The sequence below is a fragment of the Ooceraea biroi genome, chromosome 6, assembly GCF_003672135.1.
Source record: "Ooceraea biroi isolate clonal line C1 chromosome 6, Obir_v5.4, whole genome shotgun sequence".
In the NCBI taxonomy this organism is placed as follows: Eukaryota; Metazoa; Arthropoda; class Insecta; order Hymenoptera; family Formicidae; genus Ooceraea; species Ooceraea biroi.
This window is the reverse complement of record NC_039511.1, coordinates 3,997,658-4,066,954: the sequence shown is the minus strand read 5'-3', so window position 1 is coordinate 4,066,954 and position 69,297 is coordinate 3,997,658. Positions and strand designations below refer to the sequence as shown.

Here is a 69,297-nt window from a genome sequence, read left to right as displayed (position 1 = left end):
CCAAGAAAGCTTGAAAATGCAGATTTGCAAGCATTATTGGACGAAAATCCAACACAATCCACTTCAGAACTTGCCAGAGCATTAAATGTTGATCGTACAACAGTTACCAAACATTTACATGAAATGGGAAAAATTCAGAAAGAAGGGAAATGGGTTCGACATCAATTATTGGAAAGTGCCATTGCGAACCAGTTGAACATTTGCATTTCGTTGATCGCCAGGCAAAAAAAGAAAAGTCTTTTGTCTCGGATTGTTACTGGGGATGAAAAGTGGATCTATTTTGATAATCCGAAACGCAGAAAATCATGGGTGGATCCAGGCGAACCATCAACATCCACTCCGAGACGCAATATTCACGGTTCAAAAGTAATGCTCTGTATTTGGTGGGATAGTGTACTATGAGCTGTTAAATCCGCATGAGACTGTCACGGCTGATCGTTATCGACACCAATTGTACAAGTTGAAGCAAGCATTGGACCAAAAACGACCACCAATTGCGAGTAAACGACGGAAAGTGATTCTTCTTCGTGACAACGCTCGACCTCACGTTGCGTTATCAGTGAAAGAAACACTATTAGAGCTTGAATGGCAAGTCTTACCGCACCCCGCGTATTCTCCGGACATTGCTCCATGCGATTATTATTTGTTCCGGTGGATGCAACACGCTTTAGAGGATACACACTTTCATAATTTCGAAGAAGTGCGAAAATTCGTCGACGAATGGATCAACTCAAAAGAAGAGTCATTTTATCGTGGTGGAATCCATCTCTAGCCAGAAAGATGGGAAAAAGTTATAGAAAACGAAGGAAAATAGTTTGATTAAGGTATTCATTTATTATCATATTTAAATACATGCGTTTTTGAGCAAACAAAACCCTCAAAACTAAATCACACCCCTAATATATACTAGTTTTATAAAACTACGAATTGTAGAAAATATTGTTAAGATAAGATTCAAAGCACTTGTGCTACGATTCATAGTAAACTTCTCCAGTGTTGTCGCTTCGCTAGAATTTCACTATACAAGGAGTCCCCTTTTTTTATAGAAGAAACAAAACGATACTCATTACATTTCACATATATGGTTCACATTTTTCGAGAAGGGTCCCTTCGTAAGCGGTCGCAATCTAACGTTATTAGGATTTTCGTCGAGTTAAGTACCTTCGGCGCTACGTCCTTCGAGTGAAAACGCTCGGCGCGGCCGTTACCGCGGCCTTATTTCGGCGGGGAAACGAAAACGCCGCGCCAACGAAAATAATCGGACCTCCCGGACGGAGGGTATAAATCTGGTTATGGTTCTGGCCGCGGAAGAGAGAGAAACTATTTTCCCATGGTCGTTGGCCCGAGAAACGGATAAATGGTCTGCCAGACTCGTTCAGAAACAACCCCTCTCGCCCCGACATTCCCACCGCCGTCGCTATCGAGCCGCCGTTCCGTAGTACCCGCCACCCTCTGATTCATGCCATCCTTAAGCCGCACCAACGGCGGCACCACCGGACGATCCTTTATAAACCACCGGCGATGGTTGCATCATCCCGCAGACCCACATTGCACAAGTCAGGGGAGACGCGGCGGGGGCGTCCTATGATGGGTGCTCTATAAGGCGCGGGTATAAACCACCATTTTAGCATCTTCTCTCGGCAAAGGGGTGTGAATGATTTCGTGCGGATATTAGCCGCAATGCTCCAGCGCCCGCCTCGTTATCCCGTTGGCAGGACGGGGTAAACGACACCGCTAAACGTCGCTCGATAAACGTCCGTGAAGGCCGTCGTGAGGGACGCAATAAACGCGTTCGCTGAATTTATGCCGGGCCCCGACAAATGGCCGCTTTTTGCCCCGTCTCGCAACGTCAGCTGCAGTCGCAACAGTTATTTGCTCCGCGAGTGTTATGAATAACGCGAATTTATCCTTTTGGTTAATATGCCGCGGTGTTTCTTAAGCTAGAAAGGCTTTGTTTTTGCTCATTTAGCGAGCCGCGCGAATTACGACAGCTAGAGAATATCGCGAAGGTCGTATTCACGCGACTGGAAAATTGGTTTTAACGAATCGACGTGACCCTGTTCATTAAATCAACGCAATTAATATATCTGAAAGTTGAATAATTCGAATTAAACGAATAAATCGTTACATCACGGAACCGTTCGCCCGATAGCGTAATATAGCCAGGCAAATTGTAAGCCGACGTGACGTGATAATAGCATGTCTCTGTAGCTTCGCTTGATGTGCGGTCGAAGAGTACGGTCTCGGCGAGCATCATTATTACGATATATCGGCTTTCCGCCGTTAATGCGGCCGATACGTCGGTAAGCCGCGATAGATGACACGGAAGAAACTGAAGTACCTCGTCGGGGGTCTCCATAAAGAGACAAGACGGCTGTTCGATCGCGTCGCTGTCACTAAACCCGCCGTTCTATTTTATTATCGAGCGTGTCTCTCGTCGGAGCGTGTCTCGTGAAGAAAATTCGTCTCTCCCCAAAACGCCAGAAATCCAGGTTAATATATTCGCTCAATTTGAGTGGATGACACGACGACGACGACGACGACGAAGATGACGGCGGAGGCGGTCGATGCGGAGGAACTGTTGTTAATCGCTCGCGGGCTGTTATTAATTGTTATCAAGAACAGAATTAATTGACCGTAATTCAGGCCGCATTGATCATCCAATCGTCGTGTTATTGTCGCAATTTCGCACTTAGCGTTACCACGCTCAACGATTTGCATAAAATATTCTGCAGAATAAATTTGGGATGTCTAGAAGCATGTGCGCGGCTGCGTGTACTTTCAATCGATCAATGAGGTTGCAAATTATTTAACGATATAAATTTACAAATTAGTTGCGATCGTACAATTTAATTTGTTACTGGAGTACTCACGCGTTCATGATGACTTCAAGCTTGTTGTAAAGCTCTCGTCGGTGCCTCCTTTGTAAGTAGTAATATTCTGACTTGCGGTACTTTTTTCTGCTCGGGGTGAAATGAGATTTGATGTCGTTATTCCATCCAGAATATTTCAGGGCGGTGTTCCTGTCAACGACCGCAGTGGCACCGTAACGGTCGTGCTTGTTGCCGGCTTTGAGTCTATCGTTTCTCAACTCCAGAAACGGCTCCAACGCAGGTTTGCTCTCGTTGGGCAAGTCGTACGAGATGCCCCAGTTGAGTCCCTCCGTGAAGATGTTGTCCGAAGTCAGAGTGTGCACGGTCATGCAGAGTGCGATCTGCAAACAAGTTCGAGGATACGCTGCAGCTCATATTTGTACTTAGTATTTCCTCCCTTATTGTCTCTCCATTTTTCTACCATTATCATGACTGTTATGAACACTAAAAAGAGTTTACAGTTTGTCCACGAATTCACAGATAAATCATACATACACGCATAGATTATGTATAATGATTTTCAGAGATGGTTTTCAGTGTTTCTTTATAATTATTGACCATGGTATCCCTCGATGTTGAAAATAGTATCGCGCGATAATACAGCGATAAATTATAATAAACCATAATAATTCTACCAACCCGAAACCTGAGAATTATCTACCGGCAAATGCGTTCAATCGGTAAGTAATTAATTATAGAGTTAATTACCGCACACAGCAACCGCATGCCAGTGACGCCCCTTACAACTAAATGTTAAATTAACTCATGTATTCATTACATTTGCATTTAAATTAATGTTTATAATAACGTAAAAATCTGTTGACGAAGCTGACGGGAATATAATGACATCTATGAATAATAACGCTGTTTTGCATTAAGAGGAAGTTGCTCGCAGATTGCTCGTGAAAATAAATCAATGTGCCGCACGATACTCACGGAAAATGTGGAGCCTTCGGGAAAAACGACGTACCGTCGTTTCCTCGATAGAATCGTTTCGTAGTTATCGTCCGCTTCGTATCCCGATAATACCAGACAGAGCACTGAAAGTATCAGGTACTTGACACCGTGATCCATTGTTACTCTGTAAAAGGAATACTGCGCTGTGTTGATCGACAACCAAGGTGTAATGGTGAATTTTTATTGAACATTCAGGAGTACCGCATGCATAATAACATTTAACCATACGTATAGACGTAGTCAGTATTTTTTCCTTTGTTGTTCCGACAACGAAAGGGAAGCGGTGCTTCGTTAATTCGGGTCTAGAGACTCGCAACGACCGAGCTACTAATTTCGCCACGTCAACGAAACGCTTTGAAGCGAAAGCAAATTATTTCATTGTCATCATGAAGCGCACGGTAGGAAGAACGAGGAAGAGAGAGAGAGAGAGAGGAAGAACGCGCGATGAGGATTGAGGATGGTAGCGGGCAAAACTTCTTCCGGCGTGAACTTGTAAAGGAATTACCCAACTTTCCGGGGAGAGCAAATCTCGGTATAATCCGTTGAGAAATTGTTCGACGAGTTTCCTGAAATAAAAGCAGCCCATGAGCGACGCCGCGGTAATGCCGCCTTTTTGCGATCACGCCGAGCGGACTGCCGTAAACCACCGGGCTCGTGATTCGCGCCGGTGACTCTGACGGCCGTTAGCGATAGGTGGGAGGATTAGACAGGAAGTTGGGAATTGTACGAGGAAATAATCTTGGGATAAATAATCCGGTCGAGAGGCCACGCTCGAATGGCTGGATTTATCGCGAGTTTGCAGATATTTAAGAGCATCCGATTCTTTAACCGGCTTCGTATCGCCACACTCAGGATCAAGCATCACAACGTGGTGTTTTACAGAGGAATCTTCTGTTTTGCCGCTGTGTTAATTTGAGATTAAAATATTTAGATACCTAACTACATAATAAAAGTTGAAGAAAAAAATTAGTGCGAAAAAATTTAGGGGAAAAGCAAATTTGTATCCACACAGAGAGAGATGATAGTCATCTGTATAATCAATAATTATGAAACAGACGGTCACTGACGGTCACGAAACAGCCGCGGAGATTAATGGGGATTAATTTTTCATTCCGTGGCGCACAGGTAAAGCACTAGTGATTGCCATTCTTCTCCGGCACTAACCCGGAAAACTTCTGAATTGCTGGCATTAGTTTCTTTCCTGGCAAGGGAATACGTGTGCGCGCTGCAAGGTGTAGCAGTCGCGGCGTGCATGTGCATACGGAGAGAATTGTACATTCTCACGTGATTATACATCGATCACCGTCCTTGCGTTTCCGGCCACGAATCCCATAGATCCTACGCGGTAGATTACCCGCTCTCTTCCTTTCGCGTTTGGGGGCATTTCGCTCGTGCTGCTGCGACAGTATAATGCCGCATTCCTTTCTCAAGATCTAGCACTGCAATCTTCCGTCTTGCCAATGGCGGTATCTGCTTTCGGAGCGCCGTCAAATTAGATCCGGGAATCAATAAGAAGTGAGGAAGCGGCCGCGTGTATCGGCGACGGGATGGATAACAGAAATTTTGTCGCGGCTGAAACTGTGGAAACTCTTCTTGCGACACCGCGAGAGACACGAGAATTCGGAGCGTCGGTCGTTACACTGTTCTGACAATTTCGCTGCTACAGTTTTGCGCTTTTGATGCAAGCGCAATTTTGATGCCGCGACTTTCCGTTCCATCTTTGTAATCCGTACCGTTTGTTTCGTCGAACAAGCTGTGACTTGCCATTCTGGATCCTCGCCAGCGTAGCTAGATCTTATTACTTCGGCGCAGATATAATCAACGTCGAATGTTCCCGCTCGAGTTGCGAAGCTCCTTCAGCAGCCAATTAATTGCTGCAGCACGGGATTATTAATGTACTTCGGTCGTCGACGCAGCGTGGAGTGCTACGAAATTTGTTGTGCCGTGAAGTCCGATGCTACCCTTTCCCGGTAGTAACTGTACGCGCGCATTCGAGACGCAGATTTGTTAACGTTAATGAACGAACGCGTTAATAGTACGCTTGTAACATCGCATAACGTAATGCGCATTCTTGCCGAGACGTAGTTATCCCTAGCACGACCGCGCAAAGTGGAACAACGAGATTTGTATCAATAAATCCGGTTAATCAACGCAAGGGGGTTGCGATTTTACGCGCGCGTAATTCATCGGATAAATATTGCGGCCTGTCAACGGATATGAAGAACACGATCTGTCGCCGCCGCGATTGCGATCCGTTGACTTCCCGTCGATACAATAACGGATACCCCGCCTCTGCACTCGATGAGGACCAATAATCGATCGGGCCGGATCTGCTGGCGTCGTCAAATCTCGGCGAACCCTTCGCCATATCCGATGAAGCAAGTTTGATTAGACGTAGCACTAGTTCGATCGCGTTCAGATCGAGATTCGATAAAATCTATTCTGGCCAACGAGAAGCATCGATCGCTGGAGTGTTCTCTTCTTGATTTCGTTTCGAGTTTATTACGGGCGTAACACGCAAAACGAAAAATATTTCAGGATAATGCCGCGGGGGCAATCTCGCGTTGATTCGCGTACATACCCGCTCGCGAAAATAATCACGTAATTGCGTGTCGTTTAACGAGGAAATTTAACGTTCATCAAAACGCTCGTGTCGCTAATAAAATTTCAGAGGCGTGCGATGAATTTATGAAAGCGACGGCTTGCCCTCGTGCTTGCGCGTCGTCGTAAAAACTGCGATTACCATATTGTAATGGATCGGGAGAGGCTCGCAGCACGGTACAGCGTTTGCGGAAGCGATAATTGCTTGACACAAGCAAAAGACAGGACCGAGTCCGTAATCTCCGCGTGTTTGCAGTATGTAACATATAGATTGGATTATTAGCATTCACAGAGAAGCCGGAAGGTTGTTCTTTAATATTCGGGTCAACGGTTCCACGGAAATGTTTCAATACATATACACGTGTTGGGCATTCCCATATGCGTCATTAATTCAATCATCGGACGAGAAATGACGAAGAATATCCAAGATGACAGTTTTACGAGGTTTACGGGGTTCTGCAAATATCACTGACATAATCTCCCTCCCGGGCAGGAAATTGCCGAAGAGAATCGCTCGATCGTGGTCGTGGGGTCGCGTTCGACAAGGGCCGGCCAAGTATTTTCGTGTTACGCCGAAGCGGATAGAAGTTTTCGCGTAGGATGGTGGAGACCCGATCCCTCGCGCCAAAAATATCCCGTAACTCACTCCGGTAAGCTCTTTAGGAAGTAGGAAATTAGCTCCCCGTGGAAAGATACAGCGTGGGGAAACGATCGATTGGTGGACACGGCGACATTGCGAGGTATACCAGCGCGCTGCGTCTCTCCTTCGAGCGTAGAATGCGCGTTTTGAATGCAAACGCATTCGATTTTTTGACTCGGGCTGGTTCTCTTTCGGCCGACGAAATTGCTCTTCGGCGCGTCCGCGATTCCCTTGCGAAATCAAGAGCGTGAAATTTGATCGGTAACGCCGTTATCGAAGTGCCGATGTATCGATCTCAAATACGTCAATTTGCTGGTGATAACGCTGAAAAAGTTAGAGCGCGTTGCTAGCTCGTAAATAGATTATGATTAATCAGTTTGCTGAACAGTTTGCCGGGACCGAATCGAATTTGCCGGAGTCAAAGAACGTCTCAATATGAGATTAACTACACGCATTAATACGGAAACTACATAAAAGCGAAGTTGTATCGTTTGATCTCGCGAGTGACAAGAGATGAGTAATCGTTTTGGACCTGTTCTGTACTGTCGGCAGTTCTGACAAATTATTTTTTTCTTTTTTTTTTATTGTCGTTACCTTCTTCCTCTCCATTCCACGTGACTGCATCAAACTCTATCGATATTGAAAACGTCACTTTTTTGTTGCACCTGATGTACTTTCTGTCTCCCCGCCGAGGTAAAATATCGTTCCGCTTTTACCAAATTGACTCAATAAATCGATGAACGAAGAACCGACTTCGGTTGGACTGCGGCGGCGACTTCCTGGCGAGCGGCGAGAAACCGTCAGATGTCAGATTATTCTCTTAATTAATTTAATCCTGTATCACAAGCGCGATAATACGATTTACCATTCCCGAAGCTATTTTCACCGTCCCGGTGGGAACCGACGCGCCCAGCGCAAACATCGTTTCTCATCGCGTTTCGAAAAATACCGTGTACAAACAACTCGTGCGGTAAATATCAGTCTGTAAATTCATGGGGTTCCCGTAAGTCCCATTCGATCAAGCATCCGCCGATCGTCACGCGCCTCGCTCTCCGACCAATTATTTCGGCCAATCTCTGGGAATCCCCATGTCCACGAACGCAAACGAAACGCGCGAACAGAGAACACGAAGTGGTTTTATTTCAGAATTCGATGGATCGAACTGAAGCCGGAAGCTCGAGAGGTCTACCTGGACTATTGTTCACCTGCTGCACTTATTCAGATCTCGGGATCGTCTACGAGGTTCGCGCGGTGAATGATCTCCCGACCCGGCAGGGACGGCCGTTATTATTGCAGTTAGGCGAGCACGGAGCATTGTCGAATTCATTAACGTCCGGCCGTGCTCGACTTCCGTTTCTCGGCTTTATTTAGCGAGCGATTAACGGCTCAAGAGCCGAACAGCCGGACACGTTGCTGGGCGTGAGCGTAAAATACTGCCGCCGCTATTAGTGCGATTAACGTTTCCGCCGGTATTGTATATGCGTTCTGCCATCCGTACCCTGTATACACTCGCCCGCACGCTCATGTGCTGTGCAACTGCCCATAATTTTAGGGCATTCATTCTGCCTGCAGCGGGATTTTCATCGATTATCATTCGATTATTATTCGATTCCTTTTCAAGGAGTTAATTACGTATCGAATCAATCGTGTCTGGATTTTTATTGAGAATTGCGAAACGAAGTGTTTAACATTTTGTGTCAGACAAATCGCAAAACTGATGATTTATATCTACAAGAAGAAATAATCTTCCTCCGTAGATGAATTATATTTAATAAAATAAAATTCTCACGCGCACGCGCGCGAGTTGCATTATCACATATTCATTATTGCGTTCTCGAAACTTTTAAAGTATTATACATGCATTTCACATGTGTTTTATGGAGATTTTTATTCGAGCGATAATGTTGATAATATCACAGATTTTTTCCGCATATTACAGAAATTCTAATGCTAATTAAATATGAAATCCTTGATAAGTTAAGTTATAAAAATCGTGCAAAATTTGAACATTAGTCTACTTTTTAATCAGCATTCGCGTTTTCTGCATATAAATTGTATAACATCAATTTCAACAGCGAGAACGGGCAGGGATAGACGACCTCGCAATTACTTTTCCTTCGATATGCAACATCGTAACAGTCATAGTCATCAGTATCGTCAAGATTCCTAAAACAGATTGCAAGATATTCGATTAAATATAAGAATAATTGTTAATACTCGTATTTGTGTGCCTTAATTTATCGTGGAAAATATATTTATCGTAGAAAGTGTTTGAAGTATATTTACCTTAAAATAATTCGAATGGCATCTTCGATAATTGAAAATCCCGGGGAACTCAGCACTGTTTCAGCTTCACAAATTGCACGAAGAATGCATAAGCGTCCTGGCAAATCTTGACTGAAACAGATAAAACGGCCGTGTTGACTTCTTTCTTTAATTAATTACAGCCTTTTTTTAAAAACAAAGTTGCAGTATTACGAGATATATTTCTTTTTACCTGTTCAATGCCAATTCAAAATTGGCGTAGAGTTCACGTCTATGTCGTCGTTTTAGCTTGAACGGTCTTTTGATCGCAGTCTTTCTCAAATCTTCCCGGGTGGGTATGGGCCACGTTACATCGAATTCCAGAAGATAATTCCAAGCGGTGGGCGCAGTGATTTGAATAGCCTTCACGAAAGTCAATGTTACCTAAACAGGCAATTTCAAATGAAGATTCTCGTACAAACTTGCAAATAAGTCAAATCATCTCAGAGAAAAAGTAACACATCTCTCATAATCAAATTATAGTTATGAATAATATTCATTCGCGGAGCGTGAAAAAGCGCATTTATTATGTTAAACGAGAAATAGCATCTGCCCAACCAATCTCTGATCTCTTCCGACTTTCGTGAAGCTAGTAGCTCCCCGAGCTCATCATAAAATTCTAAAGGATAACAAAAAGGATGACGATCCAGGCTCGAGCCATCTGACTCACCACGAAAGCACTCCCCTTTGGAAAAGCCAGCTCCCGTCTATGTCTGGGCAAAGTCTCTCTTGACCTTTGGCCAGTGGCACTTAAGTCGGTGTCATTACGGTGACATACCGCCTCCCCCAGGAGCAACAACGGGTCCAGGATCTCGGCGAGAATCAGGACGAGCCACGGGGCTCTCATTTCTCGGAATTACCGGGCGAAATCAGCCCCCCTTTTGCCTGCCTGCGCACGGGTAGCCTCCCGGGAGATTACGGGATGGAGAGCATTTTCAGACTCGGGAACATCCTTCACGGTTACATCGAAATATTACACTTACATTGCGCGCACGGACATGAAAGCGACTCGCTGTGGCGACTATGACCACGACGATGCTGCGTTTCGCGGCTCGCGTTTGCGTTGCAAATTATCGCGTCTGCCCCGACGCGCGGCGAGAGACAATCTAATTTAGACACCGTGGATATTTAAATATATATTCGCACTATCAATTATAGTTCCTGCTCCGTGCAGAAGAAACCAAATGATGTAAGCGCAACAAATTACTATTGTCCACTCTTAAAAAAGCCGTGTTAAATCAAATCGAAATCATTGTTGCCTCTTTTTCGCGATGCTGATTGGTTATCTCGATTCGCGTTGTGCGTTATGTTCAGTTTAGATTATCATCGCGCGGCTGTCTTCGCGTGGAGGATAACAATTTGGTAGTAATAATTGTGTATATAATAAATAATAGATATAAGATATTATTAACCAAATTCCTTTATTCTTGACCAAAACTGGCTTGTTAAATAGCACAGAACTCCTTGGAAAAAGAAAAAAATTTTAATGGCTAGAACTTTTTCATTTATTGTTTTAACGAATTTTAAATCATCGAGAACTCTAAGCAATATGCCAAATAACAATATAAATAGCACAGAACTCCTTGGAAAAAAAAAATTTTAATAGTTAGAACTTTTTCATTTCTAAATCTAAAGGATTTTCAATCGTTGAGACCTCTTCGCAATATGCCAAATAACAGTATAAATAGCACATAACTCCTTGGAAAAAGAAAAAAATTTTAATGGCTAGAACTTTTTCATTTATTCTGGCGATCTAAAGGATTATTTAAGATACTAGTACAACACAGGCGCGCGCTATGCGCGCTCTATTTTATTTTTCAATGTTACTAATGTTTTCGAATAATAATATTCATCTATTATTTATTTAAAAACTTTTTTTCTTTTTCCGAGGGGTTCTGAGATGTTTATATTATTAATTAGCATATTGCCTAGAGTTCTCTACTATTGAAAATACCGTAAACTCAGAAATGAAAAAGTTCTACCCTTAGAAATTTTTTCTTTTTCCGAGCAGTTCTGAGTTGTTGAAATCATTATTTTTTATATTGCTTAGAGTTCTCTGCTATTGAAAATACCGTAAATTCAGAAATGAAAAAGTTCTCGAGTTTAAAATTTTTTCTTCTTAGAGGAGTTCTGAGTTGATGATATCATTATTTTTTATATGGTCTAGAGTTCTCTGCTATTGAAAATACCGTAAACTCGGAAATGAAAAAGTTCTAGCCCGTAGAAATTTTTTCTTTTCCCAGAAGTTCTGAGTTGATGATATCATTATTTATTATATTGCCTAGAGTTCTCTGCTATTGAAAATACCGTAACTCACGTCCAACTTATCTAGAGTAGCATAGCGCGCGTCTGTGTTCTACTAGTTATATTAAATTCAAACAGACAGAGATGTTTCGACAGGGATGTTATATCTGTCTGAAAGTAAAAGAGTGCGGCGTATTTCATTTATTTTTAAAATGTAGCCTTTGAATAAGCTTTAACGAGGAGTTAAATTTTTCGTAACTTTAGCGATACGTGCAACCTTATGCGGATGAGGACTACCCTTGCGATCGTGATAAAGTACGTGTCCTTACGTCGTACATGGGTTACGTGTACGTTTGCCCTAGCGTATTTCACTTCGCAGTAAGATATCCTTCCCAGTAGCGACGCACGCTAAATCCGCCGTCTTGCTTAAGTTTTAATATCGCAGCATACGCAACGCCATGAGATATGTGGAATGTTACGACGTAAAAGGGAATATTCCGTACGTTGGAATAATAAGAGAAGAAAAACGAATGATAAATCTCGCCACAATAAATAATGGGAATAATCGAATAAAAAGAATATTGATATAAACGAGCGTGTGACACGCAACTTATATTATCAGAATTGTACAAATCTTGTCTCATCATTCATATCATCGGGTGATGTCAAATTGATATCAACTGCCTGTACATTTTCGTGCTCGAGCGTCTTCGAGACTGGCGAAGGAAGCTCATTAATTCTCCCAAGTCTCTCGTAGGCCATTAAAATCTGACAAGCTGTCCCCCATTGCGGAGTCTCTCGGCTTTTCCATGCTAATCTTGAAAAATCTCACCGAAAGCTCAGCTGTTCTTTATGTGAGGTTCATCGGCTCTTCATTCCCCGTCCCTCGCACCTCCAGTCGCCCACCCGCCGCAAAAAAAAAGAGAGAAAGCCCTTAAATTTCGTAAATCTTGTGAAATATATTCAGGAACGGGCTGGCTGTTTTATCCAATTCCAAGGACCTGAGTACTCTCTGGCCATCTTCATAGCTTCCACCCGCGAGGTAATTTCATTTTGGGCTTTCGGAATTCCTTGATCCTCGCCACTTAGATCTATTTTTCCCCCTTCTCGGCTCTCAGGACGCTGCCAGCGTCATTCTCGGTATTCTTATGGGAAAACGCGTGATTTATCCAAAGCTTAAGACTGAGCGCGTAATCGTCCTCATTCCAAGATTTCATCAGAATCTCCGATTAATCTCGCAAGCGCTAAACAAATGTCTGAAAAATATTATTAACAGCGTGTTGCCAGCGTCTTAGAAAATCGTAATAGAACGTTGCCTTTCTCGACTTTCGCGACAGGGAATTTTGAGATTTTAGGTGATGCATTCCCGATGTTCTACAGTAACTACTCTGATGATCTATCAGATTTGTTACGTAGCGCGCGAGGGAAGCTCGTCATCGCGGCACGCTTATCTGCTGCTATTTCCTCGGCGCGGCATAAATGTTCCACCAGAGTCCATTTCGCGCGAATATCCTGGTGGCCATTAAGGAAACCGGTGGACGTGAGTTCATCTGTTTACCCTGCAATAATAGATCGTACACGCGGAATAATATATCGCGAGTCTCAACCCCCGAAACGCTCGCGAGAGCGTGATACGGCGCGTTACTGCGAGACGAGTTTATAACGCGCGCGACGCTCGCGACATTACGTTCGCATTATACTGAATTCGCACGTACTGCAATGGTAAGCTAACGTAACACAATTCCCCTCCTGAGGACGTCGTAGTCGGAGTTTGCATCGCATGTGTGATTAGCGCGATTCGTCGTCAATTCGCAAATCTGACGAAGCTGCCATCCACAATTCCGCTGAATTGCGGCGAAACTGACATCGCGGTGGGATTTGCTCGAAGCTTTACGCGTTTGGGTCAATAACGATTCGTATTCATAGAGAAGAAGGAAAGGAATTCCGTGATTTATTGATGAATGGGAATTCATTGCGTTCGATGCGAACATCACAGCGATTTTTCCCGGAAGTAATTGTGGTACCCATCGAAAGGTAGGCAAGTAGCTTTAATGCAAAACACGGGAGTATTTTGCATTGAACTTCCTCGCTCGGGGGATCCCCGTTACCAGGTCGGATGCTGAAAGTTTCCGTTGTAATCCGAGCAATTTGGTAGTTACGAGGAAATTTCAAGAACGGCGTCGACTGCATAACTCGGATCGCTGATGTCACTGTTGTCGGCGTTGTTGTCGATCTCATCACGTAGCGACGGTTACTGTTATTCGCGAGAGGCTTCTTATACCGCGATATATTTCGCCTAGAAAGGCCATGTGCGATAGCTATTCGGAACATCACGATCTTTAAAGGTATGCAACGATCTTCGCAGCATGCAACTTCGCACGCTGCACAAGAAAGAGAAGCTCATGGTGATTCACGACAGGTGCTACGTGGAGTCAAGATGCTTTTAAAATGCATTTTGAGGTGTAAAACCGTCGCGAACATCCATAAAGTATACTAGTGTGATATTGAATTATGGATGGGCACGCCGAATTCCTTGTCATCAACGTTACAAAATAGCTGAAACTGCTTTATTGGAAAGACCTACATCACTGCAGGAGAACTTGCTTAAATGTTTAATATCTCTAAAGTACTTAAAGAGGCTTGTGCAAAATTAAAAATTCTAAATAGGAAATTTAGAATACAATTGTTATAATGTAAAAAATACATCGCTATACATTCCTTCTACAGGGTGTCCCATGGGAAGTTGCTGAAAGTAAACGATTGGTTCTCCCCTCCATGACTTCAGAAAGGGTCTTACGGTTAACGGTCGTTCATCTGAGTGTCCGCAGTTTTATTCTGGTTGTGGTAGATGCAAGTCCGTGCGCGTCAAAATGAGTAATCTGACGACGGAAGAAAAGATTTATCTTGTCGAGTGCTTCTTTTCCAGAGGAAAAGTTTATAGCAATGCTTACAGGGGGTTTCGTACTAAATACGGAACACATAAAGTTAAGAGCGAAAACACGCTGAAAAGGTTAGAATTTATTATTTCTTTAAACGTATGCATTACGTCACTCCATTTTTGGCAATAAATCTGCATTAAAATAATGTTTTGTGTTATTTTTATCAGAATTATCGATAATTTTATGCAGTATGGAACTATCCAAGACCGTAGACATGATCTGCCAGGTCCTTCTGTGTCTGTAGCTGCAGAAGAAAACATTGAAGATATTAAGAGGTATTTTGAAGAGAATCCAAATTCTTCCATTCGAAAAGCTGCCCAAGCTCTTGAAATATCCAAAACAACGTTACACAGGATTTTAAAACATTTCCTGAAAATGCATCCCTATAAAATAACATCGCATCAATTGCTAACCAAACGCGCTATGACGAAACGTGTGGAATTCTGCAAGACGATAAATGGAATGTTTGAAGATGGAGAACTTGATGCAAAATTGATAATTTACACGGACGAAGCACATTTCTGGCTAAATGGTTATGTTAATAAACAAAATTATAGATTTTGGGGGTCGGAAAATCCCAACGTTTCCCTGGCTAAACCTTTACATCCACAAAAAATAACAGCATGGGCTGCGATCTCGGTAAAAATAATTTATCTGCAATTCTTCGAATCAACAGTCACTGGTGAAAGTTACAAGCAGCTTCTCGAAACACAATTCTTCTCTCATGCAAAAAAAAGAGGCCTGGTCAGAAGATTTCATTTCATGCAGGATGGAGCGACACCACATCGAACCCAGGAGGTCTTCGAAACAATCCATAAAGTTTATGGCACTCGAGTCATCGATCTGGGATACCCCAAATTTGCCCAGGGGGGGGGGGCTAGAATGGCCACCGTACTCGCCGGATTTAAATCCATGTGACTTCTTTCTTTGGGGATACATTAAGGACCATTGTTATGCCGGAAATCCAGAAACAGTGTCAGATTTAGTAGTAGCTATTAAAAAGGTCGTCAGCAACATTAAAGACGACATGTTAGAAAAAGTTTTCACAAGTTTTCGTAAAAGAATTGATTTTTGTACAAATTCAGATGGTGCACACTTTGAAAATATTTATCATTAGCTTACTTGATTATTAGCATATTTTTCATTAATAAAATAAACTGATATACAAACATTTTGCTAAATTTTATTTATACCCATTAAAAACTGCAGACTTTCCTCTTTCCAACGCAATTTTTGTTTTTTCAATAACTGCATACGTTTAAAAATGACAGCTGATTAGTTTCAGCAACTTCCCATGGGACACCCTGTATAAGTATGCAAATCTTGCGTTAGAATTAGTGCAATATTTTAATATTTATTACTGCCTTAACTTGTAACTTGTAAACTAAGTTCGATCCGGAGATCTTGGAGTTTAGATCTGATAATCATTGGGGTCTACAGTTCAAGCACTCCACTAATTTGATTATGGTTGAGGGATAGTAGAAGGAGAGAGAGAGGGAGAGAGATGACTGGAGAAAGTTCTCCGTGATAGCTGCTCGTTTCGCGACTGTGTAAGATGATCACGCTGATTGCAGCACTTCAGAAGAGATCTGGACACTTGGCGTACGCCTCATCGCAATTCTCACCCAAGTGGTAAGTTCGCTCGTATTCGGTCATCGGATCGATGTCGTACCATCCCCCAGGCAGACTGCAATAATTATTCCTCACGTTACCCGACATACATACACATAGACACACATAATATATGAAATATAAAATTGAAAAACAAAACGAGCGAAAATCTATGTTCATTATTTATTAGTTTATTTTTTTGGTCTATGACTCTTACGTGAATATTGCGTGCAAGATCTCCTCGACGAAGCTCCCCTTGCCGACGTCCTCGCGCCTACGTTTGGCAGCCTTGCAGATCGCCTTGAGGATGCAGGCCCTGCCATCCCTCGCCTGGCTTCGTGAGGTAGACGTAAGGTGAGAGCACGGGGGCGGAAATTCGGGGCAGCGGGACTCGTTCATCATTATCATCCTCGTTATCGTTGTCGAGTTCGCCGAGAGTCGGCGAGGTCCATTCATTAACTTCGCGATAATACGCGAGGTCGCGTTAATATTGCCGGGCACGAAACGCTCCACCGTAAACCCGAGGGTGGTACCACAATGATCCCCCGTCGCCACCCTCGCGTTTCTCCTCGCCGCGCAGTGATCCCTAAACAACCGCACACGCCGTCGTCGTTCCCGTCGCTTGTCCCCCTCTCCCTCCCCGTTCACCCCGTCGCCGTGCGAATACCGGCAATTAGGCTATAGCTCCGCGCAATTAGAATTAGAGTAACCACTATCCGGGGGTTGGCGGAAACGCCAATCCCCGGATCACGCCGAATAGCGCGGGCCTCTTAGCCGAAACTTTACCGGCTATGTACGGCGGAAGTTGCGATTGCCGGCGAAACAATACTTAATCGAGGGTTGCCATTGTGGCAAAAGTCAGGTGTATATGTCTACCCCGGTGCGCGCGGTTTGAACAATCCAACAATGAGGGTTGCTAAAATTTATTCGCATCGGAAGAATCGATCTGTGAGGACGAGTGCTGTTTTATGTTCCGTACTTGGCGGCGCATAGGAATGATTCTTTTATGAATATTAATTACGCAACGCAAAAAATATTAATTCCGAGTAATCAGTTCGAGAACAGATCTGAAAAGATACAAGTCTCGTCATCGGAAGCACTATTATTAATATCCGCCACAACGTGAAACGTAAAATTTATTTAAAACCATTTATCAAAGATCGTATTCAAACGCGCGATAACATTCGGATGGGATTTTTGGACGGCTGAATCACGGCGCGGATTATAATTTCGCTAACGGCTCTCCCAGCTCTCGCAGGAGCAAATTGTTTCCACCAAGCGGCCGGTAAACTCGGCGCGCATCCCGATGATCATATCGATCGCTCGATCTCGATGCCGTCCACGCGTGCGCCATAACGTTATCTCGTCGCACGGTGCATCATACGAAAACGATTCAATTAACTTTTTTCCACGCTCGTCCACGTTCGGGAGAGTAATCCCGACATTAAGAAAGTGCGAACGAGGCAGACGGCTGCTCGAGACTCTCGCGCACGATCCTCATTCCTCTCCGAGATCATTTTTCTCACGCGCGAACAGCCGCGCCTGCAAAACGTACGTTCAATCATTATGGAATCTCTTTATTATCGCGCTCGATAATTCGCGACCACGTTCCGGCGAAAAGCTCGAAACGCGAGCAAGCGAGCGAGCACGGTCTCTGTGAATGGCCACTACGTTCCTCGTCCGTCATACTTGAATTATCGTCGTTCCTTCGAACCCTTTTCCGTGCAGCGAAAGTGCACAGCTTAATCCGCTCGCTGCTCGAACGAGCGTTTAAGAGCATTTCTCTGCCGCTCCATCGGCCGTGAAATTCATTCGTCGCGCGTGTCTTGTGGCCCCGAACGGGATTATTCGGCGATTTTTCGCGGATAATTTTATTGCACTCACGCTCGCAAAAGACTTACGTATCGTTCCTCACACGAGGACACGTTCGAACAGGAAACATCGATTACGCGAACAATACCGGGCAAATGTCCATCTTAAACTCTTATTTGGCTTTACGGATTTGTCTCGAATTCACTCATTTCTAAACGAGAAACGTATTTCTTCGCCTCGGAAAATAGAAACGTTTCCTGCCCGACACAGATAAGTAGGTAACTTTTTAACGAAGGCTCACGTCCATTTTTCCTCGTATCGGAAAGTGGCGAATTTGTCGGACAACTTACTGAAATGAAAATCTCACCGATATAAGTCTCGTCGATTCGTTCGCGTTCGATAGAATTACCATTTTTCCATCAGAACTTCTCAGCGAGAGCGAAGTGGGTAAAAATTTGATCAGTGGAACAGGGTGGAATGTAATCAGACGCGAGGTGCAATGACGGAACGTACGATTTTCCGATGAACGACGAAATGTCTCGATTGCATTGATTCAGATTTTTTTATTGTATTTTAGTAAATTTTATTATTTTTTCGATTATTAATTAACAAGATTCATTTAGTTTTATACGGTTGTTCGAGGATGATTGATAGGAACGAATGATCTACCTTCATATTTTCGTCCTCGTCTGTCTCTCTTACTCACGTTTTTAGCATTAGCTCCACTTTACGGTACAGCTCTCTTCTGCTCCGACGATGATAAACCTCGGCTGGCTTCCTGTATGGCACGGTATTTCTATGGGGTAGTTCCCATGCCAGCCCGGCCGTAACGCCGATGGTGAACATTCCTTGGGGCTTCGTGTACGTGCTCATGGTTAGACAGTAGACGAGCTATGCGTAATAGCAGCAGGCAGGAATGAAAAAAAGAAAAAACTAAAGACGAGGTAACTTTTGCTAAATCGAGCCAAAGGTAATATTAATCTTTACCTATTAATGTTAAATACTGCAGTAATTGTTATACTATAATAAGTGTTGGATATTGAACATAATGTCATAAATTAATAATTTTACATTAAACATTGCGTGTTATTACAAAATTATTTATGATGTTATCTGAATTTATATATAGAAATATTCTCTTTCCTTCTACGCAGAGTTGAGTATTAGAGCATTAGTTTTCGGATTGTTCCGCTTAATAGAGCCTTTCGAAAACCTATTATAAGAGTGAGTCTCATTTAATTTAACATGTGAAACTTTCTGAGCTAAACTGTATTGCGAATTTATGTCGTGCCGTAATATACAACTTCTCAAAACTCAATGAAACTCACGCCAACTCCTATCGACCTGTCTGGCGCGTTTCGCACAAAAACACGGAGAGCGCTCGAAGATTATGATTTCACTTTAATAACTCCGATCAAGCGCGTAAGATTTTCCTCGATTTTCTCCTACGTTCACGCATTGAAAATTCGCGAGTGAAAACTCGAAATTAAACGTGAAACTGAAAATATGAGAGACTGCAGTTGCCATTTCCCGAGAATCAAAGAACAAGAGAACAAACCAGACTCTTCTTATTACAATGCAGCTGTAGAAAACGAACGTTCGTCTTACTTGCACGTTGCTGCCTTGCGGAAATATCAGATACTTGACTTCTCTCTCGGACCTCGCGAGCGAGTCGTTCGGGAACCTCGTCGATCCACCGAGGCGAGTCACGAAAACGACGAACAGGACGAAACGGCGGAAACGATTGATCAGCATCGCGGAGAATCTCACGTTCCACCGAACGGAACCGAAATCTCGATCTCACCGATCGAATGCGCTTCTAAGCATGACTGCCGCCCATGTTCGGGCATTAATGCTAACTACATTTGCAGCATGTTAAAAAAGTAACGGTACTCCACTGTTTTAACGATACCATAAAAAAGAACAGTCTGAAAAAATGAGACAGGTGGTGGGAGACCCTCGGGTACGTCTACTGGAACTTCTAATGCTTCCACAATACAATACGCTGGTATACCACATCACTCGTACGTTTCGTATCGTTTGGTCGTTTGATAATGGGCATTTAGGAATACCAATTAGCATAACTGATGAGGCGAAAAGGATTCCACAATAATTTAATTATCTACGGAATGATTTCTCGGGCTGACATGAGAGGATTAGGATGCTGAACCGGCATATTCGCGAATGTACATTTGATAATCCAGTTCGAACTGGATATTACACGTTCCGCGGAATTATGTCCAGCGTGCAATGGTACATGAGCGGAACGCAAACACAGCTCGCGAGAGTACAATTTGGTCCGAGTCAAAGCACGAAATTCGTAACTTTACACCGGGGTGAAAGTGCACGGTTAGCAGTTTTCATTTTCACGCGGCGTAACGAGCGCCGTGCAATTATCTCAGGATTTCCTGGTCGTTATTAAAGTATCACGCCAAGTGGCTCTCAGCGCATCGTTAACAAGCACGCGTGCATGTAATTATGCAGCAAAATCGTCAAGTAAATATGAACGTGCGCTTGTATTCTCGCTGCCGACTTGCGAATGTTTGCGAGTAATAAATACTGACGCCCGCAAAACACGAAACGTTCTCGGTCGCGAACGAACATTGTCCCATACTTTTATACACGTTTGTTGCAACGCGGAGATGGATTTGGTATATTTTATTTCTATCGGAAAAGGAGGAAATAAAAAACCAAGAACTAACTAGAACATTTCGGAGCACTCTGCAGAAATGAACCATAAATCGACGAGGGCCGCGCGACCGTTTTATTAATGCAAAACGTCGTGGAATTATTCGAAACCGCGCCAAAATGAATTACACGTTGCGGAAGTAATGTAATGACCGATATAGAATATTCATGGCGCCGGAGCCTCGCGCAAAACTTTCTGAATTTAACGGAATCGTCGCTGATGCTGAATAATCGTTTATCTCCAAGATCCTTCAACGTGTTAAAAGCCGAAAATCCTGTCTTGTTATTAAAAATTGCATGAATATACAAAAGATTTGTTTGTACTCGAGCAAATGCGGTTATCCATACAAACATACTATAACATTAAACAAATCACAATGGAATAAAGTGGGAAAGTAAATTAAGGAAAGTAAATTATCACCCATTTATTAAATATTTTTACAATCACTACTTGTTAATATCTTAACATAAATATACGTATACGCATTATCCTCTTCCGTGAGAGAAATAACACTTTTTGTAAATCATTAAACAGTTGATAAAATCACGTATTATGTCAGCGCGATAGTTTGCTAGTTCGAGATACAGACATGAATAAATTGAAGAATTATTATATATACTATATATACAATAAATATAGTAATCATTTTATCTTTCATTAGTCCGATTCCTCAGGAAGTAACGCGCGTGCAACTGTCAAACGTCGAATAGAAAAATTGTCGAAAAATGAATCGGCCGCGCCAGAGAAGCTTTCCAACATCGGCCGAGTCTCTCATCAGATTTTCATGCCATTGCTACAGTTTTCCGAATGATGCGCCGAGATGTCGGTTTTCCTGCCACGATTTCAAATGTCCACATTATAAATCGAGTGCTGACACGCAGGATACAGCCGCTCGCAGTCTCCGGTCGCTTCGTACGCGCGATCGTATGCATGATCCTCCGATCGCTCGAATCTGCTGCCGTCCTTTGGCAATCTGCGAACGAAATTCCACGTTTTCCAGTCTTTCTAATCCAGTAATCCTCGCAATCCTCAATCCAGCAATCCTTAATCACGTTGAAAGTACGTGAAATGATTTCGACGGGAAGCTTGAAACAGTAGGAACATCTAAACAACTGTGCGCTTACGTGAAAATTGCGTGGAGGAGTTCCTGGACAAAGGATCCGGTAGCAATCCGCGTAGGATCACGCTGGCCCGCCTCGCAGAGTGCTCTCATGACGCAGGATCTGCCGTCGAGGCCGGTTCTGCCGGTAGAGCTTATAATTTAAAAGCGTCCCGCTGCGTAAAGTTCCGACAATCGATGGCTAAATGCGCGGGAAGCGGACACGGTTACACCCCCGAAATCATCTTCATCCCCAATCACAGTGATTACGTCTTTATGAAGACGCGTCACGCGCAGGGTGCGAGAACGAAGATTTTATTCGTAACTATACGTTGTGGTTTGCTTCTCTCCCGGCCGTTCCCGTTAAAGTTAAGTTTTATCTCTTTGATGACAACGAATCTATTGTATCGGATCACCGCGCGTTGTTCCGACGCGTATAAAGTTTCACAATCGATTCGGCGCACAGATTCGTCGCCGTTTCGTACGCGTCTCGTGTTCTCGCGCTTCCAGATTTTCGTGCGAAATTTTGTGGCGATCCAGAGAGGATGATCTGATTTCTCAAAAATCGGTCCGGACGTATCGAATCGCCAGCGTGCTTCTCGTCAGCTTGAGTGCACGTCGAAAGATTGGAAAAGCCGACGGAAAAATACGGAATAACGGGCACGACACTCACGATTGCAGGAAAGCCTCCATTTTCGGATATACGACGCTCCGGCTTCTACGGTGAAGCAAATTCGATATCTTTGAGTCGACCTTGTTCGGAAGTTCCCAGGCTAAGGCAGCTGTCAGTCCCAGCACCAAATCACCGTCGCGGCCGTACGCTCCGATAGTCAAACAATACACTAACTGGAAAATACACGGAACATCCACGTGCAAATTCAGTTTTCTACGTAAATTTCGCAGATTGCGGAGGTGGAGGCCACGCGCGCAGGCACTTTGCTTTTCTACTTTATCCGTGTACCGAAATTTAAGGGCAATGCAATTTCGTCTGCTACAGAAAATATACGAAACGTTTGAGAAACACTTGGCCGAATTTACGCGGCAGCTCGATCTTCCGCAGTTCTGCAACGTGCAGTTTTGCTTAAAACGGCCTCGGCTAATGAACATCCTAAATTAAAGGTAGCGCATAGTGCTCGCAGAGATATGTTAATCCTAATTTGTAGGAATTGTTCTATTATTTAGCGAACTATGCTGCGCTACTTTTATGCTATAGGTGAATATACAAAATATATATAGGGTGTCCCGAATTTAAATGTCCAAACTTCGGGAGCGTGTAGGGGATGATAAATAAAAAATAAAAAGTCCTTTAGAGATATGCTCGTTTTTACTTCGCTTTGGAAAAATCGCAAAAAAGAAAACGTAGATTTCATGCAGCAATGACTCGTCGTTCCGGAATTCTTCTGTTTGAAAATCGGCGCGCATACTCTCGCACCGCCTCCCTAGCATTACCGTCACAGAAACCATACACGAAAACCATATCAGCATATTCAACGTTAGAACATGTACGCGGCATTGTGACAGGAGTAATTCACTCGATGGCTTCTGATGAGTAACTGACGAATTTATAGGAGAGAAGCAGAAATGTAAGCAAAAAAAGAAATGTAAACAAACAAAGTAAGTGTGAGAGTATGCGCGGCGCCGATTTTCAAACAGAAGAATTCCGGAACGACGAGTCATTGCTGCATGAAATCTACGTTTTCTTTTTCGCGATTTTTCCAAAACGAAGTAAAAACGAGCATATCTCTAAAGGACTTTTTATTTTTTATTTATCATCCCCTACACGCTCCCGAAGTTTGGACATTTAAATTCGGGACACCCTGTATATTTTGTAAATCGTGGATGAATGGTACTTCATGAAAATTCTCGAATCATGAAAAAGATATACGTAAAACTAAACAAATGTTTCTTTTTAATCATTATTTCATTTGATTAAATTTACCTGTAGATTACTACCCTGCGGAAAAATCAAGTACCTCTTAGGCCGCGACAAGATTCTGGGCGCGATATCGATCTCAGTTGCGTTCCCATGAACTATCATCGAGCCCGTGCATAGAATCAACCAATTCAAGCATCCAACGAGAAAAGAAAGCCGATAGTCCAACATTCCTTACGCACGGCGAAACATTAGTGTTCCCTCGGATCATATGTGTCCCTGCGAAAAGAACGGAACATTTCCAGCCGCGAGCAAATGGAATTTTACAAGAACTTGCAAGGCATTCATTAAAAAAATCAATTTTAGTATAATAAAATCGTGTTATAGACTTACAAAAAAATCACGCTGTCGAGAAGGAACGAGTTTCCAAGCGAACGAAATTAAAGTTTCTTATCCCATCGATTACTAAGGACAATCACGAACGACAGCGAGAGATTACGTGACATGAGACGAGATGAGACGCGTATTTTCGACGGTGCTTTCGTCAGAGGTGGCTGTCGTTGCACTAACGGCCGTGACCGGCGGACGACCAGGGCGAAGATTTTGGCGAATTCCACGCTAATGATGATAATGGTGGCCATCATCACGTGAACGAGCCGCGTTTGCATGCCGATAATTCCTTGGTCAAACACGGCAGGCGGGCGTCTCTGTTTGCACGAGCGTGTTACTTATTCCTGCGTCGTCTGAGCGCGGTTTCCGCGGGACGGAATGCGAAGACATTATCGTTCCTGTTATTACCGGGGCGAGCGCGCGCGGTTTCCGCGGCGTGTTTTTCCGTTTACAGTTGGCACCCTTAACGAGGCGCGAGGAAATTTATAACGAGCGTAAAAGCGATATCATCTCGCTTGAGGAAACGCGCACGGACGGAAAGTGCTTACTAAGTATTCCGGAAGCGAGCGGTGAATCAATATATATATAACATGTACAAAACAAATGAATACAGTAAGAACGAGCAGCAAAATGAATGCAGACAATCGCGCGTTGAACGACGGGAATAGCTGCGCGAGGAGGTGCATTTCGAGGAGTGCAGAGGCGCAGAGAACGGCGGTATTGATATCAATCTACTGGAATGTCAGTGACTCGCGAGATGTCAATTGAATTATCGCGATGGATCCGAGAGAGCCGAAAATTAGGTGGAAGGGAAGCGCGCGTCATCTCCTCTGTTCCGCGAGCGAGCAGCTATCGAGCGGCAAATTTAACGATTGATGAGCGCGCCACTTTGCGAGTAATAGGCTAGCGAAAATTGCGAAGTTGCGTTCCGATTCACTGATATGCTTGCGCCGGTCGATATCCGGGCAGCAAGCTACCCCGGATGTTTCGCGTACAGCGCCGTGGGAACTTCTACCCTCGAAGTAAAACGCGAAACCGCCGTGCAAATCCCCGCAGTGGATACAACTCCGCAAATTGTATCCGCAATTAAGAAAGCGGACGGAAAGTCAATAATTAGTCTACGCTCCTGAAGTTCTCAAAGATTCCTTGAATGCTCTGTTAATTAGCGCGGCCGAAATATTTAATTCGCCGAGGGAGACGAGTACGTCCGGTCGGTCCGGCTTTTCGTGACGGAGACTTCGTAACTGACGAGCGGATCGGACGAAATTGTCATCCTAACAAAGGATTAATTAATTTTGCGCCGTTGGAATTAATTTATTAAAATTGCGAGCTTATTATCTTATATGCATCAAGATGTGACACGTCGAAATATCGCACGTCGGATAGGTACGCGGAAATGGCGGGCCATCGCACGATAAGCACGAGAAAGATTGGAATAAATAAGCGGAATGAGAGCGGCAGTGACTGCGGCGGGATCGTCATATCATCCCACTTGAGATTTTCCAGTCCATTTCGCCCCCGTGCCCTTTCAACCCTTTATTATCCCCGGTGAGCCGCTGCTATCAGCGAACCACCCTCGCGTACGTTCACCGCGGTCGGATCTTTTTGCACCACCGACACCCCGCATCCGCGCATCCCGCGCACGTAATACCCGCCTCGCGTGGATCAAGACCGACAAAGCCGAGCTAACGTTACCTTTTTCTCTCTTCGGTGACTCGTCGCGCGGCGGAAGCGCGCCTGTCCGTTAATTGCATACGGGAGTTGCGCGCGTGGCCGGTTTCCTGACAAGAAAACCACAGAGCATTCTAAATTAATGCTTTTCGTTAACGCACGACCCGCCGGGACCGCCGGATGCAATTATAACCGGTTCTGTCCCGGTATGCGACGAGAAACGACATCCGCCGGGATAATGCATAGAAACGAGGGCGCCATTTCAAAAGGGGTGGTATTGACGCATCGTCGCCGTCGTCATCGCATGCTGCGATTGTCACTCGCACGTTGCAGCAATCGTGGATCGATTTTACGTGGGACGTACGTGGCTTACGTTGGCGGACCATGAGGGAATACACGTGAAAATGCGCTTTTTCGCCAGCGTGCTTCGTTTTTCACGGCCCGAGAGACAGGGATGACTGGTATTCCAGGTACAGCTTTGCAGTTTAATGCCTTTATGCATATAAACGCTAAAATTGCGTTCATTCAAAAATAAAATTACTTCTTGTAATAATTGTGTGCGTCTATTATCTGCTTCTTTGTTTTTCCGACGTGCGTCAGAGCATTCTTTTGACGCATGTGTATTGATTATTCCAAATTGCAACGCTCACGTCATTATTTTTTATTATCTCTGTTATATTATCGACGTTCGCACAAAACATAATGATTGTTGCATATTTCGGAAAAAACTTGGATGTAAAAGAGACCGTTCGCTGTGTATATACGTGCATGCTTGTACAGAGCCTGAATACAAAATGAACAATTCATATTTCGGGTCGTTAAAACTTTCGTCGGACATCACCTTTGACGTCTGTATTTGCATGCGACCACTACAGCGGACGAAACTCGAAATAATTACATCGCGTATTCATTTACGTGCTAATAAAGCGGTCTTACTACAACGCCACATTCATTTATGACAGAGTAGACCGTGTCACGGGATCCACCGCGGCGCGACAATGCACAGCAATTAAAAATACGTTCTTGTAGGAGAATGGTTCCCCGTAGTTGCCATAATTTTGCGGTAGTCGTGCAAGGAGTGTATTTTGTACTGACATTTTTACGTGTACCAGTGACACTAAAGAATGATACAAATGCTACTGCTAATGTTGCAGTACATGTAACTTAGAAACTACATATTAAATGCTTACGCTGCAAATAGGTGGACGATGAGTGCTCCAGAAATAACTCACTGCTAACAGTAAGTGTACACTGATTAAAATATCGAAGATAGGTACTTCGAAGAGGTGTCTCTCTCTTTCTTTTTTTCGATAATACTTGCTCGTTACATGTGAATTCTGAATGGATTTTTTCATCGCATCATTTAGATATACCGCGGCTTGGGATCATTAGAGTAATTGCAAGCCAGAGCGACGGTGATTGTAGTTTTGACTCTCGGATAACGTGTGCTCGTGTTAGCAAATGGCGAGCACAAAGTGGGGCACTTTTTAATTGTCAGATAGTCATGCGATAGTCGAAATTAATGTTTTTCGTTGGAACTGGACCAGCGGCCGCGCGATAGCAATTATAATCGTCCTGTCGCGAGATGTGACAAGCGGAGACGAAGGGCATGAGGTAAAGAGAGAGAGAAAGAAAGAGAGAGAGAGAGAGAGAGAGAGTCAGGAAGAAAAAAGAAAAAAAGAAGGACAAGAAGATAATGCACGAAAATTTTTTTATGGTATCTATTACGAAGATAAATTAATAGCACTGAGGACTGTATATAATACTCGCTAGAAATATCCTTCTGCTTCTTCTTGTTTTTCCGAGATTGTGCTTCACTAACTCTTTCCCTTTCGGTATTTAGCAAAATATTTATAAGTAAATGAGCAAGTGAGCAAGTATTTTTAACGCTGTTTACAACGTTAATATTAATGATAAAAATATTGAAGCATTTGTAACAAATATCCATAACAAGTCTTCTTTTACAGAGAGGCAATTGCTCAAAGTTTTAATTAATTAATAATATGAAAACAGAAATGCAATTATTACAATATTATTTTAACAAAAATATTCGTATATTATCGCTCCATCATATAATTTTTCTTTCTGTAGACGTACAGTTGTTCTTGTAGCATCCCAAGGTACTTCCTGACATTAACCCTCCGCGAAACTATTAAAACCGATTAATTGTAGAGGGCAATCCCTGATGTGACGTTCGCAGAACAGCGGATCCTCATGCCAAGTACTGTTATTAATATACGACCTGGAAGCAATGGAAGGGGGGCAGAATTAATACACCGACCGTATAATTGATATTAATATTCCGGCACACTCACCCCGCAAGTAGCTTCAATATCTTCCTTACAACGCCGTCCTTCCGCTCCGTGTATTGTAACGCTTGACAGATGTTCTTCAGCAGACAAGAACGACCATTGAAACCGTGACTGAAACAATCGCGGTGCAATACGGTCGATTTATTAAACGCCATCAAACGCGTGCGAGATATGCAACATTTCGAGATTGTCGAGAGCGACAAACGTTAATGAAATGGGCATCGCGAAACTGTCAAGAAACAATTGTTACTCCGACGTTATCAAAGATTACTTGAGAACGTAAGACGAATATTCCAAGCAAACCATTCGCTAGAAGTCGGCGTTAAATATCCAACTCCGCGAATCTCTTCGATCTCGCTCCTAAAAAGCTGCGGGCAAGGACTGCGGTTGAGGTCGGCGTCGCGCCATTGGCCATCGGATACTTGCGGCGGCGGAAGTTTTCGGTCAGCCAGCCAGAAATCTACCAGCGTCGTTTTAACCAGCCGCATCGGCCCGAGTCCACGTTCTCTATACTGCCCGACGTCGCATTGGACATTCGCTCGACGCGACGGTGCCATCTTTTCTGGCTGCCTCTAGCGATCGCCACCGCCACCGGCATTCTATTATGCAGCACGGCTATTACAGTATTTATTACCTCTCGTACATGAGCTCGGCGTACTCGTGGATGTCGGAGACGGACCGGATGTGCCGGTGCTCACCGGCGGCCGGCAGCTTCCACGCCGCTTTGAAGCCCGCCGCTTGCGCGAAGATCGTCGTATAAGGCAGCGAATTTATCTTGTAGTTAAACCGGTACTGGAAAATCATTTATTCACTGTAAAACGTACGGAGTTAATTTCAGCTCGCAGACTTCAGCCGTTCCGCACGAGCAAGCAGGGGTTTTAATTGCGTTCGCGTGCAATTCCCGAAGCGACTGAAATTGTAAAAGCATTTCGAGGCCTTTTTAAACATGTTCAAACGGATTCCGATTTTCTGATCATGAATCATGATACATGCGCCGTTCGAACGTTCGAATTAATTGGACTTTGAAATTAATTTAATTAATAGCGAGGACCGCACGGATGTTCTCAATCGTAGCTCGCGATGTAAATCTTCGCTTTATCGTCTCGCTCCGATTACGCGACCGCGAGGGCGGAAATAATTTTTAAAGAAATCTTGCATCTCGCGCACGTTTTGCATGCAAAGAACTCCCCCGAGGGAGACTGGGAGGGAGGACTCGCGAAATTGCGAGAAGTCGCGCGAAATTTTACCTGCGAGTCTCACGGAATCCGAAATCATAACTTCGTATCAAAGGATCGCGGGGATATACGAAATCGCCGTAATCTCCATAAGGGAACTTTCTGAATTTCCGATCAGCCATTCAATTCCTCTCGGAAGGCCGGAATCGCCGGGATGATTCTCTCGTCTTATCCGAATTACTGTTGTGAACTATTCTGCGCTATACATATACGCTATGCGTATACGCGCGCACGTATAAAAAGGCGGCGCGTTACTTAGTAATTTTTTCACGCCACGTATCATGTTCTTTCTCTCTGTCTCTCTTTCTTTCCTCTGCTCTATTCGCTCGCGAGAAGATCTCCTCTCGTGATTTTATCTTTATGTTTGCCCGTAAATAACGAGACACTTATCGTAAAATTGCCTCCCTCTCCGCGCCGCGATTCTTACGATCTATTCCCTCATTATTCGCGCGAGCAATGCTGCTCGGAACCTTCCGCGCCACTTATCTATTGTCCATAAATAAGGTTCTCCAATGGCAATTTGTATGCACTCCCAAGACGTTGCCCGAATAAAAATGTTTGAGAGATCGTTAGCGATTTGATGGATCCCATCGCAATATATACACAATGCTTCGCAGGTTTATTTTGCTCTCTGTCTCTTAAAAAATGCCGAACGCTCGCAGAATTGGCGATTCTGCTATGTGTGTACCTTTGTTACCAAGCCAATCGGAATCGATCAATTCAAGAGGCACGCTCACGGAAAAAGAGGAAAATAACAAGGTCGATCCATCGGTAGGATATCGTAAGGTTCCGAGGATCCTGCAGATGATCATCACGCACACGCATCAAAGAAGAATATCCACGGATACTCCATACAAATGCTAGATTATCCCATATCTTTCAACCAGTCATTTCACCAGGCGTCCACCCTCCTGTGCCTGAATCGCGAAACTTGATTCTCGGCGTTCTGCCTCTCGCAAGAAGAGGCTGTCACTCGGATCGGGCGGTAAGGAGCAGCAGCGACGAGTAACGATGAGAACCAGGCGCCGGTTCCGCGACTTTGCCTATTACCCGGCTGCCCGGGTATCGCTCTTGTATAAATGCGACGGAGGGATGGTGTCGGCTGGAGCTGGCAAGCCGTTTGTCAGACGCGTATCTCGCCACCTTACCGCGTCGCAGCCGTCTCTATTTCTTAGCGACCGTAAGTACGATAAGGCGATCGGATTTATGCGACGCTCCTCGAAGATGCTCCTCGCCGCCAGCGTGTTGCCGAAAGCGTATGGAAAGCGCGCCGGATGATCGCCTCTCCGCGTAGCTGCATAATTTCCCGGCGCCGTCTTGCCGCCTCCTCGGGGATGTCTGGGGAAGGTCTTCGGATTTGCGGGAAGAGCGAAGACGCAGGCTCCAGGGATGCTCCTCGTCCAGAATGTCCACTTCCTCTGTCGTTCTTTTTAAAAACGATCACGTGCGGAGTTACGTGCGACGCTAATGACATGTCTATTAATGTAATCTATTTAAGGGGGGAGCCTGTTTTAGAACGTTGAAAATAAGGTATAATTTTACGAATTTTTTTTGGAGAAACTATACAGCGGATCATTATAAAACTTTGATGCATTTATTAGTACATGTTTAAAGATAAAAAAAATTATTTTTTTATTTGAATATATCGCCTGTAGAGGTCGTCCTGGAGGCATCTTAGTGCAGCCGGCATTGTAAATTGGTGAGCATTCTCCCGCCTCCAAATTTCATCCAAACTGAAAAATTGAAATATTTTCTCGTTATTTATGAATTCCCATCGTCGATGAACCTTTAATATTCATAAAAACATTAAGTTAAACAATTATTTTTGCATGAAAAAGTTCAACAACTTTGCCTAAAAATCGTACTTTTGTGTTCTAAGCTCCACCATTTTGGCACTTTTCAACTTTTTTCTTCTCTCTTTGGTTCATCGACAATGGGCATTCATAAATAACGAGAATATATTTCAATTTTTCAGTTTAGACGAAATTTGGAGGCAGGAGAATGCTCACCAATTTGCAATGCCGGCGACGCGGCTGCACTAAGATTTCTCCAGGACGACCTCTACAAGCGATATATTCAAATCAAAAAATAATTTTTTTTATCTTTAAACATGTACTAATAAATGCATCAAAGTTTTATAATGATCCGCTGTATAGTTTTTCCAAAAACAATTCGTAAAATATACCTTATTTTCAGCGTTCTAAAGCAGGCTCCCCCCTTAATACGTATCATTGCGAGCTCTATGCGCGCCTTCGGTGTAACGGGATAACGTCGGTTCATGCATATCCTAAGTGTTCCGCCTCGTACATCAGGTAATGTACATGGCAAACGCGATGCGGTGTCATCGATACCGCGGTGCACTTCGTCGTAAGTGCACTGGATCATCACAAGTTGCATAATTCTTCTGTTGTACGGATTAGCTCGGTACGACCCCGGAGACACCTGCCACTTTCCTGGAGAATAACGGAGTACTATTATATAATACTGCACATTTTGTTTCTCGTTCTGCGTTAAATCTGCAAGTTCAGTACTTTTGCGAAATTCAAGGTTTGTTTAAAAAAAAGAAATTAAATTATTTCAATTATCGATATGAATCAATGCTGCAAAATCACAGAAGAGGGGAAAAATATTCCAATTTGGAATTAATATCGATTAACATGCATCTCTCCTCCCCTTCTCAGTAGTCCTCAATACTCTCATCATCCTAAAATATAATTTTAAATATTTTATCGAATTTTGTAATTCTACACTTGTAACTGGTATCACTCGACCGCGTGCGCCTTTTGAACTGATCAAAACCGCTTTTTCTTTCCGCTTGCATAAAAATGATTACCGCTACCTTTGCAAGCGCTATGCCTTGACGCGCATACAACTCTCCTACACCGAGACACTTTATCAACTCTGCAAAAATATATCGCATATAAATCAAGCACATTCCTGTCAAGATACGAGGCGACCAAAGGAAGAATAGCGTGTCGCGGCAAGAAAGAGGGACGGCCGTCTCGTTGCAATTTTAGTGCATCTTTCGAGGGTGCATCGACATTCGCCCTATGATGAGCTGCATTCTTCGCGATAATACCGCCGATAAATTTTCATCGTCCCGCCTCGTGTCTTTCCGTTTGTATCTACTTACGTCGAGATCCGGACGAAGCGCACGACTTCATCCCGTATTAATGCCCGGCGTCGCACCGTGCTTCAAAATGGGCCCGCCATCGCGCGACTTCGTGCCTTTTAAAGCGAAAATACGGCAGCTCCGATCGGTTTACATTAGACCCGGTCCCGGTGTACATACGGCGCATAAATTCACCTCCGTGCGCCGCAACGGCACAGCAAACGCTGTATAAACAGGGACGCCGCTATGTACTGGCATGGATGATACGGTGGCGAGCAGGGGATGTTATTCAACATTGATTCTTATGGCTATTTATGGCCCGTTTGAACGCGGAATCCATTTACCTGCTCACAGTGATGCATATGCGTCCCTTTAATACATCAAATTGCGAGCGCAGTGTACGTGAGTGCGGTTTTTTTCCTCCCTCCCGCACGCACGCGCGAAATCTCTTCATCAATTTTACTTATTTTCATATTCCACCAGAGATATATGATTAATTCATGTTTTCATTAATATCGCGCGGGAGAATACCACAGTTTATTACATTCCATAAAATGTAATTGATCCCGTTGATTTAACATATCCCATCCGCGCTGCACTCACACGTATTCTGAATTGCTTGAAATTATGATCTTATCGTAAAATTACATCACGAACGACTCACTATGTCGCGAATGATTGTGGAAGTTTTGTATCCACAATTGCGGATTTCTTTCTTTTCCTTTTTAACGGAGAAAATATGTTTGCAACGCGTGTGTTTCGAAAGCTGCTCACTTTTCGCTTTCGCATTAATGTCCAATATGAGAAATACATTTCCCGATCTGAGTCAACTTTCAATACGAGATACGAGAATTCAATGGGGAATACAGTGGAGAATACGCCGTAGCGCGAAGTTTCGAAAACTGCTGCTTACGGCTGTCAAAAATAAACCTATATTACGAGGTACGCGTAACTTTATTCTCAGAGGCGCCATGTAGCAGGCACTTTCAAAAATATAACATATTTTCGCTTTACATTCAATGGATTCAGCTACGAAATCGTATAAATTGCAGAGAAGACAGAAGGTATTTTCATAGCGCGCAGCTGGTTCGCGATGAACGTAAAAAAATAGCGCTAGCACTGTCTCTCCTCGCGTTTGCGTTTGAATATCGGATTTCGCAAAGCGATCGCGCACCGAGAATTGCGAAAAACCCCCGAAATAATCAAAGCGAATTACCGTACGTGTTCGCACGCACGCGCACGAAAATTCGCGTAAAAATTTTCACGAATATCCTGTCGGCGATATTTTTTCACTTGTTCAACACCGGATAATGGAAATGTATCATAATTGATATGAGATTTATTAATCTCCATGATTACGTCGCGATGTCAGGAACGCGAAATATTTCCAGTAACATTCCTCGCGATAAAATCAGTCCGCTACTAATATCCGTCACGGCACGCTGCATGGGAATCTTTTTTCCGCCATCACGTTGAAACTGCGCGCGTTTCTGAGCCATCGTGGCTCCAGCATCTGTCCCAACGTACGTTAGAATTTCAATTTAGCGGGTGGAAGACCAAAACGGAACAATCACTGGCGGAATGCTCCATTGCGAGAATATCACAGTCTTCGTCCTCACCGATGTGCGTTCATTGTGTAATCGATGCGGCATGCAATTCGGGAAATTCGTACGTTATTAAGTCACTCGATTCCGCAACCGCAAAACATGCATGGTCGTCATAGAGAGAGAGAGAATACACGTTGTTTTACTGCACGTAATCTTTAGCGCGCGTTTATGTTTTAATTGCCAACTGATTAACTCTCTTCGAGATGTAGGTAATAGCTATTCCTCTTAACAGCCTTTCACTAACGTTATTCTTCCGTTGCAATTTTTCCGCAAAACCGCTATAACGTGGAGAATTGTTAAATCGATCCGTGTTTCGCAAGCGGACCGTCAAAATATGATGAATCGTCAATTTGACGTTTGTTAACTTTCCCGCAGCGGCGTTTTACGATGCAAACTAGAACAGTTTCAGGCAGTTTGCGTTGCCGTACCATGCGTTACCTCTTTATAATTTCGTTTTCTCGATTCGCACGTGAAACGGTCGCTAACAATTTTGTCGCGCAACCATTCATCTGACTGGCAGCTCGCTTACGAAATCGTTTTCGCGCGCAACGCGACAACTCGATTTGCTAGAAACGTAAAGCTTTCGTTTTCCGCTTTGTTATGTGAGACTAAAGGAGACTCGAGGGAATCACGGGGATTAAATTCAAAACCAGGAATCGCGAGCTCTCTAGCTCGCTTGCGCCAAGTGACACTTACGAAAAAGGTGCTGCCCTCGCGAAAGGCCAAGGACCTGATCGGTCTTCCGGAACGCGCGTAGACGAGAACCGCGAAATGGACAAAGCAGAGGAGGAGGCTGCTGTTCCAGAGCGACGAGCGCATAATCGAGCGCTGTCTCGTCGAGCTCGGTCGATGGGGTGCGGGACCCGCACGGGGGGGAGTGCGCCGAGGGGTTCTTACGACGAAGTTATCGCGAAATCCGTTCCGCGTGCTCCGCGGAGTTTCCGACGTGACACGCTTTACTCCAGAATCCACCGATGCCACCGACTCTTAGTTCGAGCAACCACTACAATCGCTAATACAACGGAGCGTCCTCCGTACCTCCGGCAGGTTCCTTTTCCTTACCTCCCTTCTCCTCTGTCCTCCTTCACAATTACCCGTTTTCGACTTTGTCGCTGTCACGCTCGCGTCCCGCTGTTTCGTGCCAATTATGAGGAGCGTGGTTAGCGTTAATTCCATGAGATACACACCGGTCGCCTAATTTCGAGCGAGTATAACTGCAAAAGTTATCGCCGTTGCCGCGCCGTCGAGCGCACTTCGCGCTCTCCCAGCTAGACGTTTAACGTGTACGCCCCAAGTACCGATCGTTTACTTTAGTACATATATTAGTACCGCCATAAACGTATACCTGGCCATTTACTATACGCGACGTTTGCTCGCGGAACGACAATTTATTCGCGATATGATGCAATTAGTTTGCCGCCTCCAATACCGCTCGAAAATCTACTTAGGTATATACTGTACGATATTGTATAAAGTTACGAGTAGCCGTGAATTCGTGCCTGCTTGCAAAGGAAAAGGAAAACATGAGAGATTATTGACTTTGGTAATTTTATATTATACAGGGTGTCTGACATTTTGCAAACAACCACGTAAAATTTCGAGTAATTAAGTAAAGAAAGTTCGTTAATTCAGAGAACGCGATTGGCAGGGAGTATCGGATTACAGCGGCGGGCGAGACGACGCGTCGACAATAATTTCTCAGCGTCTCATTCAAGCGCTCGTGTTGCCGAGAAAATGTTGTCACGTGTCCCTTCTAAGAAATACGTCTAAGAAATCCGATACTCGCTGCTATCTCGGCTAGCCGTTTTTTTTTTACGTCATTCATGCCTACTTCCCTCGCTGCCAATCGCGTCCGCTGAATTAGTGAACTTTCTTTACTTAATTACTCGAAATTGTACGTGGTTGTTTACAAAATGGTACAGAACTTTTTAATTCAGTTGGACGAGATCTACCTGTGGGCGAGAGATTTTTCGCCTTATGTCAGACACCTTGTATATTAGGTCATGTGTTTATAATTACATCAAGGACCAGTTTTACAAATCGTAAAATAAATTACAAAAAGTTTTCATGTGAAACACAATAATATATTTACCTTACAGAAAGATATCTCACCACCTCTTCATATAAATAATTTAGATTTTTAAGACGAAAATAGTTGAGATAAACATTAGATATTGATTGTACATTGTTGCATATTGTGGAACGAACAATCAATTGAATATGATCGTCTTTATAGATAGCGCCAATGAAAATGGCACTTCCAAGTTTGCCTTGAATTGGTGCCGTCTCGACCATTCTCTTTATCAGCTTCCGCTCCACCGTTCCGTGCCAATTAGTAGAAGCGCGGTTAACGTTAAATCCGCGAGACACACCGGTCGTTTAATTTAACTCGAGCGTAACTAAACGCGACGATTTTCCGTGCGGGTTTTCTGGCTGCGAATCGATCGTGTCCGCCGTCGAATCTTCTCTTTCGTTCGCACTCCAATTCCGTCTGATACTTCGGCCGTTTACGAGCTCGGGAGAATTTAATTAATCGGCTAAGCAGCTCTCCCGTTCGATTTATTCTACGTTAGTAATTGCGAGGTATCAAAACGAATGACGACAAAATTAATTTCGCAATGAATTTATAAAGCGAAAATACAAATTGCGCGCATACAAGTTGACATGCGATTTCACGTAAGGATATATCCTTTTTCCAGATCAGTGGAGAGGCTGACTGGATCGCACTACCATCATAAATTCTTATCACACCAGTTTTGAAATTTGATCCAGAATTCCTTGACCGGAAGGGCACAACCTGTAGATTTGTGAACAATCGTGATGTTCTCGTCCGAATTCGAATGCCTCCAAGTACTCGGAGTTTAAAGATGAATCACTCTCTTGTTGAGGCCTGAAATCAGTAAATGTTTTGATACTCGTAGTAACAGTAACGTGTCGATATTTAAATCTACTTAAGTGTAAACTAAAATTTCATCAAACATTAATTTACGTGAGCAAGAGGTGCAACAATTCTCCCACGAGTCCTTCGTCCTCTAAAGGCGCCATCGCCGCTTCGCATATGCTCTTTTTCATGCACTCCCTTCCATCTATCCCTCTCCTACGCATTATTGAAAAAGTGGAAGCAATTATGCGCGTGCAATTACAGTATCATTGTCGAGGTTTAACGAGCAAATTATAGAACGGCATCGATTATCTGTTGCAATTGTTTATCCCAACGCATGTATTTTAATATAATTAATAACTAATGAGCTATAATATGTGTAAAGTGATCATTCTACCAGAAAATGCTCTTTTCACAGATTGTCTTTTCTTGTCGCGAAGGAAACGCCTAAATTATCTACTCGAAATCACGCGTCTCGTGAGATTTCATCTGGGACGCGCGCATTCACGTGTAAATAACATAAATTTTGCATGCTGTCGTCACGGATATCATTCTCACGTGTCGTGCATGAATGTCCAACAGACAAAACGGTTCTCACCTCTCGAATTCCTCCTCCAGCAGGCTGTAGACGGTCATCCTTTCGTTCCAGCTAACATTCTCGCGGCGTCGTCGTCGCGACGACTTCGCGTCCTCGAAGAACTCAGTGAAGAGCGAGGCGTTTTGCGGCAAGAGGTATTGGAATTGAAAGTTCTGCGCGTAAGCCAAAATTCTGCCAGAGATCTCCACGGGCAACGAGATTCCCACGATGAGCTTATGCAATGAATACGTAAATATAATATTGTCTGATCACATTAGGGTATTATGTGCGGTGAAACGTCGCGTGCTGCGCTACTTACAAGCACAAAAATCGAAACAAGCGTTTTATTAGATCCACAGCAATGACGTGAATAAGGTATTTTCACGAAAGGAACACGAATGCTCGAAAGGAAGATTAATAAACCCAAGAAAGCAATAAAGATGTCAATATTCTCGACAATCCTTCACCTAACGTAGCGTTACGAAAATCCACGTAAAGTCGAGCAAGCGCGTTTGTTCAATTCCGAGGGAAAGCACAAGAATCCCGCGATTGCGCTGCTCTTCCAGAAAACATCCTTTTTTTATCCCGGAAAATAGAAGATTTATCTCAGCCGATCGAGATAAAAGCGTCGCTTTCTGCTTGGATTGAAGATAAGGAGCGAGCACACCGCGAGCGGAAACATCGCGAGGGGCAGTTCGCTCGCTCATCCGGCAAAGTACAGACTGAGATTGCGGGGTCGGCAAGCGGACGGGAATTAATTTCGTGATTTTCGTGGAAAGGGACGCGGCCGCAGTGAAGGAAGCCGAGAGAGACGAGTAGCGTCACTGCTCCGATGTCATCTCGCGATAGACATAAAAATTCATATGCGGCAGTATCTGGTCGTAAAGAACGGAATTGGCCGCGGTGGATGCGCACGAGCAGGACTCGTGAATTCGTTTTAGAGATTACGGCGCGCCGTCGTAAATCACTCGTCGAAATAAGGGGACAAGAAGAAGAGAGGAGAAGCAGAAAGAAGCGCGAATGTCCGATCTGACGGACGACGCGGCAAGAGGGATCGGCGAATATCGATAATGATATCGACCGGCCGTTGTTGAATGCGGAAACGCGCGATGCACCATCGTGCACCGCGTGCCCGGAAGAGATTGATGGGTAACGGAGCGGAAGCGCGAAGGAAAAGACAAGAACGCGCGCTCGCGAGACACCGTGGATCGATCGATCGTCTGGCGAACAGAAAACGAGAATTACCTGCACGCAAATCTCCGACGCATCAAACAGTGATCTTAATTCTAACGAATGTATGACGCGGAAAAAAGATGTGTTTCAACGGAGTATGCTCCGACGTTGGTTTGATGAGTATCTTGAGCGCAGCTGCGTCTAGGGGAAGGTCTCTCCATCCTTATGCCATTTTCGCAGCCTGCAGATGACAGAGGTGCCACATACACAGCTCTCTGGCGACTCGCCAGACCTGTCCTTTCTGCGGCATCAGTTTTTATGGCGAGCGGCGCTCCTAGATTTGCTTAGATGCCTCGTGTTCTTTATGCAAGAGCTGACGGACGTTGCCAAAACGCACTGTTGTCAGTTTCATGTTGTTCCTCAGTGTTTCCGCTTTTCAAGAAAATACAAGTGACGCGTCGCATATGCGTCAGTTTTCAATAGACAGTTCTTTTTCCTTTCTCAATAGGTTGCTTTTTTCCGTAACACATGCAGGTCTCAAGAAAGTTGTTAATAGTACCTCTCTTAGTTTCTCATGATTTCTCTTAGTTCTCAAGAATACTTAAGGAACTTTTTCTTTTCTCTGCAATTCTCAAGAAATTATGTCGCCCGTCTTCCTTGTTTTGTTCTATCAATTTCTTGTGTCTCGTCTGTAGTGTTTCGTTGACTCATCTCTCTCCGCTTCTCTGTCGTTGTCACCGAGCCACTGTAAATTGTGCAACGTTTCCACTATGCAGCGACGCGGATGCACCAGTGGAATCTGAATTCGTCGTCCCGCGTGGGGTGGATCGGCTGCCGCCCTTGCCTTACTTGTAGGAACCTAGGCGAGCGCGCGAGGGATCGATATCCCATTCTAAAATCATCTCCTTCCGGGAAACGAAGATGCGCTGCACTAGTCGCGGGCGCAGCTGCACTCGCGGCATCTTGTTTTCCCCAATCACCATTCTACTTTCCGGATTTATTCGCGTTAGAAATCTCGAATCTCCCTTCCATTGCACGATCGTACAACGAGGTTTCCGTTTATCTTGGATGTTTACACGAAAATTTATTCTCGTTTCGGCTGCATTCGCACGTTGGTTAACGCGACACGAGACGTTCTCCGGGACACCTTCCGCAGAAGAGGAACGTGAGCTGCTTCTCTTTGAATCGGCATGCTGGTTTCGCTTCCCTCACGATATTCAACAAAGGTCGTAATTCAGTATCGCTGTACCAAGTACGCACGTAACAAAAGCATTCGCGAGACGTATTCAGGACCGCACTCCGTTTACGAGTGCATTGCCCGCAAAGACATTATTGCCACGCAAGATGTAATTCCGCAAGGGGTGACATACAAAATCGGATTTGTCAGCGTTGTCCTTGCGCCTTGTCTCGTCTCCCGTTACGAATCACAATCAAACCTCGACATAATTCTCGCGAGTTTGCACGTGCAGCGACCCGAACGTGTCCAATTCGCTTTTCCTTTTGGCTGCCTGCGTTTTCAGGCGCACATTTAAATATTTACAATTGCCGCGCGCGCCGCTTCTTGGATTAAAGAGTCTCTCTCACTCTCTCTTCCTCTCTTTGACGAAGGCAATCGACTATTTGGCGTTATAACACGAACAATCGATGCCAATTTGCCTCGCTTCGCCGGCATGCTGCGTTCCGACAGCCAACTGCGTGCATTGACCCGGATATGTCGAATTTGCACACTCGCGTCTTACGTCGTGCACTTCCGGCCGCGCGCGCGGAATTTTTCATTTCGTACATTCGGCAAACGAACGGCGAAAAACGTGGCTGAACGCGTACACTCAACTCGTGCTGCCGAATTCTTTATTCTTTCGGAACACCGCGCTTTCTCGTTTACTTTTCACTCGTGTGTATTCGTCTCGATACATTTCTTTCTAATAATGGAAACAGAGTTTAAAATGAATTTTTCAAACGCGTTACTCGATTAAATTTAAAAGAAAAAAATTAGTGCGCCTCGCTACTTTGTTCTCGGAATAATTTTAAGTTTAAAACGACCGTCGCCCGTCCTCCATTCCCTATGATTATCACGATTACAATCACCCTCGGAGGGTGAAAAGCGTGAACGGAAAGCTGATATTCACTCATTTTTCCGACTACTCCTCCGGACATTTTTAAAACGGCATATTTACACACCGGCCGGATACAATCCGTTGAGTTTTCGTTTAATATCCGCTAAGTTCTCTTCACTTTCAAGGGAGAAAGGAGGGCAGTACTAATAACCGGGAATCTCGCTGCGGAGGCAGCGGGAACCCAAGACAAACAACCCATCGCGACACCGAGCCGTCTCGTCTGTCGCGGCAAGCGAAAACCGCGGCCCAGAGTTTTCCGATTTAATTAGGGAATTCGAGGGCGGACGACAGATAAAACTGCAGTTAATTATCAATCGCGTCTCTGCGGCGAATGCTGGGGCGTTCTCGCTATTTAAATTTATTCGGCTGCTTCCCGCACTGTCGAAGACGTTAACAGCACTATTAACGTGACGTAAAACTTGTGCTTAAGAGAATTTAGCGCGCCTCGCTACTTTGTCCTCGGAATTATTTTAATTTCTCCGATTGAAACGACCGGAACAAACTCGTGTAATGAAAATTACGGGCACATGCGATATGCAGGTATAAACGTGAATTTTATTGGAGAACTTAATAAAGTTTGAGAAGAAATCAAATAAGACTAGCATGATAAAAATAAAGTAGCGTCCGTAAGCAAATTTCATCAGTTTCAGATAATTAAAATTATTAGAAATTCAACATGCATAAATGTAAAACATTTCATCAAATATCCGACTGTTCATAAAACGTCTCTTTCATTTTACATGCCAATAAATAGCGCTTTCCCGGTGAAATATGCAAATAATTACATGCATGTGTTTCACTCAAACTATCAATTATGTAATGTAATTATGTAACGTGCAACTATGCAGATATCGCTTTATGTAGATCCACGCGAATTACATTCTCACCTCGCGATCGATATTGCAACGGCGAAGCATCGCGCGTAATCGCGTAAAACTAACTGCGTTTAAGCTGAAACTTCACTATTCAAAGAGTGTCTCTTTGAGCGCCGGTACGTGGAAACTTTGTTTCCGTGAGACTGCAAGGTGACTACGGAAGTCTAGTATATCCAGGGATGAGGGTGTCATTGGCTTGTCGGCTAGAAGACGGTTGTCGACGCGAGATATTACATCGCGAGGGTGTAATTAGTTGGCGCGACTTCCGGGAGAACTCTGCTCAGCAGAATCTTCTAACGCGCACAAAGCATAAGAAGAGCTTCAAAAATTAATCGTGAGTCTTCATTCATTCCCGAGAGCAAGCGAGAAACTTTGCTTTGAAGATGATAAAGAAAATGAGATAACTTTATTATGCAATTTGTTTTGTTATTTTACATTGGTTTATGTTGAGCAATATATCTATTTTACATTGTACGTATATTTAAAAACGCTTAAAAGTACCTTGATTGTCCCTCCGAACGGGAAGACGAGTGGTGGCGGGTACAATTTCTGTCTTCTCGGTCTGGACGCGAAACTTGCGTCCCGTGCACAATATAATATAAGAATGGAAAATAGAAAGAGCCTTTTCGCCATCAGAATCTAATACATAACGAAAGTATGACACGATATCGTTTATTCTGTCACTTACACGTTCGAACGTTCCGCTTGGCTTAAATTTATTATGGAATTATATAAATGCTTATATGTATAATGCTATTATGTGTAAGCTCACGCGCGCTTTCGATGTTATCCCTTTTATGCACGCGAAACGCACACGAGGCACAAGCGTAATCCCGAGTCGAGAGGAACGCGATCCTTGAACCCGCATCGTATTCCGGGGATAAAATGTGCGCTGCCACTGTCAGGATGAATGAATTCGTATTCGGGTGTACCCCGCGGGTGGCCGGCTCTAAATATAGCTACTTTTATCAAGGGCGCAATTTATGGCGGCTTTTATGGCCAGCCTCGTGTAAGTATCGCGTTGCCCTCGCACTTCGCCGTGGCGAGTGGTCGCCGAAAAAGGAGCGTCTCGCGGTAAATAACTCTAATGCTTGGCACCCGGAAAAGTTTTTAGGTATCACTCGAGGGGAAACCCTCGTTCTCATCGTCGTCATCGTCGTCGTTATCCTTGCCGGAGATTCGACATCGTCCCCGCGAATTTTAAGCTCGCCTCACACCGCGTAACATCTCACTCTGCACTGAGAATTCTTACTCGCGGTCCTTACTTATTCCTCGGGGAATTTGCTTTTCCTGGCAAAAATCGCGAGCTCATATTTTGTTACGATTCCCTCGTTCCCTGCGACTTGACGCGAATTGCGCGAGTTGAACAGGATGAATATGGCCGCGCGGTCAACGTTTATGAAAGAAAGCGAGCGTCAAGCTTCGCGGCTGTAAATTTGATACGCAAAAGTTGAAATTGCTTTTAATCCGTAAAGGACACGTGTTTCATCCAGTGCGAGCGTACTTTCAATCTTACGAGCGAGAACACGGTAAACTTGTTGCAGGAGCGGCGCATACGCACGCTTGTCTGACTTTAACCGGCCGCTTCTACTTCCCGCTTTTGGAAACTTCTACCGGCGCACATGGCCCGCCTCGTGGAAATTAACGTAAATTCGTAGAGCCGCACGAATTGCTTGCTCAGCGAGTCGACACCTGCGATGAATTATGGTCAAACACGCTCAAATAATCTCGTGTGCACAGACCGGCAGACAGTCGCGACCAGAGCAGGAACTGGGATGCTTTTGAAATTAACGGTTGATGTTCTCGAAATTCCGCCGATCCGTTTCCGCTTTCGGCAAAAGCGTATTACATCACAGAGCGGACATAATAAAATACGCAATTTTTTTAATTGTTGAAACATTTTATAAAACCTCCCTTAAATCCTCCCTTTTTATGTCGTAATTAGCTTGTTTTTTCGTGAGAGAATTAATTTATAATAACATGTGTAAAATAGAACATCTAAAGCAGTTCCCTTAGAAAGTGTTAAGTGTTTTTTTCTGATTTAACAATCCTGAGAATAAAAATTTAATTTATTGCCTCAAAACTTTTATTATAAAAATTAATTTCACGTAAACTTCTTCATGTATGTATGTGCTCCTGCGAGTATGCGTATTGTGCCTCGTGAAATTGCGATATTATTCTCGTCGCCCTTAGTAATTATTCGCTGTACACATAAGCTTGAAACGTAAAATACATTTGAACGTACCGAATATTATATTTCATCGTTAAACCTGGATTACGCTATTCTCATCCGCGGCGAATAAATCTACCGGAATTATATTTTATCTGCTTACGCTGAATTCAGCCCCGCGTTTGCTTTCGTCGCGCGTGTAAACGACACGAAATGACGCCGCGCGATGTCAGGCGTAATCAATCATTGTTATGCAAATCACTTTTGCATCTCGTGCGCCCCATCTTCCGTCTCTCGACATCGTCCGATTAAATCACGGCAGCGCGGTCGAAAAATGTAGCGCACGTAATAACATAACACAACGTTGTAATACCGTGAAATACACTTCGTAAGAGTATAATGTTGCTTAAAGTTAATGGCAAGTTTCGTGAACTGCTTTGTGAACTCTGAACAATGGAGGCGAAAACGCGCGGAAAGTGGCAGCCGGATACCGTCGCGAGATAGATGGCAATCTTCTCTGTTCACCCTTCCCTCTCGCGCTTCCTCTTCCACCCCCGCGCTTCAAATGTTTGTCAGTTCTGCCTTTGTAATCACTGTTTGCAGAAAGTTGTCACTACCTCTGCCCCAGGTGAGAATGCCCGCGACAAGTTCCGGATAAGAGGGGTGTCGCGCGGAACAAGTTTTGGAACAAGAAGATTACACGCTCAAGCTTTAAAGTCCCGAGAAACGCGAAGGCAAACACGGGAGGTAGGGAACGATCGGGGAGGAGAGACGGTGGATAGGGGATAATGTACGTAAGGAGAAAGAGAAAAGCCGGACGAGATAAATGAAGATAGGGTCGCGGAAAGAAAGAAGGAACCCCCCGTGAGCTGACGGAACTAAATAGAGAAAGTGGTTCTTACTCCCCTTACGTCGGGGGGGGGGGGGGTAAATTCCCGGGGGTTAATGACTTGCAAAAGTTTTAATTGATGCGCGATAATGAAATTATGTAGCCGCTATGCGCGAAATAACGCGAACGATCCTGTTTCCGATATTTCGCACTCGGAGTGTCGGGAAAAGCAGTCCCGGACGCGGACGAATAAAGATTGGAGGCAATGGAGAAAACGGAAGATAAATGAAGATAGGAGACCGGAACACAATAAAGCGGTTGAACAGAATTGGATGGTAAACGGAGAAAAAGTCTCTCGCCGGGAAACGTCGGGCAAGACGAATGCGCGGGTTGCGAATCCATCCTTTCTCTGAAAATTGCACGTGCTGTTACCTGCACGCGGTTAATCGTTGAATTAATTATTTGTCCGTACGTGTAATCTTCAGGCGCGTAATCCTCCGCTGTAACATTATCGCGGATGTAACCGTTAAACCCCAAGAGCGTAATGCGTTTAACACCAAAGCACGCATCTCTGCGATCTCGGAAAAGGGAGGGTAGAGAGGGCACGAGATAATACCACCTTTAAATATTCTGACCCTTTCCAAAAAACAATTCTCATATACCTAGATAAATTTGTTCCGGATTGTTTAATAAAATACACACTTTTCCCATAGATTTAAATCTTGCACTGATCACGATAAAATGTTCTGTCGACGTTCAGTTCCTTCGAGCAATTTTTCTCTCTCACGTCATTCTTCCTCAGCAGAAAGTGTCAAGAGAGACGATCAATCCGAATCTTGCATTTTTAATGTGACATGTCCCCGTTATTTAATTGTTAATACCTCATCAAAATTACATCTCCTTATCAAGGCTTCCTCATTAAATTGGAATTCAGTTCAACTTGGAATCAACCGTGAAGTACGATCTCTTCCACTCGTTTTTCGGAAACGAGTTTCAGTCTGTGAGAAACCCTTCGCCCTCGAAGGCTTACAGCGCGAGAACTATCAATCTTTCGACACTTCTGCTAACAAAAATTGACTGTAAATCTCACGAAGGATCGAAGGAGTGATCGCTTGCCGCCAATTCTGCGTCATGTGTGCCCGTACGTGAGCTCGCTCCGACATGCGAAAGTGCGTGACTAGGTGTGCTCCATCATCGTCCAGAACGAAGGAACTATCGTCATCCGAGCCGCGGATCGTCTTTCACAAGTGCCTTCGTGCCTGCGCATGAACTTCCAGATACGTAAGTTTTGATGGTGCGAGACATGCGGAGGGAAAAGACGGTGAAAGATACTTGGCAAACGAGAAGGGAGGAAGCGTGGATAAAGTGAGAGCCGTAGAGGAAGGCAGGAAAATGGGAGGAAGCCAGCAAGGGGCGGGGAATACAGTATTTACGAATCCAGATAAAGGGCCCGGTGGAAAGGACACGTAGCAGGAAGATCAGACGCTCCACCTATATACCGCTCTTCTCGAGGTATCTTTACGGTATCTTTAAGGAGAGATCCGACAGCGAAATTTACTTAGTACCTCTTTCATTCGTCGTTTTGCGTTCGCGACGGAATGCAGCCCGAATCGATTGACGCTCCGGATCGGTGCCTTCTATGAAGAGACGTAATTACTCGAATTTAATTCGCGCGACGATGCCTCGGTGCATCGAGTCCGCTGTGGCGTTCACTCTCGGTACTTACGCTCCGGTTAATTAGTACGTGTACCAGATTAAATGAAGCCTCAGGTTCGAAAATGAATTCAATTAGATGCATATTCGTCTTTTCAAGCCATTAATTGGTGTTGCCGAGCGCATTGTTCAGGTGAACCAAGCAGATAATGAGCCGACACGCACAGTGCGTACGCTCATACGCGACGATAATCGAATGAGTGACTCAAGCCGGAAGCGAACGAAGTCGGGATTCGATTTCTTAAGGAAATACTATCTCTGTAAATGATTCCAACGGTGACTCGATGCAATCGGGATATGTTAAGATGCAATCGCCGCCAGATCTACCCAATCGCTCGGCTTCCTGATACAATTTGTCGGCGCTCCGGTAGCTGGAATTAATCGCTACTGGCAAGTCCTCCGTGGGCCTGTGGAGAAGATTCAGATTAAATCGTTTTCGAGCGTTTCCCCATCGAGCCTTAGGTTATTCAACCGCATCGAGCGTTATCCGATACCTCCCCAAGTGTAATTCCCGCAATTCAGGCACTCGTTATCACCCCGGAATTTCCATTTTTATCAGATAGTTTTCGTTTGGTACTTACGATGTATTTTATGGCATAATTCATACGCGAAAATGGAATTACCATTATCATAGAGCCTAATAATTATTGCACAATCTTTCTTTTTAAATATTATTTCTAGTGTTTCAGCGAATGGACAGACTAAATGACATCGGTTATCGTAATACATCAAAATTGCAGTTCTCGCTGCATTGTGTAATGTTCGATGCAATCTACGTCGATGTTTATGTACGCGATCATTTATTCCATCTCGCGTGTTAATTATTGAGCCAATACCGCGTCCATACGCGGAGCCTAGGATACCCGATAGGTCTCAGATTTGCATGGCCGGCAATTAATGTGGACGCTCGGTATTAATTCGCGAAATATACTTGACAACGGGAGCTCTGCCGCGGAGTTACGGACACATGATTCCGGTATACATCGGCGTTTCGTGAGGTTGTTTCGCGAAATTCCTGGGTAAGCTCGCGAACGAGGTAGTTACAAAGCGGGAGCCTCGGGACGAAAACCTGGGACGGGCGAAACACTTCCATTTAGAAACTTAATGCACGCGCGTCTAACTTTGTCGCAATTAGCGTGGCGTTGGCCCGGGCGCAATTTCCTTCGAACACACGCGGACGTGGGCGCGTTTGGAATAGCAAATTCGCGGCAAGGCGGGGGGGGGGGGCGTGGACGGGGCGAATATTTTACACGATGTAACAACCATCTGCCACTCGACTAACGCTCAATTAGGATTTTGCGAGACGTCGCCGCTGCGTTAGTAACGGATTTCACGCTTCGGACGATTGTGCACGTGCGCTGCGACTCACTGAAATTAAGTCCCGCCTGTGCACACATTTTCGCCTATTTGCACAGGGGTTTACCGTGGGGTTGGTTCCTACGTGAGCGCGTATTTGCTACGCGCTTTATTTTGAGACCGAATTTCGATTATTGCTCGACGTAACGCACTCGGATCACGATATCGTACGCACGCGTGCCTCCGTCGTCGCTTCGCGATAACGAAGCCGCGAAGATGAACGAAAAACACATTTCCCCTCATATATTTGATACCGTAATGGTAATGTTGTACGTTAGATTGTGTGACGGTTCTGTGCGCGACGTGACAAGGGTCGCTTTGTAACAGAACGTGATTTCTGGCTTGTAACCCACCATTTCATGAGATGTACGTTTGCACACGGCTAATATCCCGAGGCCGAGGCTCCACATTATTCCTAACGAACACACCGGCTATTAAGAACTTCCAAGGGAATTCATTACTCACGACTCTCCCGGTGATAAATCTCGTTTCTGGAAAAGCGCGCGGAATGTAGGTACATCGAATCCGCTCGAGTCGGCGCGAGTCAAAGTGCGAGAATACCGAAATGCGGAAATTGACTTACGTTAAAATTAAGTGGATCACTTCCTCGAGGATGTCCTGCCGGTCCCTGCGTAGGGGCGTCTCCGCGAGCTCGCAAATGGTCCTCAGAAGGCACTGTCTGCCATCCCGCCAACCGTGTCTGAAGAGTCAACGTTAAATTTTACTTCGCGGTCTCGTGGACTCCTTGCGCTTGACCTATTCTTCCGTATCGGTCTTCTTATTTTAATCCGACACCGCGGCGGTTTCATCCAAGCGATACCACGGTGAGATCTTTGGCAGACGATCGGGCGGATGCGAAAACGCCAAAACTTTTTTGCGAGAAGCGTTTCTCGAGATTCGCACGAATTGTTTGCTCGCGGAAAAATAAAATTATTTATCTGCAAGAGTTACATATTTCCGTGAGAAATTCTTGGGAATGTCTACGTTTACGCTCGCTGTTCGCCAACTGAGGATTTCTTATTATGCACGTCGTCTCAGGAAGCGGGCCGTTCGCCTATTACGTACGCCACTGCGTCTGTACCACCCACCATCCCAGCGAGGTAATTGCCTTATGTCCCAATTAATTTACGTTCGAGTCGCCGCCTTTATACCCGCCCTGTGATCCTGCGAGTGGCAACGTTCCCTTATGTAGGACGAGCACACGGGGAGTGACGAAGGGCCCGAGAGAGAAGGCGCCCTTTGTCGCTAAAAGTACGTTACGTCGGCAGAATTCGCATCGGTCGAACTTTTAATTGCGTCCCGCATAGTTTCGTACTATCTTCGGTTCAACAACAATAATTACTTTGAATGCGATGACGTAAATTTTCGACACGAGCTGCTATCCGTACCGACGTCAATGGTTTTCGGACATTCGCTTGAAAGTGTAAAGAAAAAAAAAGATACGTCTCTCGTCGAGACAAAAGTGCGGGTTTCCGATTAAACGGCCACAATCGTCGGTGCAGCTAAGTTAATTACGAATTTACTCGCGCTCGCGCGCTTCTGCCATGTTTGCCGATTCATCGGGCAATTTCGTCCGGTAATGCGCGGCGTTTGTTCTTCCGATTCGAAATTCAAATCCTCCACCGCCGGCCTACCATTGTGCAAACGCGGCGCGGCGAGGGACATCGAGAGTAAAATTGCGCGCTTGTTCCGCCGAATCGCCTGTATATGAAAGTGGACAAAAGGTGCGAATAAACGAGGTCGGCAACCCGCGCTCGTTCGACCAATCTCGAATGGCGCGCTGTAAGTGTCCTACAAATTGAAACCAGTGATATATATCTGTCCGGGAATTATCGGCGTCTCCATGCGACTTTCCCGTTTCATTCTCAACGAATTTAATTAACGCGTACAACGGTCAGGTAAACGTCCTGGTATCTTTTCGTCAAGTCTCGCGTTAGAGAGAGAGAGAGAGAGGGAAAGAGGGAGGATACCTCCTGGAATAGAGTGTGAAATTCTTTACGTATACGTATGACGTATTGACGCGACTTACTCGTCCAGAAGATTCTCGATGGCGACGTAAGTATCCTGCAAGTCGAGGTCCCTGATGTGCCTGGCGGGAATTATCGTCGGCTCAAACTGCGACGCGTTCCAAGGTAGAACGTAGTTGATTTGAACTGCCGAGTTGAAGGCGACACCGCCCCTTTTCGTCACCACCACCGGCACCGAGACACCCAGGGTAAACTGTCGAACAGATTTTCCGGAATTATATCTCCGGGGAAGACATCGAAATTGCAGGGAAAACGCTTCGAACGTCTCTCCGATCGTTTATTTTCGATAATCCAATCGCGCCCCGTTCTATCTTTATTGGAACATGAAAATTGTTGATATTACAAATTCGGAAAGTTGAATTTTCTGAAGACACTCGTTCTTCTGCAAAATGATTACGAGAATTACAAGAACTCTTCATCTCGCAAACGCCCTTTTTGTAGAGAGAGGCAGTAATCCCTCTCCTGCCAGATTAGATGTGCTAATTAGAGCGACGGTGACCTGCGAATAAATATTTAATAAGGCGACAGTGGTAGTATTTTGTCGACCAGAGGCACACAAACAGGAATCTCTCGCAACGATCGGTACGCGCGGATAAATGCCATTTTAATAGCCTATATCATCGCGCATTCGGTCAGCACGCAATTTCTTCCTACGGCAAAAATTTTTTATCATCAATCAAAACCTGCGAAGTGGAAGATAAATTCATGAGCACGGCGAAAAAGCGATCCGATATGTCGAATTTTAGTATTCAATGCGCGCGTGTCATGTACGTTAAACAGTATGGCTTTTAGGACCGTCGCGATTTTATTGAAGTTTTGTTTATCCCAAAAATATCGCACCGCGTTGGTAGCGTCGGAATAACATTTGCAATACTGAAAATGGCTCGCGGCGTCGCCAGGGAGAACAAACCGGCGCTATCGAATAATGATACAAGACTCCTCCGCGCTCGTTTAAGCGACGAGGGTGAGCGACGAAGAATATCCAGCTCGATAAATCCTTCCTTTTCTTTTCTGCGCGATGCAAAGACGAGGATACCTGAAGCAGCGTGTTCTCGGGATACACCAGGATCGCTCGGCACTGCCAAAACTCCGTCCAGAGGCCAAGGGTCGAGAGCACCCAGAGGAGGAACCGCGGCATCGTGCCACGTCGTCGCCGATGCGGCATCTCGAGAGCGCTCGCGATTGCGTCGTCGACTGCGTTAGCGGCTCGCCATTCCGATAATCCGTTTCGCGGGTAATTTGCACGTAACGTCGGTCAACGAACCACCGGGCGAACGTCCTCTTGTTCGAGGATACACGCGTATCGACACGAGTCTCGTCGGGGTCGCCCGGTAATGAGTACCGTAATTTCCCCCGAACGCATTGCGCTATTTGCGCCCGACGAACGCTCCTGATCCTCCTCTCACCCTCTCACCCCCCATTGGCATTACGGAACGAGTTTAGTCGCGCACGCGACAGCGCAAACACCCTGGCGATGCGTCAAACGCCGGCGACGCCGAAACATTCATCGGCGTATCAGTTTAATCCCGGCGAGCGATAACGTTGTAAAGCCAATAATTGCCCGTCTCAACCGTTAAGCAGCTTTAATTAATTCCGTTTCCGTGCCGGCGAGATTAACGGCCGAAGTTGAATTAAGATCTCATCTGGAGCAAAAGTCCGCTCGGCTGTTGCCGTCCTCTCTCTCTCTCTCTCTCTCTCTCTCTGTTTCTCTCTTCCTTATGATCTCCCCCCGCGTCTTCGTAATTTCGCTCTCGCGTATACATCACTAGCAGCGTTAATTCCACAATCTAATAATGATAACGTAATCGAATAATAGGAATGTATTAATTCCATTCGATTGCTCATAACATAATAATAATAACGTTGTTGTTACTGTTCGCCGAAAATTTCGACTTCATTGTTCGATATGCAATTAGCAACATTAGAGACTGTAAATAATCCATTTACAAAATTGCCAAACATCATTAAAAATCAAAACAGGTTTTCTGAGCGAAAGAATAGAATGCGCGCCGTCAGAGTCCGAAGGAATGACGAAGAAAATCTCCAAGTCGAGGAAGATTAAAATTTCGAAAATTATACTTATTGCGATGTCTCGTGCACAAAGTCCAGAGCTGATTGAAAATGCGCGATTCGGCATTGCAAAATTATAGACTCGCGAGCGATCGGAGCAATCGTTCGAACGTTCGGATATCCGAGCGTGCTGTTACGGATGTCCATTACGCAGATTGCGACGGATGTTCGCGCCATTCGGACATCCGCAATTGCGCAGCGCAGCGTAATCTCATCGCGAAATTCGTTAAAAGCTACGAGACATTAAGCAGACTTTACACGCGCGATGGGACATTGACATTGCACGATGATCCCGGCTGAACTCGTGCGGGAAGCATCGAGACATCGAGGCATCCGTGCTTGGAATGTCCAAATACCGAAACCGTATATCGCGTCTGCAAGATAATTGGATAAACCGCATCAGCGATGCCTGCAAATGGACAAAAGCATCTCCGCGGAAATGCTGAAGCTCCACTTTGGAAAACTCAATTCGCGAGTCCGACTTTCTATCGTTGTGCAGCGTATTCCATTTGATACGCGAGATAATAGCGGTGCAGCAGAACGCTAACATTACTTCGCGGATCGTGACGTATGCATTATCCGATATCTCCGTCCGGTTTCTCATTTCGCAAGATGCATCGGTCGCCCACGCCCCACGAGTCCGAGGCTTCACCTTCGTTGCACGGTACCGCCGCGTTATTTAGTTTGCGTCCTTTATGCGCGGCATGCGACATGGTGCAATCTGCAAAGCCCTCGAAATGAGTTGGGCGGACAACGCACGGCAGGCAACTTCGTTTCGGCGGTAACGACGCCCCTTTGTAAATGCGAAAAACGCGCAATATACATTCCGCATGCTGCCCGCTGCGCGTACACCGCGGACTCGCTAGGTGGAGAAGAGATTAACCGGGTAAAGGGATCAGTAATATCCCTTTATTCGTCTGCCTTCCTCCACCGTCGACCGCCACTGACGACGGAAACGAGAAATTGCAACCAGCGAAATTTTCCCTCTGTAATTGATCCTCGCAAAAGATGGCATACCGTTATAAACTCGGCAGCTCATGGACATTAACTCGCTTTTGAGTCAACACGCAAAATAGAATCACGTCACTCATTCTCTCGAGATCTGTGTTTTGCTTTATTGTATTATGTCTGTTTTTTATGAACATATAATACTTGTGCGATTTGTAAAATAGGAGTGAATGTACACTAAGGTGCATTAATTCGCATGGTAGCGAATATATATATTTATTAATATTAATATATATATATTATATATATGTGTATATTATAATATTATATACATGTAATATATATATATATATATATTATTATATATAGTAATATTAATAAATATTAATATAAATATTTGCTACCACTCGAATCAATGCACCTTAGTGTACGTACATGTGGTGTACACGTACACGGGAGGACAACGTACAGTTTAAATATTAGTTTTTAAGCTTACCTCAATTTTTATGCGATAAATGGCAAGCTTTTAGAGAAAGATAGTAGATTACTATTTGATGAACGCAAATTTAAACGTTCTAGATCTACGATTACAACAATCCGTTTTTATTTTCACTTTACTAAATATTTTAAATAGATGTCAACTGCAGCAACAAAATTATTTGTATAAATATTAATAAATATTCCAAATATCAAATTTTTATATTTACGTAGTTAATAAGAGAAGTATATATCGATAAATAAATAGTAATTTATTATTCAAGAAATATTGCGATTATCTATTTAATAATTTATTATTTATTATTTATTATTATTTAATTGTATGTCACTAATCTATTACATTTTTCATACAATTTTCATATATTCTTTTTCATATTTATCTTTCTAATATTTATTTCATTAATTTTTGTCAACATATTATGTCAGAATAATTTACAGAAGGTATATTATTTTCTATCATTTGCAACTCTTGACTAAATTATCGACCTCGTGACATTTTCCAAGGTAGCATCAATTCCAAAATACTCGGATGATACGAGTCTGAATTTTTAATTTTCTTCCTTTTGACTCTGTACGTGAAATTGATCAATGAACTAGATTTACCAGAATAACGCAGCCATGCGTCAACAACTTTCTCATAAGATCTTCATCCCTCGATCCGATAGCTCTAAGTGGATGACACTTCGTTTCCATGAATAACGTTTCGTGCAATGTGACAGATAAGCAATGCACTTACACCTTTGTTGAAGAACAAATATCAGGAAGTCGTTCTCACACAACCGCTAAACAGCACTGTTTAACTTTCCATCTCTCGCTTCCGGTCATCGAGGATACATTCTTAATTACAAGGACTGAATCGCTCAGCGCGGCGAGACAAGCAACGAATAATTTAGATCTCAGGAAAAAAATAGCTTCAGATGCACGTTACACATGTAAGAAATACGCTTGCTACCTTTCCTTCCTTTTCTCTGAAATTGATTCGTTGAGTCTCTAAAAGAGAGGTCGCGAGGTCGAGAATCGCAACTGGTCCAAACGATAGCAAGCAGACAGAGCGGTGGAAGACGCAAGGGCCTCTCTCGGATCTCCGTCGAATACGAGGGAAATTTCGAGGGCGAAATGATGATGGGGAGGAGAATGTGACGAGAAAAAGAGAGAGAGAGAGAATAGAACAGAACGGGATTGGACGCGCAGCAATTAATTTATACGGTTGGACTAATGTTGGTCTGGTGCTCAAGCCTGTGAGCAAGGTAGAATATGCGGGGAAGAACAGCAAGAAAGAGCAAGGAAGAGGAAGAGGAGGATGAAGCAACGATTTGGAATAAGTGATATAATCCGCTTTATTAAAACTCTTCTCGCGAGCGAATGTCTCGAAGCTAAGTCTTACACTTTCTTACGATATTAATACTCTTACATTGATACCATACCAATGACGAAATTTGCGAAGTTGTGATAGACGCTTGACACTGTCACATCACGAGAGAACGCGATTTGCTTTATTGTCTCAATAGCTATTGGCCATCTCTCTCTCAAAAAACACGATCGATACGTTACGTCACGACGACGTTACGGCGATATACACCGCGCCAGCGAACATTTCCAGCTGTCAGTCAGGCGAATCGAATGACGCCATCATATCCATGCAAATCTTCTTGCCGACAAGCAAATTTGCAATCTCCACCCAATATCAGGTAATACTTCCACCTGAAGTAGAAAGGGGTGGAAGGCAGTGGAGGAAAATATTGGTGGTGGTGAGCGGATGTCGCGGCAGTAAATCGTTTCTATTCACCGCGACCGCTTCGGAGACAAGCATATCCTGTCGAATGAGAAGCACGAAAATGTTCGGGAAGCCCCCGTAAAAGCGTCGAAAATTCGACGGGGAGGAACAGCTGAATGTACCGACAATTTAAAAGGAAGCCGTAGATTTATAGCGACCTTTTTCTGTCGGCGAAAAGCCAAAGGATACGCCCCTCTCTTTGATGACCCGTGAAAATTGTATGAGCAATCCCTTTACATACTAATTGCGTTTATAATTCGTAATTGATCGATTTTGTAATTGTTTAGAATTGATTAATAGATAATAATAATCGCCGATTGTCGATAACTGATAATTTAGCTTGTTCCTTTTTGGCTCTGATCTGTATGTTTCCCAAAGAAACATTATGACTTATTGACATCATAGCGCATACATCTGTCACTAGCCAGCGGGCGAACAGAAATGTGCGGGCGAACAGAAATGTGCGGGCGAACGTTAGGTGAAAATTCTGCGGACCCGCGAAGAGAAGAAACTTTTTCCATCAAATTTAGCTTTCCCGACTGCGGATGCTGCGCAAACTCGAGAATCTCTCGAAACAACGTAGACTGCACGCGGTCATGAGCGGCCATTGTGACTGGCGAAACGAATTCACGCAACCCGGAAAAATACCAGAAAAATACTCTCGTTTAAGGTTTCTGCGCGAAACGGCGCGTAAGATCACGTGTTTACGGAGCTTTAAGGAGATGAGATTTTTACGTTGTAACGTACGAGCGTATGGTGCGACATAAGAAAAGATTATGGCAAAGAAACCATGATGTAACATGCCAAAGCGGTTTTCCAGTGTGCCGTACAAATCTAGGGCCGCACCTTGATTGCAATATCTTGGGACCCTTTACGGAAAACGTTAACATAAAGAGAGTCTCGGGGTTTACTGCAATGGTATCATTGGGAACGTAGAAGGTCGCTTATACTCGTAAAACCGTAATTAAAATTGATTTCACTGACAAAGAGAAGGGCATTTCTTAAAACATTGCTGCGAAAGAAATTACTAAAGACGAGAAAATTAATTAGAATGTCAACTGCTGGATTCAAATAATACAAACATTTAAAAACCGAGTCCAAGAAACGTCTAGGAGTTTTTAGCTTTAGTTAAGGATGCATTTCTGGGTCGGAATAATAGAAGGAAATATAAAAAGTCTACAACTCTCGGCTTTTATATATATTTTTATTATTTGTTATAGTTTGGTAAAGAATTATTATAAATATGTTCGATTATTTGATTTTGAGATTTTTCAGCTTGAATTTAGGAAAATAGGTTTTTGAATTTATGTTTATCCCAGTTTTGGATACAAATCTAAATAATGTATTTTAGATGCCTCGCGACATTATTGTGTACCCTGCGCAAAGGAAGTTTATTTATTTATATGTACTTAACTAATTATATGGTGCGTCTATTGCCTAATAATTAACTAATAACCGCATATACCACGTTATAGATGCGAATGCGGTTACACGACGTATTATTATGGGAGATAGGTATGTATACGCGTGTTGCATATACGAACATATATATATATATATACATAAACTAAATTTTGATCGATTCACCTAATTGGTTTACATTGGAATTAGTTTAATTATAAAAATATATGCACGCGATTATTTGCAAACTTTACCGTTTCTTGAGAAAAGAAATTCTCTCTCTAAATGTATATTCTCGACGTTTAATAAACTTTAGCGTACTACGCTCGCAAGAATCTAGTTTTCACAATTAGGAAAAAAACGTTAAGTAAACGGTGATCTTGCTGCATAACTTTGAACCAACATAAAGAAATCGCGATGATCGCTTCTTGTAAGAGAGGAAAACTTTCGATGAGCTTTTCTTTCGGCCGAGTAACGGAAAAACCACGATAAACTTCAACAGGCCGGCGTTGCAAATGCCGAAGATTCTTTAATATCGAATGCCGGCATTCCACTCGCCGAAACTTTCTCTCTCTCTCCCTCCGTGTTTCCTCCGCGTACTTTTAGGAAAATGAAACTCGGAATCGGAGAAGAAAGGTATGCCAATAGGGACGAGGAGAGTAGAAACGCTTTCACAGGATCTCTTCACGAGGACGAAACGATAAAACAAAGACAAATTATTGGTAAGAAATCTTATTTCTGTAAAGAAAACCGCGATAAAAGTAAAACTTCATTACAATCGATACAAACGGTATTCTTTTTTTGCGCAAAAATTAATTATCCGTACATTTTATCTCGCATTGGACGCATTGTTTAAATAAATAATATCAGATATCTTGTTATGTATGTCGTATTCTTGCAAGGAGAAAGCGCAACCGGTCTCTCATGCGAGCCTGGCTACTTGATTTCTGCACGAATTTCCCGATTGATCAGTCCGGCATCCCGCAAAGCCATTCCGCAATTCGAGATCTCGAATAATTTCAAGGTCTCTCTGAAATCTCGTCCAGCATCCTCGCTGCTCCCGTGGAGATCCCCGTTCACGTGATCAACGTGGAAAACGCGTCGAGCACACTTCTGCGACACTCCGGATAAAGGGTGTGGCAATCCTCACCCTCCGCCCTATCACCCAGCCGCTCGGCCGCCCGATACTCTCGATCCCCGTACTCGTCGTATTGCTCCCGGGTGCTGGAAGGCCTGGAATCCCATGAAATTCGCGTACGTGGTTGCACGTGAAAAATTATGGCCTCCCCCGCGCGCCGTCGCCGTCGCGGCATCGGAACGACGTCCTCGTCGGCGTCGGCGTCGGCGGCGGTGGCGGAAACGACGGACGAAATATCGGAAAGTCGTGTGGAAACACGGTTATCGGAAAATCCACTCTCGGGCTGCCCGATGCGGTGTTTATTAAAATACCGTCGCCCTCCGCGACATTATGCTCGCGCGTAATCGACGATACACGCATGCCCGCGACGGGGATGATGTTCCATTGCGGCCGATCGATCTCCCTCGCCGGCGGTGGCTGGTTGCTTCGAACGATTATCGATAACGGAGACGCATTTTCTCGCGTATAAACCGAGAGGAGGTATATATATGGAAGTATGTGTACATATAGGGATATCGATGTCAACATCAGACGCCCGAGTATGGCATATCTTTCAAGAAATTTCAGTTTTGTCGAAAATCCAGATCGCGACGAGTTAAGGGGTTACATACCTCCAGAATTTTCAAACAATCGATTTTTTTTATTACTGATTTTCATTCTTTATACTTTTAAAAATATAATAAAAAAAGAATTAGTGAAAAATTCCAATCCGTAACGAAGATATAACAATAAATATGACCGCGCGTCAGGAGGCGGGCCGCGGCGCGCAGCTGCTGCGTGCGGCGCAGGCTACCGCAAAGAAGCTCGAACAGCCCACAGATCACAGAAAACTGTACAAAATATATAAATTATCGAGAAGGAAGGCACGCAATATGAAATTGGAATGGGAGATTAAGCTCACTACAAAAATTAATATTTACACGATTTTTACTTCTCAAACTTTAAACGCGTTTTTTTCGAAACCAGTTGTTTTGACACGGTCGGCACGATAACTCGAAGAGTTTTCAATATTTTTAAAAATTTTTTGTTCTCAAATCTTCGTAATCGTTTTGTCTATAGTCTATCGAGCCAGTTTTTTGCAATTTTGTTTAATACAATTTTTATAAACAATTAAAGACCGAAATTTTTCATGAAAACATGAAGTTCAACTTTGACATGGCATAAATTGTTTATTTTTTTGAAATTAAAAAATCTGGCTCGATAGACTATAACTACGACATTACTTTGCAAGAAATTTCTTGCATTTGTCAGATCCATCAATGTTACAAGAAAATATCATGCCGACTCTGAGGGGACATTTTTTTAGCAGCGGTCCAATTAATGCCACAAAACTTCATTTTATTAATATTCAAAAATTTATTATAAATTATTTTTTTACACTTAAAGGACAGTAAATCATATGCAATTCATATTTTACTTTATTATTTCAGATATACCCCCTAAAAAACTTCCCCAAACATATCAATTTTTCGCCGCTATGGAGGTATGTAACCCCTTAATGTAACTGAGATGGACTGACGGTTAATACATGTATGTATCTTGATGACGACTTGATGTGAGAACGCAGATCTTTGTGCGGATGATGGGTATCTGATTTACTCACTTACCTGAGGAAAGTGTGCACCAGCTGCCCCAGCAAGCCGTGATGGACGTCAAATGGCACACGCGCTACCTCGCAAATGGCCCTCAGCAAACATTCCTTGCCACCAAAGCCGTACATGGCCGTCACCTTCTCGAACATCTTGTAAATGCTCCATCTACTCCTGCCAGCAGCCCTCGAATAATACACACCCGGCTCGGTGAAATCCGTGGCGTTGCTCGGCAAAGCATACTGCATTTTCGTAAACACGCCCACGATTACGCTCTCGCGATCCAGCTGCAGCGGAGTGCCCAGGCCGAAAATCAGCTGCAAAAATCCAGAGAGTGCTGCTCAAATGGACAATACAATCATTTTCATTAAAAAAGAAATGCCGTTTCCACTCATTGTATGTACTCATTGTACTCATGTGTCGCATTCCTCATTATTCCGCATTCTCGCTGCTATGTGACCGTGTAAATCGACATATTTAGGACTTTTAATAACTTATAATACAATGTAATGATAACTATAAAATATCTTTCAAGCTGTAATGCATTGTTTTTCCATATAACACGACCATGCTTACTTGATGTTCAAGAAGCAAATATAATTTTGCATCTCTAGCCCTTTCTCCTCTTTTACTCTAGGATTTCTAGTCAAATCGGTAAGACCGAGCAACGATAAGATCACCGTGTTACTTCGTTTATCACCGTCAGCTATGCCACGAGTCGAAAGAACTGGCGGAGATCGTCAATCATTGCGAATCGCTCTTTCACGGTGCTTAATTATTTTCGCCAGCGATACATGACCGTTTACCTGCGATTCATCGCTAACTCGCGGCAGTTGCTCGTGGATAGCGAGCGATCGGTACGAAGTTCATCCAATTTCCGCGCTCGGTCTCACGCGGAGACGCCCCTCGTATGAATTTCCGATAAAACCGCAAATTTCCGCACGGAATCGTTCCGCCGGCGTATTCGGGCGGTGGCCGAGCTCTCCTCCGGCCCTCTACGCGATGGGTAGATGCAGGGGTAAATGCAACGCGAAAAAAGAGGCGTCGAGAGAGAAGAAGAGAGAGACACGAGCCTCTCTCTTTCTGCTCAGGCGAACAATGCCGCGCTCGCATCCGGCATTATGCGCCAGTAATTAATCGCGAACGTACAAATTTCTCTCGCCAAAAATTGTCTTCCTTGCCGATAACGCGTGCAAAATTGTCGGCTTTGAGGTATAATACGCATAAAATTGAGGTATAATACGTAGTTTTAAAGCTTTTTATCCTCATTAAAGTGATACACTAGTCAGTTTTTAAATAATATAACAAGATATTACGGCTCGATATAATTATCAATATCTCCGTACAGAAAACTTGCAGCAAGTTTTATTAAAAAGCTAAAATATAACAGTTCCAGTAAATTCACAATTTTCCATAATCAGATAATTATTTTGCGAGATAGAAGCAATTTATTACAAGAAATAAAATTAATTTCTGAAAATCGATTGAAATTCATACCTAAAAATCATATTTTGTTCAAATTATTACGTCTCTCACGGCAATAATCGAATCACGATTTTCTTGCCGTTCTCTCTCTCAAATATTTAAAGAAAATATGTACTTTTGTAAACTAACAAGATATATATCTCGTTATATCTATCCCTATCGGGAACATTTCCCGATTTCGTTCACCTCGTAGTGCGACGTAAAAAACGCTATTCACAGACCCTCCCACAAAACCCAGGGCGAATCTCGTTAAACTGTCCTCTCCAGACAGCTCGGCTACGATGATTCTCTGCGGAAATTCGCGGTTTTATCGAAATTCATATGCGCCCGCGCACATGTCGGATAGTCCTGTACACATACTGTACGATGCCCTATGTACATGTGCATTCCCTTCCAACCCTCCGTCAGCCGTCAGCGTAAATTGAATGAACCACGAAAGATCGCGTTGTCCGCGTCCAGGTTGTCAAAACTGTCTAATAATTTTCCGTCGACGTCAACGAATAATTACCCATGTCACCGAAAACAGGGTGCGCCCGTCGCTCGCGTTCTCCGCCACCCCAAGTCCACGAGTAACAATTTTCGTCCCAGTTTTCTTTGCGCCCCGTTCACCGGAAGGGTAAAATGTCGGGGATACCGGTCACTCGAACATTGTGATGTGTTCGTTCGGAAACACGCTGGAAATCTGAAACTCGGATGAACAACGTGCATCGCAAAAATAGCCGTATATCTCTCCAAATTTCTCGAGGCCATGCCAACGTTTTAATTATTCGAATAGCAAACCTCATATCGGATCGATCCAGTAATGAAAACGGCAAAACATCGCCATGCAATACTAATTAGCCTTAACATTCAATTTCCATTCATTTCCAGATATATGTAATTCAGTTGTTTCGAGCTTTCCCATCAAATTAACGACCAACAGCAGCGACTTGCTCGATCGACCGACTACGTACCAGAATCATAGACGATTCAGGAAAGGTGAGACTTCTTCCTGGCCTGTGTCGCGAGGTTTGATTGCTGTTTACGCGAGTATTGCTGTCGACCGCCCGCAGGCATCTCCCGACGCTGATCAATTGCGAAAGCAGAAGCAGAGCAAGAACAATCGATCTGATCATCTTGATCGTGTGCGGCTGCGACGACGGGAGGATTCCCGCGCGTCCGATTAAGCGACGTCGAGGCACCAAAGCAACTGGATTAGTTGAGGCATCGTTTCGTGTCGCACGGTACCGTTAAACGTCCCCGGCGCAAATGTTTGCGTCGTTTGCCTGTGAGTTTGCCACCGAATGCGAAACGCGCGATGCTGAACGAGAATTCGAGGAGCCACGGTTGGACCGCCGTTTACGTAACGACGATGTGTCCGGCAACGCATGCATAATGACCGGTTTCGTCGGCACGGCCGCGGCACGTGCAAATATTTGAAATCTCCCGATCATACGCATATATACACGCAATACACGCGATGCGGATCGCGCGGAATCGCATGTAACGTGTCCCCGTTAATAAGTTAAGTTTGCGCGCGTGGTGTCGATCGTCACCGCGCGCTCAAAGTTGCGTCAACGTTTTTGCGCAACGGTGCGCACGCGAATTTAATGTTCACCGTAACGCGAAACGAAGATACACGGAAGCGAGTGGGTACGTTTACCGGGTACATTTATACATTTTGATGGAGCTGCTCGAATAGATCGTCGTTCCGCGAGTTATTAGTGTCGCGCGAAACAAGCGTTAAATTAAACTAATTTCCTTTCTAAAATCAGTTCGAAGAACTCCAAAGAGCGTAATTCTTGGAAAGCATGATGGTTAGCGCACAAATTCTACTGAAATTCCGTACCTTTAAAGAAAGTATGATAAAATTGTGTTGAAAGATAAGTTTATTTAAAAAAGTTTATTTATTTCTTAAATCTAGCTTTCACGATGTAACAAAATGCATTCTTCTTCACGATGGACGAACAATTTTCCTCCCGCCGAACCGCGCGCTCTTAAAAATCTACCCCGCTCTCGACGAACCCTCGCAAATGCCATTGGACGCCGGAACGAGTTCAATGACCCTATGGATATCAGTGGAAAAAAATCTATCGCATCGCAGAGCCGCAAAGGGAGAACTGCATTTGCGCTCCATTTCGTTATGATATCGCTTTAATGTGTAAGAACGAATGGATCGGCACTTCGCCGATAGCGTCACGGGTGGAAAACTCGATAAGAGACGGCCTCCGACTGGAGCCCAAATCGAAGTCGCATTAAAGGAAAGGGAAACGGAAAGGTGCGAAGGGGACAACGAAGCAATATCTCGCTCCTTAAGTCCGGCTTAGCTTTCGATATTGGTGCCTTCAATTCGTGCTAGAAAGTTTACTTCACGGAACAGCAAAAACGGAACAACCCTCTCTGAAATGATTTCCAAAGGATTGATTAGAATGAAATAAAAGAACCAATAATAAAAAAGCGAATTTATTTCGCTTGCGCAATAAAGAGAGAAAATAGAAAAATGCATATAATACATAGCACACATGTAGTTACATTTTATATTATTTTTATTTATTTTATTTTTTTTTTTTTATATATTACATATATAATATAAATAAAAAAAAAAAAAAAAAAAAAATAATACATAGCACACATGTACATTTACATTATTTAGTTTCAATAAAGTTAACACAAAAATGGAACTGAACTTTTCTCGATTGCGACAATATAAATTGTACCAAGGATTTTATAACTCTTTTTCCTCCCACAAACACGTTCTCGCTGATGTAAGCGTTGCGCAAAAATCGCTCGTCCTTCTCGCTTCTGACGTCACGGTCGACGGTATTTTTATATTTTCTGTGAAACCCTTAACCGAGTAACGTAATAAAATCTTAGCGAAAATTTGTGCGCGGGCGGTCTTGATCGGGAAGAAGAATGGCCGGCGTATAACTGGGAGGAAGAGAAGTTTCGCTCTGCGAGGGGATCAGTCAGTGGCTCGCTCGTATTCCGTAATCTCGGAACATCGTGGAATCTCCGTGAGTCGGCAACGAGACGATGCCGGCATCAAATTGAATTACAGCGGCGGTACAATCTCATAAAACCTCACCCTCGTTATGTACACGGGATCTGTCGCGGACCTATGGTTGAATGCAAAACGGAACACGTGTATATGCTCACGGTTCAGCAACGTTCATTTGACGTCAAACGATTTCTTTGTCTCTGACAAAGGTTCATCCCTCGAGAAAGCAAAGTTCGCTCTTCGGTGAACGAAAATTTCTCTCGATTCTCTTGTGACTCCTCGCGATTTTGCGTTTTATTAGTTGCGAGGCGGACGTTTGCATTTCCGCGTTTACTGTACTGTACTGCTTTTGTCTGTATTCCTATTGCCTATATTTACATTCTGCATTCAAATGTGATACTCAAAATTCGGTTGCGCAATTTTAAAAAGAGAAATGCCTCCCTTTGTCAAGAGAACAACTTTGTTGTACGGTTGAATAATTGAAATTGCAAAGTGTATTCTCGACATGCGGCAAGCAACATTTCCGCAGTTTCGATCATTTCTCTTTACAGTGCGGGAAAGTCGGATCGCGCGGCGTACAATGCACGAAATCGGTGCTGGACCAAAAATAAATGGCTACGTAACGGCACGCGCGGGGTATTTCTGAAACAAAAGGAAACGTATGCGGGGGTCAGTTTATCACGCTGGTCAACAATGGCGGTATCGGAGGATCCATTTTCCACGGCAAGCCCGGTTGTGTACGTGCCACTTAAAATGAAAATTGAAAAGGAGATCTCCCCATTGTTCGTCGGCGCCTTAGAAGTGCTCCAAATGAATGATTAAATATCCTATAATCTGAAAAACGAAGATCTTCTCTCTGTTTCTCGACATATATCGTGGATCTTATTTCACATTACTTGTACAATGTAACAATAAATGTATTCTTTATGGAATTGGATGCAGGTTGCAGTTATTTGCCCTCGAATACAATTTGCGCGGACATTGCGACAGATGCGATCGACCACGAGTCACACGGGGTCGCAGTCTATCAAACTTTCATTTTCATTAACCGTACGCGAACCGTACGTCCGTTTATTGCCAGCCGATAGCGAATCTTTCCGGGTGCCGGGGCAGTCTCGGCAGCTTGATTCGTTTCTTCTCACCCCAACCAGGGGGAGAACAAGGATCTACGCGCCGGAAGAGGGCGAAGCTTTATTACATCGTTCTCCAGAACTGTAATTCAATTCCACTGGCAGAATCCACATTGCAGTACATTGTGGCGCACGGTACACGTGAATTAAGCCAATTCCCCTGTCCACTCGATAGAAATGGCGACGGAACAACCCCAGTTACTCCCTCCGCGAGAGTAAATCGCCGCGTTGTTAACGATATTCGCAATTGCGATAAAAACTAATTCGACGTTTCGCAATTCTCGTTTGTCGAGAGCCAGCTGCGCATCCGACTTGCTTTTCCCGATGGAAATGATAATAAAATAGTTCCGCGGGATACAGGAGCGTCGACCTTCCCCACACCGTCGTTTCCACGATATGTGGAGACCTTGAACCCTCGTCGGGGAAGCCGACATCGTGCAAGATGCGCGATGGTGTTTACTACTCTTCTTTATTGGACGATATCGCTGGCGGAGCTCGGATCGGTCGATCCTATTTTTCGCGTCACGTTTGTCTATCCGGGACGCCGTAATATCGGGATTCCCGATCTCATTCTCCTCGGCACTCCGCGCCTTTCTGTCTACTCGTGAGACATTGTAATATCGAATTCCTTTAATCCCATTCTCTCTTCACAAAATCCGCGCGCTACGTGTGGATAGACGTCCGCTTTTTCTCTCTTTTGTATATGTAACACACATGTGACACACACGACGCTGTATCTCAATTCAGTCCGAAGATCAATGTTAATTTAATTTTAATAAGTAAAACAGAGTCATCGCAAGGAAGATCTATTGTTACTCCTGAAATTTCCGAGATACCAGTACATGTATAATAATATCGAGACATCCGGTCGTGCCCCTTCGTGTAAAACTAACAAGTTGCGAGTGCCCTGATCCTCCCCTGTGCATTTGCGGCCGGTTTGATATTAAGGCAAGGGACAATGGGCAGAATGGGAGTAAACGGACGAAGGAAACAATGAATGGGACTGAGAAATATTGTCTAAAGCACGCTTGCGACCGAACGTGACTCAGTTATCGGGTATTATTGGCAATACTGGCGCTTCGATAACAGGTGCACCCAAAGAGAAAAGTTAGTTCGTAATTTATGGGGACCGGCTGCTAATCACTTCGCGATACAGTGAATTCGTTATTAAAAGGAATACTCCAATTTTTGGCATTTTCTTCTCGGCGAAAACGTGCGTTCCATTCGATGGGCGCGATTTGCAATTTGATTTCAGTTTGATGTCGTTACTTCTCAATTGTGGCAGTTTAAAGCGATTAAGGAGAAGTCGATTCCGCTATTGCGGTAGAAATCGCACGGCGCTTTTAGAGATTCCGCGTAAATAGTGGAATTCGGTTTAACATATATAACGCCACAATAAGAATGCCTTACACAGAATGGGACGCAGTTATTTTACTATTTCCGTGAAATATTCTAGGAGACTTTCCGTACATTCCGGGAATAAGCCGTCGCAGCTGCTGGGATCTCGCTGCCCCGCAATCTCAGCGGCATGATATTCCTGATCGAAGGCGTTCCTGAATGGCTCCGATGTGGTGGAAGGCCTGAAACATGCGCGTTATTAGAACACTAATATAATTAAAAAATACGATTTATTAAAAGAAAAAAGAATTATCAAACGTATCCTGTAAAAACAGACGTGATGAGCACTAGTATATCGCGTTGTTGCGAGGCAAAATAACTTCTGGTCTCGCGAACGCTGTACTACGCTATTGTATCACAGAACGGGTACAATCGTTGTCCCATTCGTTCCGAATAAACGTCTTATAAGGTGCTCACGTGCACGTGAACCCAAGATACACCGCCGTAATACGACCGTGCATGTAACGCAAACTTATTCCTCAACTGCGACAACGGTACGGCGAGCGTAACGGTCCCATAATCGCCAAGATATGCAGGGGCTTAAGCAAAGATTATTCCAAGAGACTACTTGCGGAATTAACGCTTACGTGAGGAAAATATGGGCGAGTTGTGCAGTCAGAGAGTGGCTTCTTCTGAAAGGCACCGCCGCGGCCTCGCAAATGGCTCTTAGGAGGCAGGCTTTGCCCGTACGTGTAGACTCGAAGACCGACTCGAGGAACTCGTAGCACTCCCATCTGGATCCCATCAAGATTGCTTTGCCGAAAAAAAAAAAATGTCAGTACACTGTCAATGCGCGCTGAGTGCGATGTAAGTGATTCGTGTCTCCCTTTCGAGATGAGTGCGAGAGAGATATCGGGTTTAATTCAAGCCCTTATTATATTCCCGTATTATCAGAAACGAATTAATATCTCGGAGAGTACCCTCAAAGGCCGTCAGGTGTTCGGAGATCAAACGCCATAATTCATCATGAGCCCGATACTGTAAGACACGGCAAAAGAGAGGAAGGAGAGGAGAAAAAAAGGAGAAGAAAAATCCAACAGGCTACGTTAGGTCGGATTAACGAGATCAAAGTGAATGGGAGAGTCCTTCGATAAAGGGGAGGAATTAACGTTCATTGTATCAGGAGGTAGATACCGGCCACGCAACAAAAGTAGCCTTATTAACATGTAAAGGGATAGGGATCCTCGCCTTATCCCGACATTAAGCCTCGCTCTCCGACCTTCTTGATCCCCCTGAGTGTACTCGTCAGATTCCAGAGCGACGGAGATCCACTCGAGAGATCCCTCTCGATGCACCTCCCGGCGCTACTTCTTACATAATCTCGCGTTCGATTTCTTATGGCACTACACTACCTTAACGCTTTTTTTAGCACGAGAAGCCGCTTACGTCGTTATAACGTAGCTTGATTACTTGAGGAAGCTAATTTGGAGTAACATCACGAGATACGTAAGAATTCCTCTTTATGTTAGTACATTATTCCACGTCTGCTATATAAATGGAGCTAATTTTTCAAATCTCTCTCGGAAGAAGTCTCGGTAGCTGAATTAAATTTCACGTTTGGTGCGAGTTAAAACGAACGTGATACCTGTCGCATTCGCTGCAGAAACGTCATTTCCATCGGGCTCCGAGCGACGATTGATCGATCTGTCGTAGCGGACGTATGGTTCCGTGAGGTACGAGACGTTATAGGGAAGATTGTAATTAAATTTCATCACATAGCCGATAATCATGCTGACGTCAACTTCCATGGGCAAACCGAGGCCGAGGATTAACTGGAACGATTTTAAAATATAGGAAGGTGTCATCGATCGCATTTCGCCACAACCAGAGATCGAGTCATTTCCTTGCCTCACCTTCCCTGCCCTTCCACCCTGCCGCCAGCGATCGGCGTTCAAACCGCACGAAATTAGATCGGGAAAATGGATGCCCCGAAACCCTCGTGATTCGAATAGCCGGCGATCACGGGCCTCCATCAAACGCGACGCTCTCACCGAAGTCTCACAAAACCATTCGGATGACAGGGCGCAGGCAGGACGATTTTTTATTAACTTTTATTTGCCTTCGAGGTCAAGTGAATTTTGCAAGGATCGTGCGATGGCGAGACGCACGGTGCGCGAATTAAACGAAAAATCCACGCGTCTCTCTGACTCATCAATGTCGAGCGACTATAATATTTATCGCAGGGAGCAAGAGAAAAAAACGCGGAGAAATGGATTTCAGGCGAAAAAAGAAATTGATTTATCCGGCAATTTCTCTTAACCATGTAATCGAGGTAAAGTACGGACGCACTTTACGCGCGCTCTCGCGCGTCTCATTTTTACGAGCGCCTTCGAGTACCTGAACTTTCGACGGCGCATACTCTCCGGGCGGCGGGTACACCAGGTATCTCTTATCGCGCACGAACTTGCCGCCACTTTGAGATAGAGCAGCACCGTAAATATCGTGGAGGTAAATCCACAGGACGACCAGCGCGAATTCCCGGCAGGATTGCATTCTTAAACTTCGTCTGGCGATCGCGTCGCGTTATACGCTCGACGTGACTGAACGCGTGGCGATTATCGCAATTAACAGCTCCAATTAGCCGGCCGATGCAAGTTGAACAGGGATAACAAACGACAGTGACTTCGCGAAGATTATGTGAGAGGATGACGTGACTTCTTAAGAACTTATAGTTCCGCCGATCCTTTTTGGAGCGCCGTCCAAAATCCAGAGCTTCATCGCGCTCGAATCAATGCAGGAGGGACTGTTCTCCTTTCTCGTAACCGCAATGATGCGATCAATCAACCGTGCTATCATCGCGGTGATCTAATGCAGTGTTTAATATGTGATTAATCTCGGTGACATGATTATTCTAAAAGGATTTCGGTCAGCATCAACTCTCGACAAATTCGCGCGCGAATGGCTCTGATGTATTATTAGTACTAGCGAATTAATAGGGATCGATAACGTTACTGTATATGGGCGATATTCTGATCGATCGATCGGCATTAATAAGATTGAAGCGTGTGAGGAAGTAGCATTATAATTAATTACATTGAACGCAGAGAAAAATGCATTATTCATTTGGATCAAGAACGAATTAAGGATTCACAAGGTGAATGAAGAATGAAGAAAGCATTCGACATCAAGTAAGCAAATGTCACATGTTAATAAATGCGATAAAAAAATATGAAAATATCCAGCTACTAGAAAATATCCGCTAGTT

The 69,297-nt window shown here is 44.2% G+C and overlaps 9 protein-coding genes across 9 annotated transcripts in view; all 9 read right to left on the bottom strand.

Moving 5' to 3' along the window:
• The window catches only part of LOC113562148, a 6,560-nt gene extending 2,613 nt beyond the window's left edge, over positions 1–3,947 (bottom strand). Inside the window, exons 1-2 of the mRNA XM_026970510.1 lie at positions 3,810–3,947; positions 2,874–3,214 (exon numbers count right to left, since the gene is read on the bottom strand). Coding sequence (XP_026826311.1) covers positions 2,874–3,214; positions 3,810–3,947 — 479 coding nt within the window. The remainder of the gene's footprint in view (positions 1–2,873; positions 3,215–3,809) is intronic.
• A 3,697-nt stretch (positions 3,948–7,644) lies between these two features.
• Positions 7,645–10,651, bottom strand: LOC105281414. The gene is made up of 4 exons (XM_026970276.1): positions 10,046–10,651; positions 9,569–9,759; positions 9,358–9,468; positions 7,645–9,237 (listed from the first exon to the last, which is right to left on the bottom strand). Exons 1-4 carry the CDS (start codon positions 10,220–10,222, stop codon positions 9,093–9,095), a joined length of 624 nt encoding a protein of 207 aa, XP_026826077.1. The 5' UTR covers positions 10,223–10,651; the 3' UTR covers positions 7,645–9,092.
• A 5,485-nt stretch (positions 10,652–16,136) lies between these two features.
• LOC113562101 lies at positions 16,137–19,736 on the bottom strand. Its single transcript, XM_026970397.1, has 4 exons — positions 19,590–19,736; positions 18,688–18,872; positions 16,387–16,503; positions 16,137–16,245 (listed from the first exon to the last, which is right to left on the bottom strand). The coding sequence occupies exons 1-4, from the start codon at positions 19,734–19,736 to the stop codon at positions 16,137–16,139; spliced, it is 558 nt and encodes a 185-aa protein (XP_026826198.1).
• A 1,349-nt stretch (positions 19,737–21,085) lies between these two features.
• On the bottom strand, positions 21,086–23,873 carry LOC113562100. The gene is made up of 4 exons (XM_026970396.1): positions 23,709–23,873; positions 22,443–22,615; positions 21,795–21,911; positions 21,086–21,643 (listed from the first exon to the last, which is right to left on the bottom strand). Exons 1-4 carry the CDS (start codon positions 23,871–23,873, stop codon positions 21,514–21,516), a joined length of 585 nt encoding a protein of 194 aa, XP_026826197.1. The 3' UTR covers positions 21,086–21,513.
• A 3,586-nt stretch (positions 23,874–27,459) lies between these two features.
• On the bottom strand, positions 27,460–34,788 carry LOC105282172. The gene is made up of 4 exons (XM_026970436.1): positions 34,666–34,788; positions 28,650–28,807; positions 28,019–28,126; positions 27,460–27,945 (listed from the first exon to the last, which is right to left on the bottom strand). The coding sequence occupies exons 1-4, from the start codon at positions 34,786–34,788 to the stop codon at positions 27,837–27,839; spliced, it is 498 nt and encodes a 165-aa protein (XP_026826237.1). The 3' UTR covers positions 27,460–27,836.
• Positions 34,789–36,612: 1,824 nt separating this feature from the next.
• Positions 36,613–42,616, bottom strand: LOC113562171. Its single transcript, XM_026970588.1, has 4 exons — positions 42,091–42,616; positions 37,449–37,660; positions 36,959–37,066; positions 36,613–36,859 (listed from the first exon to the last, which is right to left on the bottom strand). Exons 1-4 carry the CDS (start codon positions 42,220–42,222, stop codon positions 36,715–36,717), a joined length of 597 nt encoding a protein of 198 aa, XP_026826389.1. The 5' UTR covers positions 42,223–42,616; the 3' UTR covers positions 36,613–36,714.
• A 3,926-nt stretch (positions 42,617–46,542) lies between these two features.
• On the bottom strand, positions 46,543–50,822 carry LOC113562121. The gene is made up of 4 exons (XM_026970435.1): positions 50,721–50,822; positions 49,687–49,772; positions 48,241–48,357; positions 46,543–46,708 (listed from the first exon to the last, which is right to left on the bottom strand). Exons 1-4 carry the CDS (start codon positions 50,820–50,822, stop codon positions 46,543–46,545), a joined length of 471 nt encoding a protein of 156 aa, XP_026826236.1.
• An 8,247-nt stretch (positions 50,823–59,069) lies between these two features.
• LOC105281389 lies at positions 59,070–61,702 on the bottom strand. The gene is made up of 2 exons (XM_020032367.2): positions 61,541–61,702; positions 59,070–59,419 (listed from the first exon to the last, which is right to left on the bottom strand). Exons 1-2 carry the CDS (start codon positions 61,700–61,702, stop codon positions 59,117–59,119), a joined length of 465 nt encoding a protein of 154 aa, XP_019887926.2. The 3' UTR covers positions 59,070–59,116.
• Positions 61,703–63,195: 1,493 nt separating this feature from the next.
• LOC113562120 lies at positions 63,196–68,585 on the bottom strand. The gene is made up of 4 exons (XM_026970434.1): positions 68,430–68,585; positions 67,648–67,864; positions 66,680–66,845; positions 63,196–66,274 (listed from the first exon to the last, which is right to left on the bottom strand). Exons 1-4 carry the CDS (start codon positions 68,583–68,585, stop codon positions 66,121–66,123), a joined length of 693 nt encoding a protein of 230 aa, XP_026826235.1. The 3' UTR covers positions 63,196–66,120.
• Positions 68,586–69,297: the final 712 nt, after the last annotated feature.

Excerpts from the sequence above, each read along its gene's own strand:
- LOC105282172 (XM_026970436.1), bottom strand. The coding sequence starts at position 34,788 with ATGCGCTCGTCGCTCTGGAACAGCAGCCTCCTCCTCTGCTTTGTCCAT. Across the intron at positions 28,127-28,649 it reads GCCGAGCTCATGTACGAGAG|TCACGGTTTCAATGGTCGTT; the intron begins GTAATAAATACT and ends CGATTGTTTCAG. Across the intron at positions 27,946-28,018 it reads ATATTGAAGCTACTTGCGGG|GTCGTATATTAATAACAGTA; the intron begins GTGAGTGTGCCG and ends CATTGCTTCCAG.
- LOC113562120 (XM_026970434.1), bottom strand. The coding sequence starts at position 68,585 with ATGCAATCCTGCCGGGAATTCGCGCTGGTCGTCCTGTGGATTTACCTC. Across the intron at positions 67,865-68,429 it reads ATGCGCCGTCGAAAGTTCAG|TTAATCCTCGGCCTCGGTTT; the intron begins GTACTCGAAGGC and ends AAATCGTTCCAG. Across the intron at positions 66,846-67,647 it reads CGTTTTAACTCGCACCAAAC|CAATCTTGATGGGATCCAGA; the intron begins GTGAAATTTAAT and ends TTTTCGGCAAAG.
- LOC113562171 (XM_026970588.1), bottom strand. The coding sequence starts at position 42,222 with ATGGCGAAAAGGCTCTTTCTATTTTCCATTCTTATATTATATTGTGCA. Across the intron at positions 37,661-42,090 it reads CGTTCGGAGGGACAATCAAG|CTCATCGTGGGAATCTCGTT; the intron begins GTACTTTTAAGC and ends TCATTGCATAAG. Across the intron at positions 36,860-36,958 it reads TTGTTGCACCTCTTGCTCAC|GCCTCAACAAGAGAGTGATT; the intron begins GTAAATTAATGT and ends TACTGATTTCAG.
- LOC105281414 (XM_026970276.1), bottom strand. The coding sequence starts at position 10,222 with ATGAGAGCCCCGTGGCTCGTCCTGATTCTCGCCGAGATCCTGGACCCG. Across the intron at positions 9,469-9,568 it reads TTTGAATTGGCATTGAACAG|TCAAGATTTGCCAGGACGCT; the intron begins GTAAAAAGAAAT and ends TATCTGTTTCAG. Across the intron at positions 9,238-9,357 it reads GCCATTCGAATTATTTTAAG|GAATCTTGACGATACTGATG; the intron begins GTAAATATACTT and ends AATCTGTTTTAG.
- LOC113562101 (XM_026970397.1), bottom strand. The coding sequence starts at position 19,736 with ATGCTGATCAATCGTTTCCGCCGTTTCGTCCTGTTCGTCGTTTTCGTG. Across the intron at positions 18,873-19,589 it reads CGCAAGGCAGCAACGTGCAA|CTCGTCTACTGTCTAACCAT; the intron begins GTAAGACGAACG and ends TATTACGCATAG. Across the intron at positions 16,504-18,687 it reads GTGGAGCTAATGCTAAAAAC|CCAGGCGAGGGATGGCAGGG; the intron begins GTGAGTAAGAGA and ends TACCTCACGAAG.
- LOC113562121 (XM_026970435.1), bottom strand. The coding sequence starts at position 50,822 with ATGCCGCGGTTCCTCCTCTGGGTGCTCTCGACCCTTGGCCTCTGGACG. Across the intron at positions 49,773-50,720 it reads CCGAGAACACGCTGCTTCAG|TTTGAGCCGACGATAATTCC; the intron begins GTATCCTCGTCT and ends AACGCGTCGCAG. Across the intron at positions 46,709-48,240 it reads GTGATCCACTTAATTTTAAC|GCCCACGGAGGACTTGCCAG; the intron begins GTAAGTCAATTT and ends TCTTCTCCACAG.
- LOC105281389 (XM_020032367.2), bottom strand. The coding sequence starts at position 61,702 with ATGATCAGATCGATTGTTCTTGCTCTGCTTCTGCTTTCGCAATTGATC. Across the intron at positions 59,420-61,540 it reads CTGAATCGTCTATGATTCTG|CTGATTTTCGGCCTGGGCAC; the intron begins GTACGTAGTCGG and ends GGATTTTTGCAG.
- LOC113562100 (XM_026970396.1), bottom strand. The coding sequence starts at position 23,873 with ATGTTGGACTATCGGCTTTCTTTTCTCGTTGGATGCTTGAATTGGTTG. Across the intron at positions 21,912-22,442 it reads ATGGAGGCTTTCCTGCAATC|AACCGGCCTCGACGGCAGAT; the intron begins GTGAGTGTCGTG and ends CTCTACCGGCAG. Across the intron at positions 21,644-21,794 it reads CTCCTCCACGCAATTTTCAC|ATTGCCAAAGGACGGCAGCA; the intron begins GTAAGCGCACAG and ends TTTCGTTCGCAG.